Below are 72,089 nucleotides of genomic sequence, written 5' to 3'. Positions count from 1 at the left end.
ATTCTCTCCAAATTATTCCTTGAATTCTTTACTGTTTTAATCTCTGAATTTTCCTTCACAATCCAACTGCCTTCTCCTACATTTCCCTGTCCCCTATCTACCTTCTGTATTAAGATACCATTTTAACTACTCTCTTCCTTTTATTTAAGGTTCCCAGTCCTGTTTCTTTTTCAGGTTACCCCAACTCTGTTTCACACATACAGTTTTTCTTGCTGATGATGGAGCTCTTTCAGAGACAATCACACGACTCTTGGTGTGATTGTCTCTTGGTGATGCTCAAGATTCAGTCTCTAATGTCAGCTAAACACTCCAAATCACAATCAAAGGCATGTTCATTCATTCATTTATTCAACTTATTCTTTGGCCAATTAATCCTCATTGAGCCATTTATGGACTAGGCACTGCCTATGTTGTGGTGGAGAAAATTGTATCCCTGCTCCCAAACACATAGATTTCTCAGAAAAATATGTAGTAAATTCAGGAGCTGGCTAGTTCTAAGAAGGAAAGTTAAGTGAGGTAAAGAAAAGTGATCAGGTTGATTTTTAGTGAAAGGAACTCTGATAAGGTGACATTATATAGAGAAGAAAGTGTGAGAGAGAAGCATGTGAAGGTAGTAGGAGTTTCCTAGACAGAGGGAACAATACATTCCTCTACTACCCCTGTGTAATTGATTTCCAAAAATCCCTAGTGAACATAATTATTAGAAGTGGAGGCTCTTGATTCCAACTTCTTGAGTTTGAATTCAACTTTGTCACTTAAAAACTGTATACTTCGATTTTTAAAAAAAAGTTTTTAATTGGGAAGCCATTACTGGGATAGCTACAGCATGTTACTTTCCAATGTTAGCAAACTGAAGGTCAAGGTAAGCAGCAAAATGAAAGTAGACACTTTTTCAATTAGAAACTACCAACTAACTCCTCACTAGAGACTTAACCAATGTGAAACAACCATCTAATCTCTAATGAGAGCTTTTTCAAACTGTTACTAATCAATTATGTTTTCTCTGTCTTCTACTTTCAGCCTGTAGAAATTTCCTGCCCATGCTGCCTTGAAGGGCTCTCTGAACATCTGGCATAATGCTGCCCAATTCATGAATACCTTAATGTTGAAGTAAACTCTGTTAAATTCATGTTGTTCATTTTTTAAAAAATGTTATGAAAAGTTAAGTTCTGCCCTCATTTGTAAAATTTAAGTGGTAGTTATGCCTACTTCTGGGAAATGATAGTAATTATAAGGATTAAATGAGTAATATGAATAAAGCATTTAGACAGGTCCCTGAAATAGAGTAGATATTCTGTATATTTTAGTTCTTAAACCCACTGATCGATCATTATGCATTCTTATCAAATTTGACATTTCCGTAAATTTTGTTCGTCTCTTACATCTGCAATAATAGTGTATCTTAGCTTTCTCCCAGTCTCCTTTTTATTACTATATAGATTTTTCCCCTTCAATTAACAAATAAATAATCTACAGTCTAAATACTCTTTCAGTTCATATGTTTCTTACTTTGCTCGACACATATATCCAAGAAGCTTTGTGTTCTCTGAATTCTTTTCTATCTACCCTCATTGGATAAGTAGCTCTTCAGTCCTGACACCATGGTTATATGTACACTGTTCATATATTCAAAGCTCAGACCATTCATCCAACCATCAAACTCTGGCATCAAACTACTAATTTGACATCTCCATTTGGACCTACATCTAACAGGAACCACAACCTCAACATCAATAAAACTATTACTAATTTCCCACTTCATTCTTAGATCTACTCAAGTCTGGAAGTCTTCCTACAGCCAGGTATGGTGGTACATGCTTGTAATTCCAGCACTCTTGAGGCTGAGGCAGAGGGATTGCAAGTTCAAGGGAAGCCTGGATTAAATAGTGAGACCATATCTCAAATAAAACAAAAATCTGTCCTTATCCAAATAACTTAAGCCACCATTTTTACTGTTGGCAAAACTCTTGGGATCACCCTCAATTCTTCTCTTTCCTCACACTTCATACTCATAAACTCCCCTCATCTGATAAATTTAGCCACACTGGTTTTTATTATGTCCCTTGAAAACTTCAAGTTTCTTTTTATCTTAAGGTCTTTTAAATTTAACTTTTTGCTTAATCTATTTTGAGTATTCTTTCTTTGACAATTGCTTTGTTTTCATCATATAAAATCTCAAATCAAGTGAAGACAGTCATCTCCATGCCAAAGGCATACTTATCAGAATGTTATATAAAGCACCAGTTAAGGGCATGAGCTTAGGGAAAAAAAGATTCCCTAGACTCAAATTTTTTTTTATTGTTGTGCTGGATTTATAAAAGTTCTTACAATATATAAAATATATCATACTTGAACACATCTCCCCACCATTCTCCTTTATTCCCCCTCCCCCAATTCTTGGAACTGTTTCAACAGATACCATTTTTCCATTTGCATACATGTGTACACAGTATTTGCACTATATTCACCCTCCCATTGCCTTTCCCCACCTCCTACCCCCTCCTATTGGTACCAACCACTCCAGCAGGACCTAGACTCAAATCTTAATTCTGCTACTTACTCATGTAAAGACAAATACAGTTTCTTTATTGAAGATAAAGGGATCTCCCCATTGTCTTTACTACTATTATTATTGTTGTGCTGGGGTACATTGTGACATTTATAAAAGTTCTTTCAATACATCATAGTCCCCATTTTCTTAAAGATTTACTTCAGAAAATTTGTAATTGCACCTTTATTCTGTCTTTTAAAAACATATGCAAATCAATTTCAAAGGTACATACACCTCTTGCCAGCTTAACACCCCAGGAATGTCTTTCTCAATGAACTAGAAGTCATCTTTTGATATGTAACCATCAAGGAAGATACCACCCCTATCTTCAAGTTCTATGGGAAGATAGGAGCCTAACTTTGGTCAGAGCTTCACTCCAAGTTACAGAACTACTTCCTGTAATAAAGGCATGACAGATTTATTTTTCCTGTGGATAAAGCTAATTAGCTAACACAAATGGCCACCACAGTTAACCAGCTGAATCTAAGACAGCTGTGTATGACAAGTGGCACTGTTAAGTCCTCTCACTAAAGGACTAGGTATTGCTTACCTTGAGTACAAGTGTTAATGGGTTGTGTCTGCTTTGATGTACATAGGGTGAGATTTCTTGGTCTCTTATCAGATTGCCTGTGATGGATATCACATTCTAGTTTAGTGCTGATCAAATAGTAGCACGATTTTCTTTCTCTTCCACTTTCATGGACAGGTTTTCTGAATTGGCAAAAGATTTTGTTTTTAATTTTTTCAGTACTAACTAGCTGTGAACTAGCAAGTTATGTAACATTGCATCTCATTTTCATCATATGAATTCTAATTACTCCTTGGAAGTAATGAAACCACACAACTTTCTTTAGAGGTACAAATAAATTCAACCATTTAAAGAAAGAGTATTTGGTACATTGAAAATATTTGATAATTATTAAGTGTTGCTATTTTTGTAACTGCATACATAATACAACCGTAAGAGTAGAAGCTATTTTTATTCACTTTAATGTTCACCAGTTATGTTTGCTTGTTTGCTTGCTTGTTTGTTCTGGCAGTCTGGGATTTAAACTTGGGACTTTGTACTTGCTAGATAGGTGCACTGTCACTTGAGCCATGTCCTCATTACATCTTTGCTTATTTCTCCAGTTTTTTTCCTAGGACTGCCTGGATGGCAATCCTCCTGTGAACGGCCTCCTGAGTGACTGGGATCATTGTCATGTACCACCACTCCTGGAGTCTCTCTAATTTTCTGCCCGTGCTGGCATCTAACTGTGATTTTGGTAATCCATCTCTGCCTCTCAAGTGGCTGGGAATAGACCCCATCCAGCTCACCAGGTCTTGTATTTTTTCTTGTTTTGTTTTGTGTCTCATTCCATAACAAAACTCTGCTCAATTGTGGTATCTCTAAATTTCAAGTTCCTATTCATACATAATAAATATTTGTTTTTTGATTAAATAAAGTTGAAGAAACAAATGAGAAGATAATACATATTGTTAAAACTATTCTCTCTTCTTTCTTCTTTATAGCATGTAGTAAGATAGATGTGTGTGTGTGTGTGTGTGTGTGTGTGTAAAACATACATATTTATATATATACCTTAGTGATCATTTATTTTTGGGAACAATCCTTACAGCTTTAATACCTTATAAAAATTATGTCTTTGGTTCATCAATAATAGAAATATTGTTTCTTTAATAATAGACATTAAATTATCTTTGCTTTATCATTATATTTTGTTTGAAAAGATAAAATTATAATATATTTCAAACAATAATTTTTATAGGATTTCAATACTTAAGGGAATGTTCCATTTCTCTGGAGGACTCAACTATATGGAAAATACCTTATTTCAAATAAGGACAAATAAATTGGGTGTGTTATAGTTTCATGCTTTTTTGCCTTCAGTTGCAGATAAAGATGTGCATATTAAGTGGGCATGTATGCACACACATATAGATGTTTTTTAGTAAACACTTTGATGTTTAAACACAATAAATTCAGGTTTGCATTCTGTGAAGCAGAATAAAGTTAAAATTCTACTCACATTATAGAGATATAGTCTTTATAGTTTAATGAAAATGCAAATGAGCTGGCAACTTGGATGAATAATATAAATCTCTATACATTGTATAAACTAAAATATTCTTCAGATAAATGAGTTATAAATTTTAGCTCAATTTTAGCATTTGGTGATACAGTATACACTTTATGGAGCATAAAAATTGGTTATTGTCTTATACCTGCTAAAAGGTACCATATATAAACAAAATATTAACATAAAATAATTATTGCTACTAGCTATTTCAGAATAGAATATTGGAACACTCATCACCACCAGGGTATAAACCTAAGTACACCAAACTCCCATTTCTTTTCAAATATGCCTTTGAGCTTCTGCCAAAAGTCATAGGTCATAGGTTTCACATTTTGAATTTCTATTTTTACTATAGTGGAGAAAAAAGAGATGTTGTTAGTAGATAAATATTTTTCAATTAGCAATATCATGTCTTGAATAAACCTCCTTGCTTACTATTGTTCACAGCTTAATTTTAAATACATAATTTCAAAAACTTTCTTGACTTAAATGCTACAATTAGCCTGTGCTTTCCTATCAGCCTATGAGGATTTACACTGTTGGCATATAATTGGCAGAAAGAAATAAGAATTTTAATTTCTCACTTCCATTCCTTGTATAGTAGCTACCCTAGTTAAGGAAATTCAATGTCTACTCTTTCTGTTAAATTGGAGAATTATTAAATCTCCTCAAACATTTTTTGTTCAATATAATTTTCATACTTCTTAAGATTTCTTTTATCTCAATATAAGCTTCTCAATATAAATGCCTCATACAGTAATACCCATAGAAAATAATAACTGTTATTGTTAAACAATATTCATGTTACCTGCCTCACCATAGCTATTTAAAAGAAAATAGGAAACTAATATGCTTTATCTTACTGAATAGTGTGGCCTTAGGGGTCATATTTTTTTTACTACATGGACCTACCTGCAAACCTTACTAATTGGACCAGAATTTAGTTCTTTGAAAAAAAAAAGTTTGGTTTGAAAGATGATCTAGACTTATCAGATTCACAATCATTAATCTGAATTAAGAGAAACAAATTAGCTGACTGACAATGGATTTCAGAGATAAGAGTGTTGAAGATAGATCAGAGCTATGGTAAGCCAAATCCATCTATATTCTGAAGGCCTAATCAAACAGAAACTATGAGAAAGCAGAGGAAGAAAATGAACTGGGATGATTTTATGTGGCGCACACCTGAGTCATGTCCACGGTAGAGTGACAGAACTAAGACTACTATGGCTGAGTTCCCAGCACAGCTCAGAGTTCAGCAACAATATTCAGTCTAAGCATCAAGCTGATTAGTCTCATGAAGTCTCCTCTTTTTGGGAGTTCTATTAGTTTCTACTTTATCCTTACAATAAATAACACTTGGCTAAGCCTACATCATTAGTACTCTAGCCCCTGAAACAAAAAATATCTAAGACACATGGCTAATGTGACATTTTTAGCTTGAAGTAAAATGCAGCTTTTCAAGCAAATGCAGTACTTGCAGAAGCTTTCATTTAAAACTTACCATTGCCTAGGTTATGTAACCCCAGGCAATGTTTCATTATGTCTTTGAATCACAGATTTTTAGATTTAAAAGGTAACAGTAGACAGCATCTACTTTTACATTATCATCTTATAGGACAGAAACTTTGAATCCCAAGTACATTTTGTGATTTGCCCAAGGTTATATTGTTGAAAAACAATTTAACATGACTGGAAGTCAAGTGTTCTAATGCCCAATGAGCAGGCAGAAAAGGAGATAAAGAATAAAAGAGAGAAGATGCAGAAACAAAATTTGAGAGAGAACATGTAAATGAAAAATTTTTTAAATTGCTTCAGGAATTATCTTAGATTGTATTCAACAGTTTAACTTAATTTTGGTATTTCTTTGTTATCAACAGGAACCTATTTAAAGAGAAAAGCTTTCCATTCTGATGTACAAAACGAGGACTTTGTCATAGGATGTAAACAGCATCGTGTAAGAAGCACCAACAGTCTGTTACTAAAGATTACTGATTTTCTTAGAAAATCTTGGAGGAAATCAAATGCTGAAAGCTAGATATTAGCAAGATTGTAAAAGTCCTTATGAAATTTATAAAAAGCATTGTTAAATATCAAATAGTATAGTGAACTATTCATATTATTGTGTACATATGCATATATACATATATATGTAACTAAAATAAGTACTGTGCTTTAAGTCAATTTAAAACACTATTGGAGTCTCTAACTCACAGTAAGAGTTCAATACATACAAAGTGATTTTATAAGAAAATAAATGAAACTGGTGCATACATATAAAGAATATGATTATACAGAAGTTAACTTTATTGCAGTACAGCATTAGAATTGCTTTCCCTTCTCTGTGAACTTTGTTTTCTCTGTATAGCTTTGCTATTTGACTTCCAAATCAAAAAGTTGTAAGATTTGTTTTAATCATAAAAAGCTTTTGGTTTTAGACAAATGTATAGCATTTCCTTGTGATCAAATTGGACTAGTGTTTTATAAATTTGTCAGCTTATAAGTTTTCTCTGGGCAGTTTAAGGCAAAAACTAAATTTATTGTCCTAGTAGAGAGGCATCACATGGAATTAAAGGTAAGAAATGCACCTAGATATCCTCAAAATTAAAATCAAATTTCAGTATCAGATCTCAGAATGTCCTTAGTTCTGTGTTACTTGCGCCTGGCACATTTGTTTCTTTGTTAACTCTGGCTTTTGGAGAGCACATGATTCATGAGCCAAAGAGAAAATAATAGTTTCTACCACTTCAAATTTTTATTGCTCAAATAGAATATTGTCCTACATTGACTCAATTGTACACTAATTCTATGCATCAACACATTTTTTTGGCAGAAACCTAGGATCTTATGGTCAGCTTTCTAGTTTCTTAGAACAGAATTTCTACAACAATGGTGGGAAAAATTCTCTAAGAACACATAAGTTAAATGTTGAGGGAGAGGAAATGTCTTATTTTAGACAAGTGAAAGTAGTAAGCTATTCTCTTTACTTATCATAAAATCAGCTCCTCATTTGCCATTAGTTTTTTATGCTATTTAAGAATTTTAGATAGAAACATAGTAGCAGGAGACTGAGAAAGAAGCCTTTTTTGTGCAAAGTTTATAAACAATAATAGTCTATTTACACATTACCATTGTCTGATTTACTCAACATAGTTATAATGAAGTAATTCTTAACTAGGTGTAAAATTTTGATTTTGTTTCCTTAGTTTTTCTTTGATTAAATGTCTGTATAAAAACATATAAATGTTTTTAAATCAGTAAAAGAAACTCAGAAACAGCAGTTGAAATCTTTGAGTTCTACAAATACTTGTTACTTTTTATATAGTAAGCATGTAAGAAATGTATGTTTCTCTATTATCCCACCATTATCCCTTTCATCCTTACTAGATCACTCAATTCAACATTTTTAAAAAGATTTTTCACCATGAATAAAAAACAAGACAAAAATCTCTGGCCATTACCTAAGAAGATATCTAAAACATACATTAAAGGAAATGAAAGAAAACATCATTTCAATGAGAATAAATATTAAAAATTAAAATAAAAATATATACTAATGGAGGAATTAAGAAACTATAAAAATAAAAGACATAATAGAAAACAAATTTAAAAGTGGTAGAAGTTCTTCCATAAGAGGCATGATTTCAAATGTAAAGAGATTAAACTCTGCAGTTTGAGATTGACAGAATGAAAAAAAATGACATTAGTAGTTTGCTGTCTACAGGGGACCACATTAGATTGCATTAGATCTAAAGATACAAACAGACTAAAAGTAAAAGAAGCAAAAAAGATATTTTTTGAAAATAGTAAGCAGAAGTCAGTTGGGGTAGCTATATATCAGATAAAATAAATTTTAAAATTTCTTAGAGAGACAAATAAGGAGCTTGTAAGCTGATAAAAGGGTCAATTCATCAGGAAGGATTAATAATTATAAGCATATACAGACCTAACAATGGAGAACCAAATATATAAAGAAAATAATTGACAAAATTGGGGGGAGAAATGGACACTGTAACCATAACAACTGCAGATTTCAATATCCCACTTTCGATAATGAAGAAACCAAATAGAAGATCAATAAGAGAATGAAGGACTTGAATAATACATAAACTAATTAGACTTAATAAACACATACAGAATTCTCCAGCCCCCAAAACCAGAATACACAATTCTCCCAGATACACTATGTTAAATAAAAAAAGTTTAAATATAATTTCAATTAAATAGTCCAAGTGTATCATCTCTAACCAATATGGAATGAAGGTACAGATCAATAATATAAAGAAAACTGGGAAATCACAGATATATGGAAATCGTGCAATGTACTCTTAAACAATCAACATGCCAAAGAAGAAATCACAAGGAAAATTAAAAATTATCAGCATGAATATTATGAAACCATAAATATAACAAAAACTAGAAAAAGAAGAGCAAATTAAACCCACAGCTATCTGGATAAAGGAAATAATAATTTACATTTACATTAAAAATGTAAATAAACAAAATAGAGAAGAGAAAAACCAATAGAGAAAATCAATGAAATAAAAAATAACACAATGGATCAGGTGTGGTGCCTCATGCCAGCTACTTGGGAGCAGGGAGCAGGGTGATCACAGCTCAAGGCCAGCTGGGCAAAACCATGAGCAAAACTCCATCTCAACATGCAAGTGGGGTATGTTGAAGCATGTCAGTAATTCCAGCTACATGGGAGGCAGAAGTAGGAGGATCACAGTCCCACAAAAAAGCAAGAAACTAACTGAAAATTAACTAAAGACAAAAGGGCTGGGGGCATGGCTCTGTAGGTAGAGCACTTGCCTAGCAAGTGTGAGGTCCTAAATTCAAATCCCAGTTCAGCCAAATAATAATAATAATGCTGCAATTAGTGTCATATATGCTTAGGATATGATGGCATATGGAGGTATATGAAATCTGAATCAAGTGGTACCTAACATCATAAATGATCTATTAGAAGAGATGCACTTTTAAATTGAGCACAAGTTCTATAAAGCCTTCACAGAAGAGAGTCATGATACATATAGGTTGAGAGAAGAATACAGGGAATACACAGCAATGAGGAAACTCAAGAGATAGACTCATAGTGTCTATGGGAGAGACAAGGAAGAGAAAACTGTAACAAAAAAGTTTTCAAGTTGCTGAGGAGCAAAAACAAATGGGTAAATTGGTAATAGATCTTAGTCAATAAATTAATTTTTCTAAACTTGTTCTTATTACAGATGAAAAATTATTGACCTTCAGAGCAGCCTATAAGGACATATGAAACATGGCTTTGAATGATAACCTACCGGGAATTGTTAACAGAGTCAGTATTAGCATCATATTTCTATTAACTATCATTTTTCACTGGCATGCCAGTTTCAGAAATACATTGCTAAAGCTTGTTTGTCACAAGATGCATGTGAGACTAAATCTATAGTTCCTTACTTTTTCCCTTCATTAATGGTAAGGAGAAACTGCTTAGCACACATTCTAGGAGGGTAGGAAGGGAACACAGCAGAGAAAAATTTTAGCAGAAGAAATGTAATAAATTGTGCTTTTCTATTTATTATGCCATTGTCAGAGGAGGATTTATATGTCAAGGGAAAGCCAAGGTACTTCAATATAGAAGGCTGGGAACAACAAGAAAGGATGAGATGGCTCAAACTAAAGATGGCATTCATAAATTAAGGGCTGGGACAGGGGAAGTTCTGATGATCCAACATGTAAATCTAATTGTGAAGTCAATTGATCTACCTTCTTCGTTCATTCCTATTTGTTATTTATGGTTTTAATTCTGGCTTAGACAGGAGCCATAAGTTTACTAAAATAAATAAATATAAGATGCTCACTGGGTTTGCCTCAGGGATTCAAACTAATTTCATACATCTTTTCCTTGAACTGGATTAGACCTTTGAAGATATAAACATACCTGTGGAATGGAAAAGAGATTGTTGAAGACCTAATGTGATTAGTTTTATCTTCAAAACAGGTGACTTTACTTCACAGTTAAAAATAGCTTTCTTTTGGAGTTCAGTGGAAAAAGAAAATATTTTCTATATATACTATTAAAGGCTAAAAAGTAACAGTTTCTAGGGATTAGATAAAAATCCCAGAAAGTAATAACCAGAAAAATGATAAGAAGAATAGCTACTTGAATTGGGGATTTAAAAAAACCCTCTACCTTTTATACAACTATATGCATACATATTTTTGCTATGACCACCATAAGAAAAGCTGACAGTGACTGACAAATCAGTCCAGAAAAATAAGTCTTACTGTTTTTAAGGTCTTAGTCAGACAGTTGGTGGAAAAAAAATGCATGTAATATAAAATCTTATTTTAATTAAATACAAAGAAATAAGACACTAAAACTACTTTGTAAGTCTTTAATGTAGGATTTAAAAAATTTACTTCTGGGTGCTAAATATATTCATACAACTCTCTTCAAAAGAGTTGCAAAAGAAGTTAGAGAACTGTGCAGGTACTGATGAGAGTAGAAATGAGAACTAGAACTTATTACTAAAACTATGAATATGAAATTAAATATATTTGATATTTACTAGTACTTTTTAAATATGTTCTTTTAAATCACATAACAAAGCTAGGTGACAGTTCATTGAACTGACTAATGACCAAGATTTCTAGGGGATGGAATTGTGGCTTAGGTAGTAAAGCACCTGACTTGCAAGTATGCAGCCCCAAGTTCAAATCCTAGTACCACCAGAAAAAAAATTTTTCAAGAAATTTCAAAATAACTATTAAAATTCCTTTTGACCATACTATCTTTTCTATATTTATTATTTATTTATTTAACAAAAGGTTTTATTTGTCTATCTAGATCTCCCAAAACTTTATATATTGTTACTGGGAAAGCAAAATGATAAATCACTTTGGATAAATGTTTGCCAGCTCCTTATAAGATTAAATGTATACCAAATCTCAAACCATCTGATCCACTGGTGAAAGTTTATTCAAGAGAATTAAAAGCGTGCCTAACAAAAAACTTGACTAGTACACTCATAAGCCATCTTATTTATAATTTCCATAAACTGGAAACAAGTCAAATATTGACAAGGGAGTTAATAAATTGTGCATTATTATAAAAGAATAAAGCTCAGTAATTAAAAGGAATATATTACTAATGGATTACTGATAGAGCCAATGACATGATGAATCTAAAAAACATGATATTGAGAAAAAATCTTTACACAGGTAATATGTAGTTCATTGCTCTATCAATATAAGGTTTAAAAAAAAAAGAAATCAGGGAGATTAACCTACAGCGGGTTAAATTAGAAAGTGTTTGTCATAGCAGAATTGAGTGAAGGTGACACAGGAAACTTTTGTTGGTGAGGTAGCCACAGTGGTTACATGGGCACATACAATTGTACAATTGTCACAACTCTATTAAAACTGCGCAATAAGATTTTTTGATATAATTATATCTAAAAACCTAAAATAGTGCATAACAAAATATTTTTTATTTTGTAGAAAATAAGAAGAATAAAATAATGTAAGTGCTAATATATTTTAATTTTCCCTTATCCATTCCTTCATCCAGAAACATTTGCTATGAATACAATAGTGAACAAAGTCTCTGCTTTGATATGGAATTTGGAGAATATAATTTAGTGGACAAAGCACAGCAAAAATATATACAAATATATACTATAAGCATAGTGGTGAATGTTAAGAAGAAAAACAGAGCAAAAAAGCGAGACAGACTACATACGTATTTTGAGATTTAACTATTATAAATGGGATGGTCAGAAAAATCCTTTCTGGCAATATCATATTTTAGTAACAAATTAAAAAGACTAAAAGAAAGGGAACCATGCAGATACCTGGAGAAGTATATTACAGGCAGAGAGCCAGAGGGAAGAGTAAATTCACAGAGTTTACCCCCAAACATGGGAGTACTATGTTTTAGTAATATCGGGAAAGCTAATTTGAGGGTCGTTAGTTGATCAAGGGAAAGAATTAAAAAAGAGGCCAGAGAAATTGTGATGACCAGTCATGTAGCACTGAGTAGGTCAATATAATGAATTTGATTTTCCTGAGTAGGATTGTTTGGAAGTGTTAAGACAGAAAAGTGACACAAGATGACTTAAACTTAAAAAATCTCACTCTGGTTTCTCACTGAGAATGATTGTGTATGGTGAGAGGGAGCCAAGTTAGAAGTGGAGAAAACAAGTTATTCTAATTTCAGTCCATGTGATAAGTAGTGATGACTCGCAACAGCATGTTAGAAATAAAGAGGAAAGTGAGAAGATTCTGAATATATTTTGATGGCATTACTGACAGCTTTTGCTAACAACTGGTAATAGAAAGAAAGGAGTCAAAAATAACAATGGTTTAGGTCTGAAGAACTGCATCCATCAATTACCGAGAGAAAAAATCATGCCTGGATGTCTTGGAGGTAAGTTAGCATCAGATATTAGAAGTTCACATTTGGACTTAACATGTTCACATTTGAACATCTGAGTAGAGATGCCAAGTATACAGTCAGATACTGAATCTGAAATTCCAGAGAGAGAAATACAACCTGGAGACACATTTTGTTGAGCACCATGTGCAGGAAACTATTAGAGAAAGAGAAAAAAAAAAGAAAGAAAGAAACTGAGCAGACCTGAGTCCTGAGGCTGTCCAGTGTTCAGAGGTTGAAGAATTGGGAGGAAACAAGCAAAGGAGAGCAGGGAACAGCATCCAGCAAGGGAAAAAAAGAATGGCAAAGTGAAACCTACAGGTGAAAAACATATTTCATGTATTATATCAACTACTGCTGGCAGTTAATAAAATGAATGATAATGTCATAGAACAAGGTCAACCTTCTATGTGATAAGACCTCAAATTCACAAATGATTTTGAAGACTATCAATCCAGTTTTTAAGTACTCTCTCTGACTAACTTGCCCACTGGTCAAACTCATGTGTTCAAATAGTAGTTTGGGACTCAAGATATACATTACCATGGTTGAATTCTTTAAAAAGAAAATATCAGGTCTCAGCCGCAGAGAATGTGATTTCATTTATCTGGGACAGAGGTGAGCTTTTGGAACTGTTTTTTCAATCTTCCCATGTTTTCTTGTTACCTTAATGTGCACGGATGGGAGCTCATGGATGAATATCAGTCCATGAGATACTCTATTATATTCTTATACTTCTCCTACACACCAAATCAAAAAGGTGCTGACATACTAGGGACAATTTATCCAAATGGCTCAGTGAGCCCAGGCCCCCCAAGACATTTAGAGACTTATGAAAATATTTTCTTTGAAAATTCAAAGAGCAGTGAACTTTTATAAAAAAATAAGTAGCTTAATATATATTTACATTTAATAGATATTTTTTCCAATAGTCATAAATTACAAATTTTAATTTTTTTTATGAAGGAAAAACCATGAAACTCACAGTTCATGCTGGGGTGTGTGCTACCCTGGCAGACGGAGGTCACCATAATGCTGCTGCCACACAGAATTAGCTGCTGAGCAGGCATACAGCAGCAATCATCTAAACTTGCAGGAAAAAGCCTCTACACCTTTAAATGACTGCAAGCCTGCCTCTAAAGTGGCGTTTTGTTCTAGACCAGGCATGCCAGAGAAAAAAGAAGGCAGTTAAAAAAATTATACTGTACCACCCTTTTAGGTGACCTAGTGTGTGCACCGTTTTGTGAATATGAACAGCCTGTTCTGAGCATGTTCCTGAATATGCACCCTCCACATGTGGTGCTTGGTCTCACATGTGAGAATGGGTATGAGTTTCTTCTTTGCTTTGTTTGCCTGGGGAGACCCTGCTTTGGGAATTATCCCAGGGCTTTCCTTACTTGCTATAAGTAGTAAACCTCTCTTCATTCTTATCTCCTGGTTGTGCTCATCTGCTTTCCACTCACTTGGGGTAAACTCATTGTGTTTTGTTTCAATAGTACACCATCAGGCATTTTATCCTAGGAGCTACAAGATAGAGAGTCTCAAACATTAACTTGCATGCTCAAATCACATAGTGTATTGAATCACTTTAAAACATATAGCAAGCTGAGCGTGGTGGTACACACCTGTAATCCTAGCACTTGAGAGTCAGAGGCAGGAGAATCACAAGTTTAAGGCCAGCCTAGTCTACATAATGAGTTCTAGTCCACGTGGCTATATAGCAAGACCTTGTTTCAAATAAATAAACAAACAAACAAAATACAGCAAAGCAATGTATGTTTATACAGTCATGATAGTGTTCAGTGGTATAGAAGAACCGTATTACTTCAGTACCTTCTCTCTTTCTCTCTCTTTATCTCTCTCTCCCCCCCTCTCTCACTTCCCTCTCCCTCTGCTGCATCAGTATCTGTCTTCCTTGCTTGGTTATAATGGCTATAGGTGAATGTGGTTAAGGTGGCTGGCCAGTAACTATATCTTTTATAACTTGATATGCAGTAAGCAGTGTCATGTTTCTGCATGTCTCAGATAAAGGACACATGGAGCCAGATGGCTGCCACTGATGGGTACTTGATTTAAGGATGCTACACCAACACAAAAATTTGGGTGCTTTATGAATATTTAATACTTCTTAATTCTACTTCTCCCTGCCTACATGAGCACACAATCTACTTATTTTATATCTGATATGTTTCAAAAGTGTCTTGCTTACTTACACTTCATTCTACTCTCTTCTGTATTGTTTTAATTTTCTTGTTCTCTATAATACCATGGAATGCAAAAACACAGTAAAATCACCTGAGGTGATCACAATCAACTTTAATAAGAGTATCATGACCAAAATGTAATTAATATGATAATAATAAGAATTTTAACAAATTAAAAATATTTAAAGCTATGAACTTTTTTTAATGATAAGAACAAACTCAAAAATTCTCAGTAATCTTTGAAGGATGTAAAGAATGTAGGTATACCAATTCAGTATTGTTGAAAGCTGGTAAATAAAATTAAAGAATAATTTTAATTTAAAAAGTTCTTTTTTTGTAGAAGCATTGCAGCAAAAAGAGATTATTGAATTAGATTAAAATGTTTCTGTCACCCCTAATAAAGTAATGGATATTGGAAAAAGAGGGAGAGAAGTAGGGAAATACAAAGTGAATGGGGGGGATAAAAAGAAATTATTAACTTCCAGATATTCCAAATATAAGTATGACTACTATCTACAGTCTTGCCAAAACATTGAAATTAATTTTACTCAAATTTCTAACTCTAATTTTTAATTTATAAGAAAAACACAGAATCAGAAAGAAACATGGTAATAAACATGAACACTGCCAGTAAAATCCAGATTGAACATTTCTAAGGACAAAGTACCTGGTTTCCTCAGTAAAAAAATAAATGCAAAAGGAAAAGGGATGCATAGAAATAATATGTTTCAAAAGAAATTTATGAAAATAATTATGAAGCAGAACAAACATTTTCAATTTAAAAATTAAATCATGATTTCCAAAACTTGTTTCAAAATAATATCAGAGAAGAAGAGAGTGAGAGTGGTGATAAAATAAAATTGGCCCTGAGTGGACAGCTTTGAACCTGAGGACATGGGGCTATTGCATTATTTTATCCACTTTTGTGCATTTTTGACACTTTCAAGAGTAAAAAGGAAAAAAAACTGAAATAATGGAACGATATAGGATTATTTTTATGTCCTGAGCAATTTTTCAATTAAGGAAGAAATAAAACTAAATAATTTGACTAATTAGAAAATAATGATAAGATAATTATAACACAATGCATGAGGTTAAGTCAGGGTGAGGTCATGGATTTATACCTCAATATTGTTTTTGATATAACAGAGAGAAGTGACATCTTTCCACATTACTTACCTAGACATCTTTAAAATTTAAAAGGTAAACAAACATCATTCAAAGAAAAACCAAAAGATGAACTAACAAAGGTAAAAGAAACATTTGAATTAGATTATAGGAAGATAATGCAGTCAATACTTACATTCAAGGAAAGAAACAAGTAACTAGGTAGAGCCTGGAGAAGTATACTAAAACCAAAATAGAAGGAAAAAATGAGAAGTTAAATTTAGTGATGACAAATATAAGAATTAAAATTATAAGAAAAACATTTAAAAATAACATATTAATGTATTGAAAAATATTAACAAAATCTTAGTATTTCTGAAGCAAGTAACCCATAATGACATCTAATTTACTCTAAGAACAAATGTCTAGGGCTGAGGGCTCAGTAGTAGAGCACTCGCCTAGCAATCATAAATCCCTGAGTTCAAACCCTAGTAGCACCAAAACAAAACAAACAAACAAAGAAAAGGTGCTTTCAATGTAAGTACAAATTAAGTCCAAATTCCTTTGATTAAATTCATTCATTTTTAATTTATTCACCTAATATTTTAGTATCTATTATGTATTTGTGCCTTGGTTTACCTCTTTAGTTTTACTTCTTCATTATTTCTAGTAGCAAAGATGGAAAAACAGAAAGAAGAAATCTTCTCAATGCCATGAATACTTTAAATGTGTACACTTCACTTCCAAAACATACCTTATTTCGTTGTTTCCTTTATATCTTTTAGACATCTGATGTACAGATTATAGAGTTGTTAAGGAAAGCTCTGTAAGACAGAGCATTGATGGTCTTTACTGCTGAATTTGTGGAACACATACAATGCTCAATCAATACTTGTCAAAGAACTTCACTGTGTAAATAATAAGTAAGGGATTATATGAAGTATTACATCAATAAAAATCATGACAGAAATTTTTTTCATTTAATAATTCATCAGGAAAATCACATGGAGTATTTAAATATTACTATTTAAGAAATTACAATCATACAATCACAACATGGGAAACTATGCACAGAATAAAAAATTGAAAGAAGAAAAGTCATAATACTCACACGTGTGTCAGCTAGTTAACAACATTCTTTAATCACTGAAGAAAATGCTACATACATTTTCTCTCCTCTATTCTTAAAACTAAACTATATTGGGATAAATGCTGTCTAGTGCAGTTGCTTCTTTCACTCAATGCACTAAACTTAAAACCAAAATGTTATATAAATGAACAAGAAGGTTGAATGGTAATCAAAGGAATTGGAAATTTCAAACCTAGAAGCAGTCAGGCACCTGTAGTCCTAGCTACGTGAGAAACTGAGATTTGGAGGATCACTGTTTGAGACCAGTCATTGCAAATAGTTTGTGAGATCACATCTCCAAAATAACCAGAGCAAAATGGACTGGAGGAGTGGCTCAAGTGGCAGAGCACCCACTTTGCAAATACTAAATCTTGAGTTCAAACTCTAGTTTCAAAAAAAACCCAAAAAACTGGAAGCAGTGTTTTTTCTTTGTTGTGTGATAATTCAGTTCTCAGTTTTGCTGCATGTTCCTTGAAAGCACACAATTGTCATATTTCTTTGCACTGTAATATGTGGCTCAGTCACTGTATGGCTCAGTACACATAGTACATTATAGTCCAAGCACAGACTATGCCACGTAGTACAGTAATTAAAGCCACAGATTTTAAAGTCAAGGAAACTTGGATTTAAATACAACACTTACCTCTTATGTACATGATCTCAGAAAGGTTATTTAACTCAATATATGTCTCAATTTCTTCTTCCGAATAGGGATTAAGCTTACTAGTAGTTTATTGTAGTTTAATTATAAAAATGTTTTCAAAAGTCCTTCTATTAACTACTGTTTAGTAAAGAAGTTCTATCATTCTTTTAAACAAATAGTTGATAGAAAATATCAGACTATAAGAACTAGATTGACATCATGTATTCTATATAAATATTTAAAATAAGGATTATAAATATCATTCCAAGACTACACCAGGTTTTGAATTATAAGAATAGCTAATAAAGATCAGGATATATAACTATGTATTAATGGTTTTGTGAGTAAATTTCAACTTGAACACATTACCTACAAATCTATTAGATTTCTAATCTATAGATTAAAAACAGAAGAAAAGCAATTCTTGATGTGATACGTGAATGATAAGGAACCAAAGCCAAGGTACCCATCTTTAATGTGACTTTTAAAATTAACTCAGACTTCACCTGTACTGTTGCTTCTTATATTGGCATGTGAAAACCCTCCCACACTGAAGTAAGAAGATAAATCTTAACTAGGCCGTGCTTAAAAAAACAGGTGCTATTTATTCTTTAGAACCAATAGAACCATTATAATAGATTGTATCTCCATCAAAGTATTGAATGTCTATTTCTTGCTTTTATAAAATGAGGCATCTTAAATAGTCCTTTTCTGAATAATAAATTCAACAGGAAATAATTTAAAATTGAGAAATATATCTTATTTTTTTCCTCATTGGCAATTACAAGTCAGGAGTATTCATGGCTAAGACTCTGGGCCTTGAAGATGGACCATTAACAGTTACTCCTTTTATGGAGAATTGATGCCTGCTGAAAGGAAATTTATTTTAATGTAGGGATGTTTTCCACAGAGCATCAGATTGTACCATAAAAATGGCTTTCCTTACAATTCTCAGTACAGAGAAGAAATAAGTTTATATATACAGACATGTATGAGTTTTACAAAAACATGCACCTAAGACGTGTGTGCATATGTGTTTATATACCTCGTTTATGCCAGGAAGACATCTGTTGATGCATTAATACTGAGAAAAACAGGATTTCTAGTAAGAAAATACTTATATTATATGAGCAAAGACCCTAGAGATCATCTGAACTACAAAGTCTAATTTGCATTTAAAGGAAGAACTACAGAATTGTGCCAATATTGAAGTAGTAATAGAAAATTCTAGAGGGAAGTTTACTTTTAAAGAATTTCCTTTCAAGTTACTAACATTTAAGCAGAGTCTCATATCATTAATTTCATAACCAAATTCAGCATGGTTTTTATATGTACCAACCATTTAGCTGAACCACAAAATGACTCAAAGAGCATTTCACACAACCTCTTTTTAATATTTTACCCGAACAAGCACCAGGTACTTCCTAGGGAACAATGCACATTTTGTCTTGAAGCTGACTTCAACAGGACAAGTGATGAGAGCACCTTGGCCCTCCTCCTGCCTAAGGACAGTGGTCACCTATTGATGCAGGGAAATGAACTCCCTGGAGGCACAAGCTTTTCCCTCTATTTTCCATTTTGATGATTTTACAGCCCATATCTCCAAACAGTCCCACTCACAAATAGATTCGTATGATTCAAAGGATCATGCAGATCTTTAGGTAAATTTTCAGAGAAAACAATTAAAGCCAAGCAAACCCAATTTTAGTACCATATCTCTGCAAAAGTAAGTGAAGTTTATACAGAGAGTAAGTTAGTGCTGAAGTGAAATTATAAATCAGTCCATAAGAAAACATTTGTGCAATATTATGGCCATGGTGTGAATGAGCTGATTTGCTCAATCTTCTTGGCTAAGGTCAAAAATGGAGATCTTAATGATTTTGGAAGACAAATATCTTCTAACTACAAGTGAGATCCAGAGACGTGCCAATGTCAAAGCTGATAGTTATCACATAAAGGCCTAATCAAAGATTAGCATTCAGTTAAATGATGATTACAGATTCACACCTATAATTCCAGCTGCTTGGGAAGTAGAGATAGGAGGATCACCAGCTATTGGAGGGCAGCCTGGGCAAAAGAAAAAAGAGAAGTTAGAAAGACCCTATATCAAAGAACAAGTAGAGTATGATGGTACATGTCTGCAATCCCAGCTAAATAGGATGCATATATAGAAAAATCACACTCTGAGGCTGGCCTGTGCAACAAGAAAATGAAACAGACAACATGAGGTCCTATCTGAAAAAAATAAAAGCAAAAAAAGATGGCGTGTGTCATAAATGGTAGAGTCTTTCTCTAATAAGCACAGGCTATGAGGTCAAACTCTAGTACTGCCAAAAACATTGGAAAAAAGGCAAAAAGTGATGGAAAAAGAAAAAATATGTAACAGCACAAAGTAGCCTAAATATACTAAGAAATTCATCTTTTAAACAAAATATTAAAAGGATAGCAGAATTCCAAGGCACCTCCAAGTGTGGATACCTCCCTTTTACCTGTCCACAAGAGAAGTAATTGCAAAGTTTTGAAAACTTTCTAGTTAAAATTCACCTTTGATCTTTTGATATCCATATTCTGAAAATGATAATAAAGCCATATGGATCCTGAGCTAAAGAAGCAGAATCTGCTGAAATGAAAGATTGCTGTGCCCTTCAAGTTACCTCTCCCCCATTCCTGGATGCAATTGTCTCTGCCACTCTTCTGTCTTCTGTCTTCCACTACTTCAGAAAATAGTAATACAGTATTATTTAGAAACAAAGTAGTTATAGAAAGGAGTTATGTAAAGAATCTGTAGTGACATAAGGAATCTTTATATATACCTGTATTAATAAGGGACTACATTGTACATGATTATTCAAGAAAGATCTCTTTCCCTCCCTTGTCCACCTAAGATTTAGATTCTGGGTTCAATATCTTATTTATTTTTATATTTTTTATTATTGTTGTGCTGGGGGTACATTGTGACAATTATAAATTTCTTAGAATATATCAAATATATCAGTTGAACTCACCTCCTCCATCATTCTCCTTTATCCTCCCTCTCCTCATTCCTGTTTTGAGAAAACTTCTTCCTGAAAATAAACTCTCTCTTCAAGTAAACTCCTATCTGCACAAGGTAAGGCCACAGGAGGCACACATAGAAATCCAGCATGAAAACCTAGGAATGTGCAAGAGCTACACACCTATTGGAAGTAACAAGAACATGATTTCCTAACTGGCTTCCTTCGCTGCACTTGCGGAAGGTATTTGTGGTCCTTTATGTGAAGAGTAGATAATGGAGAACCAATTCTAGTGCCAACAATGACTCAAACACCTTTCCTCTGTAGCTCCACACCTTTCTTCAGTGGCAGTACACTGGGATCATCTTGGTGATGCCTGGGTCCTGCACTTTGAGATTTAGACTTAAGTATTCTGGGGTAAGATCTAAACTTCAGTGTTCTGAAAGGCTTAAGTGATTCCAGTGTGTGCCCCAAGTTAATTGGATTAACTGACAAACTGTAAGAAATTAAGATTATATATACAGAGATATACATATATTTGAGTGTGTATATCTGAGATATAAATGCTGTATGAACATTATATAACTGACAAGAATGATTTCTTCAGAAACTTCATAGGATATTCTTTGAAACTGAAAAAGTAACATTATAATATATGATTTATCATACATTCCTTTATCCAAAATTTGCTTTAAGAATAAAATATGACTCCCTGTAATTTTTTCAATTTTTTTAATTGTAAAGAAATAATAAACAGTAAAACATTTGCATTTAAATGCACCCATTGTAGAATGATCAATATGAAACAAAGATGTGCTTCTAATTTCATAAATCTGGGCTAGTAAAATAATAAGGGCTTTGTCCTTATAAGTGGAATTCAGATACAAAGATTATATTTCTAAAGTAGGTGCTTATATTCCATCAGTAATGAAGTGGATAAGGCCTTTTCTTTGTGTAGACCTCAGATGAAGCACTTTTAAAATAAGAAAACTAGATTTATACTTATGTAGGGATCCAATTTGACATGAGTATAGCCATGCTGATTATAAGTACCAACTGGTCCACCAGGTAACCCTGACACTCATCCCAAACCCTATAGGATAAAGTAATTTAAATAGCAGAACATTTTGTGCCAGGAAGCTTGTTTCTTAGCTGACATTTGACATGTTGGTAGTATATGAGAAGCCCAGTGCATTCTGGTTGGGCCCAATCCATCTTTGTCTAATTTAGCATATAAATACCTTCCTTCTACCTGGGGTGTAGGGATCCTTCTGTCTCACTGCTGCCCAAGCCACCTTTCCATCCATAAGTCCCTAGGAAATTGCAGTAGGTAGAATCCTGGATTTCTTTGCCTCTTTCTTTAGTCTCTTGGCATTTTCGACCTTTATGAGTCAGTTCTCATAGCCCAGGTTTTTCCTGAAAGACAAGTCATCTAAACAGGCAAAAGTGAAAATTTAACATCTAAGAATCTATTTGGTCATTTTGATACTCATTTCAAACAAAATAACTTTCAGAACAGCACATTCCTAGTGACTTTGTCAGGCTGGGTAAATAATGGGAACATGGTGGAAGGTGTCTCTAGATGACAAGAGCACTAAAGGTAAAGACTCTCGTACACATAGTTGGTGAGAATCTGAAAAGGTCACAGAGGTGGAAGACACAAGAGGGAATACAGCAACATAACAAGTACCTGGAGGCAGTCAATTAGTGGTTAGAAAAGAAAAGCAGGTCACATTTACTGCGACCTTGACTTAAAACAGAAGCAACTTGGGATTTTGAAAAGGCATATAAATGATTTTATTTTACCTTTTCTGTATTTGAAAGAACAGTGACATTAAATTGGTAGAAACTTAAATTATGCAAATTTAAGGAAGAGGTAGATGCAAATGGAAAAAATCAGAATAGTGAAAATATTTAATTTTTGATTGGCAGTTTGGACAAAGAACTTTCAATTTTTCTGCACAGTTTTCTATTGCTTTTCTCCTCCCAAATGCTTTGAAGATTTCTTATTTAAAGAACACAATACAATTATTATTTTTAAAATATAACCATTAGGGATGAAAGGCCTGAGGAAGAAATTAGGGGTAGCCTTGGAAACTAGAGGGACTCTTCATACAAAACAAAAACATAGAGGTTGAGCAGAAATGAAAAATATCACACATGTAAGAAAGCCAACAAGGCTTCTCTCTCTCTCTCTCCCTCTCTCTCTCTCTCTCTCTCTCACACACACACACACACACACACACACACACACACATATATATACACATACACATTCACACCTACGAAAAAGAGAGACAGAGATTGCCCTTCATTGTGAAAGGTCAAGAACATGAGCAGGAGATGGCAACACATAGCTCAGTTTGCCAAGGGATGCCATAGAGACAAGTTCTGCTCTGCACATGTGGAGAGCACACAGATAGCCTGGAAATGCAAAGACTCACTCATTCATTCATCAGGTATTTGTTGAGATATTACTAAGAGTAGAAATTTAATAAGCACTGATAATACAGCAAATTTTCAAAAGCATGGTGCCTACCCACATAAGTTCAAAGAACTTCAAGGACTTCAGAGCATCTACATGATGGGATTTTTATGTCATAGGGAACATTTGTACATCTTGGAAAATGGCAGGAATAACAGCTGTATAAGCATGTATAGACAGGGAGTACAGAGATAGGATAATACAATAAATGTGACTTTATATTTCAACAGGTAACGTTTAGGTTGAATTGGTTGCATATGATACTGGTATTAGAACACAAAATACTTGTGGAAAGAAGATGGAAAACATATGAAACCTATAAACCTTCTGGGTGTATTCTAGGAAAGAGGGAAAGGAAGGGACTTATAATAATCATCAAAAACTAGAAAGTTTAAAAAAGACAAGGATAAAAACAGAGAACAATCAAAATAGCAAAAGACAGAAGCAACAAACTATATGGTTGATGTGTATCTATGCAAGAATGAATATACAATTTTAAAACCTGTTGAAACCACCATAAAAAAGGGACTAAGGTAGAAAGGAGAAAAATAGAGGGAATGAACCAATTCAAGTTTTAATACATATATACTTGGAAGTATCATAAGAATACTCCTTGTGTAGCTTTCTTAAACAAACAAAAATGTCATTTTTTTTTCTTTTACAAAATGGAGAACAAGAAGGCAGAACAGATGCTGCCTAGGGTGTGTGGGGGGATTGGTACCAGTGGGAGGTGGCAGGAGGTGGGAAAAGGAAATGGGGGGGTGAATATAGTACAAATACTGTGTACACATGTATGCAAACAGAAAAATGATACCTGCTGAAACTATTCCAGGAATGGGGTAAGGATAAAGGAGAATGGTGAAGGGGGTGAATTCAAATGTGATATATTTGATATATTGTAAGGACTTTTGTAAATGCCACAATGTATCCCCAGCACAACAATAAAAAAGGAAAAGGAAAAGTACATGGTGTGTTGTCAAGGGAATCCAGACTGTTAGAGATCAAGGCCAGGACCTGAGGTCTAAACCAAAAGCATCATGAATGAAGTTCTGTAAGCAGAATCTACAATTGCCAGAAACACCTAAATCCACTTATTGTCAGCTACTGTTCTGATCCAATGAAAGCCAACAGAGTCAAAGTTTTATGCTGAAGCCAAGAAAGGCTCCATCAGAAAGGTAAAGGTCTACTTACTCCATGGAATGATGAAAAAACTACAATGGCTGTGGGTATAATCAAGAAAAAATATCAGGAAAAACATGGCTATTTAGAATTTGTGACAAGCTAAAAGCAGAGTTGGGTATAGAAATAAATATCAAAATTGTTTTACATTAAAATAACTATATATATTCATACTATATATTTCTGCCTTTTCAAGACAAACAATTTTGTGCGGATGAGAGTGATTTTGGAGGCATCAGAAGTGCAATTTGTAGAAGTGATTCATTGCATTATACAGGACATTCTCTTTATAGTGATTAGAACTGTTACAAAGATCATTTTAAGAAATGTAAATAGTTATTTTCACACACCTAAATTTCCTACACCTACAGGTATCTAGTAAATGTAAAGCGGGAAAATCCCAGAGGAAAGTTATCAACATATTTTAAAGAACAATATTCATATAGGTATATATATATGTATATACTAGATTGGTTTTAAAATTTCTCATATTAATGTATCATTGTCCAATAATGAGAAGACTGCTTTGTGAAAGAATGGTTGAAAAACACAGTTGAGTATTTCAGCTGCCTTATTTCACAGACATTATATCAAAAGAAAACATTTGTCATTTAATGTTACTTTTAGAGTTACTAATCCTTTTCTCTGGGCTGGAACAACTATGGCTTTAAAGACTTTGTGGATACTTCTTCCTATTATTTTTGTCAGTTAAATCTAGTCAAAGATAACTAAAAGAGGCAATCTAGTCATCATCTTCAATAAAGTAATTTTTCAAATTCACTAAGCTATTACGTTTAGAATAGGATGCAAAATATGTATCTGTTCACAATTGTGTGTATTCACAAAGAAAATAATAGAAAACAAGTGCTCATCAGACTTACTTGCTTTCACTCACTGTTCTGAACACAGAAAGAAAAGCTAACATCAGCAGTCAGTATTAGCTAACATCAGCCATCTGCATTGAGGCATTTTGTGAACCAATTCTCTGATCATTAATTCAGATCCACTGTTCCAATAAACCACAAACATAATAATGAAAAATGATTACAACTTCTTTTTTTCAACATCAAATTTAATAATCTTCCTTTTAAAAAATATGTTTCTCCATCAGAGAGAAGTCTTACATCAATAAATGTTAGGGTTTTTGGTTTTAGACTAATCCATAACTTTGTAGTTGCATTCAATGAGAGACTTAAAACAATAATTCCTGAATTTTTCCAATATTATTGAAGAATAACACCAGTTTTTAAGATTTCTAGATCTTAAAGACCAAAGAGTTCCAGCATAATATAAAATAAAAATTGGCCAAACAGAATTAGTGGCAGAGACACTATGCAAAATTAAGGCCCAGGAAAGAGGTGAGAACAATGTGGAGTGAATGCAGAGGGAAGAACAGCTTTCTGTTTACCTGGGGAATGAATCCAGCTAACACATGAAGACGAATGTGTCCAAGCCCGCCAGAGGACTGAAGAACCATTTCCTAGCTCTGTCTAGCTACAGACAGGCATCAGCTGGGAAAACAGAAACAGGAAGTTTTGACTATGACAGAATTCAGTTTGATAATTCATGCTAAAAAGTTATTTAGTCATAGCTTTATTTCATTTCAGTCTCAAAAGAAACTGTGAAAAGTAAAATATAATTAATACAAAATTTGTTAATAGGCTGATTTTTCCACATGTAAGAGACATGATTTAATCAAGTTTGGTTGTTGCTTTTGCCACTGACTTACAGTGATGATCTAATCATTAAATAATCTGCACACATTGCCTTCTAATTCTACCAGTTTATGACCTGTTGGTCAGTTTTTTGCCAAATAAATTCACATTCATTCTCAAAATATAAAAATTTCAAAATAAAATAATTTCATTGTCAACTAATGCCCACAATACCTGGAGATTATGCTAAAGATTAATTCATTTTCTTTATAAAGCTGGCACTGTCTGCACTGGGGAACAGAAGCAAAAATAATTAAGAGGTAGATATGAAATAATGACCCAGTTCACCGTATGTTTATATAATTTTGAGATCAGTCTTGATTACTGACAAAATTTTTAAAATATCTATTTTCTTAAACTGTGATCTCCTTTTCACACACAATTTGTTTTCTTATACTGTTCTCATGAGTCCTCTGATGGATTTATTAAGATACATAGACCCCCTCAAAATTTAAATCTCATCATTAGGGAGCTATTAAACATCCACTGCAAAATAATTTTTTCCTTATTTTCATGATAATAGTCTATTTTATTCCCTCCCATTAAACTATATTTTTAAAAGCATAGACAGTTATTAACTGATAAAATTATATGAAAAACAGGTACTTAAGCTTCAAAGTAAGTTTACGGTGAATATCACACTTGATATGAACCACCAAAATCTCAAATCTGAATGTTGCTGTAGTAGAACTTATGGAAAGTTTTTATCTTACTTTTGAAAGAAAATATAAAAGTCTGCCTCTGAACAATGTCTAGAAAAGGATATAAATGAGCAATAATCAAAATGCTGAACCCCAATGACATCCTTCAAATGTAAACAAGACACCCTAACTTATTAAGAAGTTGCTATAGCGTCAAAATGTACACAAGTGAAAATCAGCCACAGAATACAAATCTTCGCTTCTAAGTATAATTTGAGTTCCAGTTCAGTCTAATGGTGGAGGATGAACCATATTTAATAATGATAATAACATATAACTCTGACTTATTTCCAACATTGCTACTACATTGTCTTTCCTATCCCTTAATGAAAATAACCATAAAGATTGATGTAAACATAGCTTAAAAAATCTTAGAAAGTATTACAAGAGCTTAAAAGTACACATTTCCAAAGAAATAAATAATTTCACAAACTTGCTATTAATAAAGGCTGACACAAGAACAGAAACTAAATTAGGAAAACGTTAACTGAAATATGAACTAAAATAGCTACATATGTAAGTATGCATTCAAGGAACAGGAAAGACAACATCATGAATTAGGAGTTGATAGATTAATAATTTTAAATGGTTTTGGAGAAACCACTTAAACCGGAAAGGTTATTTGTTAATACTTTAGGTATTTATTCAAAAAGTAAAACTGCAGCCTTGTTTTATACTATATTCAAAATAACTTCTATGTGAATCAGAAAGTTAAACTTGAGAATTTTGGTGAATATCAACCTTCTTTCCTAGTAATAGATAAAGATGGAAGTAAAAGAAAAAATTTAAATGAAATAGTTTTGTATTCACCCATGGGAATTCTAAATATCTTTCTTTCAAAAGCTCATACACAAAAATAAGAACTTTACTACAGGGCCTTTGCCCAAATGTTTAATCTTTTGTTGCCTAGAACAGTTTGGTATTCTCTTCCCTCCTCTCCCCTCACTCAGTGTTCCAAATCATTTACTCGTTTTATTTTCTAGATCTAAAGAGACATTCTGATGTAGGCAATTTCTTAACAAAGTTTGTTCTTTCATTAAATAATCTATAATCTTATCTATACCCTATAATATTCATTTAGCTTACTTATATCTTAATGTGTGTTAAAATATCATTCAATATTAAAGCATTCAATATTATATATATGTATACATATATATATATATATATATATAGAGAGAGAGAGAGAGAGAGAGAGAGAGAGAGAGAGAGATGGTTGAGAGGCTCCCCCAGCCCAATATTATAAATATATACTATAATAATAATACAATATGTTATATATGCTGTATTGAATAAATATAGCAATATATTCAACATGATTCATGTCTTTGTCATTTGATATTTTAAATGTATGTGTTTTAATTAAAAGCTATAATTCAAAAAATTATATGTATATCTCTGTGTACTTTTTTGTTTTTATTTTATTGGTCTTAGGTTTATGTATACCTTTTAAAAATCATTTCCAATGATTAACCACTACTCTGAAGTATATGCTTAAGAAATGTACTTTAATTAGCTAGTAAGATCAGTAAGGTAGCAAATTATCCAGCCATACATGAAATATTTGACACCTGTCCTCCAAAGTGGAAAAGTTATTTGTTGAAAGACATGCCAGCTTATCATAGTTTAATGGAATAGAATTTTCAGCCTCAAAAGTCCTCAACAATAATAAGGCTGAGAACTGTCATTCGTGGGCTGCAGATGGCTCTTGGGGTAAGGCGTAAGAACATCCTCAGTGACACTTGGTGTTGTTTCAGTAAGCAGGAATTGCACACAAATATTTACCCATGGTTATTCAAATTCTGTTAGAAAAGGCACAATATTTCTCAGTAATTTTTATATAATACCCAGCAAATCATTACATGAAAAACAATGAAAATAAGCTTGGTGTGGTTTTTATAGTTTTATGAAGAGAACTCTGATTATTTGTCTTGAGGAATCTTAAAATTCATAGAAAAGGGGATAGTCTCTCTAGGGTCAGTAAATCCATCCTAGTTTCCCCTCTTCTCTTTCCTACTCTTGCTTTGCTTCCTTTGTTTATATTCTCTCTCCCCTCTCTCTTCCTTCTCTCCTCTCTCTTTCTCTCTCTCTCTCACAGATTCTGCTAAAACAAGTCATTAGTTACCTTACCTAAATAACCCTGTACTGAAATCTCCCACTTTGTGCATGTGTGTTAGTCACTAGAGGGTCACATGGAGCTAACGTAAATCAGTTCTAAAACAATGGAGCGGGGATAACAAATACTTATCATTGCCATACGGAGCAAAATGTAACACATGACTTCAAAGTGATTCAAAGTACTATGGAAGCAAAGTGGAAAAATCCTTAGAGTTATTTATTTGTATTTTGAATATTTAAATTTATTTAGAATACTATGATAGTTTAAGCAAATCTTGGTTCTTTTTTGTTATTTATTTATTTATTTATTTATTTATTTATTTACTTATTAGTAGTGCTGTTGGTTTCAACCCAGGGTCTCACCTTTGCTAGCCAGGCACTCTACCACTTGAGCCACTCCGTTTTTTGCTTCAGTTATTTTTCGAACAGGGATTTGCACTTTTTGCTTGAGGTTGACCTCGGACTACAATCTGCACACCTATGCTTCCTGTGTAGCTGGGATTAGAGACATGTAGCACCATGCCCTGCTTGTTTGTTCTGCTGAAATCTCACTATCTTTTGGCTCAGCTGGCCTCAAATCACCATCCTCCCAATCTCCACCTTCCAAGTAGCAAGGATTATGGGAGTGGGCCTCCATCATCAGCCCTCTTTTGGTTTTATTTACTCTACATTTATGTCTTGTAAATAAACTTACCAAAAGAATGTGAAATATGTAATTGTCAAGTCTTATAGTATTTCTCAATCAGAAGAGAAAAGAACAACCGATGACATATTTTGAGAGCCAAATATTGTTGTTTAAGAAAAGAACAAAGAAATAATTTTCAACTCCCAAATAGTGACTTGGGCAACTCATGTTGGTGTTGCCATTCTGAGTAGGTGTGCTATAGTTCACATCTGAAATGTGTCTCAAAAATCCAAGTATTAAAGGGTTGGTCCTCAGCCTGCAATGCTGTTGCTCCCATCATAGTGTATGGTGCCAACATTAGTCCAAAGAAACAAGGCCAAGTGACCATGGACTACACCCCTGCAACCGTGAGCCAAAATTAACCGTTCCTCCATCTCAGTTGACTGTCTCAGACACTTTGTCACAGTGACAGAAAACTGACTAGCACAGTATAGCTGACCACATTGAAGTAAGAGTCCAATGTACCTAAGCTTCAAAATGTTAGACTTTTGACACACCTTTACTTCAACTTCACTTTTAATTCACTTGCAGGGTTTAAGTCATCCTTTTGTCTAATTTATGAGCACTAAACATACTTTCTGAGTGTTTGTCTTGTTTGCAAATAACTGAACTCAAACACATAATCTAAATGTTTAGTTCAGATAAGAAAACACAAAATGAAAGCAAACTTGTAGTCGTATAACAATATATCTGTAGAAGTACAGATTTAAGCTACAAATAAGCTCATTTCAAGGGCAAATATTACACATAAAATCTGTTTTTATTTGCATTTTTTGAGTGTTGTTTAGAATTTTCCTGGTTGAATATGATTACCTAAAGTGAATGGTTTTTAAGATATTTCTCAATTTGTGTATGCTTGTTTTATATTCTGCCTACTGTATTCCTGTTGATCAATTAAAGAGTTAAACATTAACAAATATTGATATCTTAATACTGAAATCAATTACTCACTAGATTTGCACATATAAATTACCTTCTAAGCAAACCAAGGTAGCTCACCTGTAATCCTACTTATGAGGTAGAGATTGAGTTTCTTATGGTTTTAACCAGCCTGGGGAAAATGTTTGCAAAACCCCATCACAACCAATAAAAGCTGGGTTGGTGGTGCATGCCTGTCATCTCAGCTAAATGAGAAGCATAAATAGGAGAATTGTGGTTCAGGCCTGCCCAAGATCCTACTCAAAAAATAACTAAAGCAAAAAAAGGGGCAGGGTGTGTGGCTCATGAGGTACAGCATCTACCTAGCAGCTAGTACAAGGCCCTGAGCTCAAACACAGTACCATCCTCCCCTCCCCCAAATTAATTTTTAAAACTATAATGAAGTAGCATTTGACATTTGTACTTCCTTTTCAATACAAAAACGTTTTTAAAGTTATCTTAAAGTGCTACAAGTTAAATACAAGAAATTAGGACATTTATATAAAAATCAAATGCTTAATTTAAAAAAAAAAGCACTACTATAATTTCCTTAAGTATTTAAGTCTTTAAGAGACTCCAGGATTTTCTGTAGTAACTTTGTTTTTATAAGTAGTATTACTTATAATTAGTTATGTAAGATGAAATGGAGTTATTCCTATCAATTAATTCTTGTGTAATTATTTTATATAGAAGGCAGACAATTCTGACTTTTATATGACAAAAATAAAATCTTACATACCTTTCAGAAAGCATAAATAAAGTAATATAAACCACTTAATTATAGTATCATTTTAAATTAGTTTCCAAGAAAATGTATGTGGATACACATAGTAAAGATGAGAAAGATGTTCATGGGTTTTAAGACATGTCAAAAGTGACAAAGCTGCAGAAATACATTTTTAAAGTGTGAATTCCCCTGTTCTGGTGATTATCATAAGACAACAGAGGAGAAAGGTCAGGAATAGCAGAATGAGGAAAGTTCTGAAATTTTCTGTTTGTATTGTATTTGGAGATGTTTGACATCCTCAAACATTTAGACTTACCAGACTTATGAAATGCTTTTAGAAATGTAATAAACTTAATTTAGCTCTTGCTCTGTGTGGTGTATATAACTGAATGCAATAATGATTATATAATGAAATCTAAATTACTAGATTGTTATATTATGAAAAATATGGTTCAATATTTAAGTGATGCTTTTGATTCATAATTAAAGCCTTTGCTTCACCATTTGATTAAAATTAATCCTGAGTCCACTAACACTGTAATAACATTTAATGTCAATCATTTAAAAATTGTTCTGTGTCATAAAGGAGAAAAGCTATTATCAAGCCTAAGAATTAGTAAAAGTGTCAGGCAAGTAAATAACCTGTCACACAGCTGTTAATACTGATTAATCTCCCAAGCACCATCCCTTTCATAAATGAAGAAGAAATTCAACAGCCACCGAGATGGGCAAACATTCAGTAAATATTTAATAATAGCTTGGCCTAGTTTATATTTTATTAGAACATGTTGCCCTATGAATAAGCTTAAAATGTAGTTTCTATTAAGAATGTTTATCTTATACTACTTTACTATACATGGAATATCAACAAATTGAAGAAAATGTGTAATGACAATGGTTATCAAGAAAGAAAGGAGTTAGAAAGAAAGAGGGAGGGAAAGAAGGAAAGAAGAGAGAAAAGCAAATGACAGGGTAGGACGGAGGAGAGATGGAAGAGGAGAGGAAGGAAGACAGGGAAAGAGGGAGAGAGTCAAAGTGGGAGGCAGGAAGGAAACAAAAACAAATAATTATCCTGTTGAGCATGGCAGTATATGCCTGTAACCCCAGCACTTGGGAGGCTGAAGCAAGGTGATCATGAGTTTCAGATCAACCTGAGCTACACAATAGTGCTAGAGCACTTACCTGGCATGTACACTGGATTTGATCCCCAGGACCAAAGAAAAATAAAAAGCATTATTCTAACCACTGGCTAAACAGTTTTTGCTATTTGAGACTAGAAAGATGGGATGATAGATAAATAGGTAGATAGATAGATAAATAGATAAAGTAGGTAGATAGATCCTGAAAAACAATTGTTTTCAGTGGGCAGTTCTACATGATTGTATTTCTTTTTTTTTTAAATTTATTTTCTGGATGATATTCTATAATATACAGGTTGCATTTAAAAATTAAGCCTAGCACCCATGGCTCATGCCTGTAAGTCTAGCTAGTTGAGAGACTGAGATCAGGAGGTTAGAGGTTCCTGACCAGCCCAAAAAAAGAGTTCAAGAAACCGCATCTCCAAAATAACCAGAGCAAAATGGGCAGGATGTGTGCCTCAAGCAGTAGAGTGTCTGCTTTACAAGTGTGAAACCCAGAGTTCAAACCACAGTCCCACAAAAAAAAAAAAAAACTAAAGCAAAAAATGGCTGGAGGTGTGTCTGCAGTGGTAGAGCACCTGACTTGAGACCCTGACTCAGAAAAAAAAAATAGCTAGATACCGGTGGTAGCTCACACCTATAATCCTAGCTACTTGAGAAGCCAAGATCAGGAGGACCATGGTTTGAGGCCAGCCAGGGCAAACCTTTCACGAGACCCCATTTCAATCAATAGATGTGTGCAGGGGAAGATGCCTGCTCTCCTAAGCTACATGGGCTAAGATCAGGAGGACTGAAACTCCAGACCAGCCTGGGTGAAAAAGATTTGGAGATCCCCACCTCAGTGGAAAAACTGGGCACAATGGTGCATGCCTGTCATCCCAGTGACCACAGGCAGCCTAAAATAGGAGTATTAAGACCAGCATGGGCAAAAAGAGAAGTCCTATTTCCAAAATAACCAGTGCATAAATGTCTGGGAGCATGGTTCAAGTGCTTCAGCACTTGCCTAGCAAGTGCCAAACCCTGAGTTCAAACCCCAGTACCACAAAAGAAAAAAATATTGAAGCTCATTTCAGTTTTCTACAAGTATAGAAACTTTCTGTGCTTTTATGAGATGCTTGGTGGATGGTTCCTAAAAGAGAGTGAGAGGTATCAATTTAGTACAGTAATCTAGCACTCTGATGAGCTCATAGGAGACAAATGTGAGCAAGGCAGGAGGATCACAAATGTTGACAAGCCACATCTGCAGTGTTGGTGAAGTCCAGAAGTTATTTCTACAATAACTTTTTTCAAAATTGGTGTTTTGCCCCAGAATTTAAGATCCTGGCATTACACAACAACATAAAGAACAAGAATGAAGCCATATCTGAATCCTTGCATTAAAAGTCTTCCTGCCAAACTTTGATACACAAGAACATAGGTAAATACACAGAAAGCTGCTGTTTGCTTCCAGCACTCAAGATGGAGGTGGCATCAGTATTGGAAACACATCTCCTACTTTCACTTCCCCAAGTTGTGCTAGCTCTTGAAACATTGAACCCAATTGTCCAAATTCTAGTTCTGGAAATATGAGTTTCTCATATTAAACTAGAAACTAGAAACTTCTTCTATAAACTAGAAGAAGCACAATCATTTGAAAATATTTACATGGGGCAGAGGATAATATGTAAAATGAAGTGACTTAGATGACAAGCAAATAATGACTATTTCCCTCAGTAAGAAAATGTTTACTGTTAAGCTATGTAGATATGAATATGGTGGTGGCTACTGGATGATATATAAATAGAAACAGGGAAGAAAATAAGAAAATGAAGAGGAAAATGAAATTAAGGAATAAAGGAAAGAAAGACCATACTTATTGTAGGTTTATGTATATTGCAAGCAACAACATTTAGAGAAGAGTGATTAGAGACATGCTGTTTGCAAGAATTACCAAATACTCATGATAAAGAAAGTTGGTGGAAATTAAACATAAGATAATTTAAATATATAAACAGTTGTCTTAGTCAGCATTTTGCTAAGAAGTAATCTATGTTTAGAAAAATAGTTATTTCTTCTTGGCAGTACTAGGGTTAAACTTAAGGCCTCGTGTTTGGACAGTCTACCATTTAAGCCACACTACTAGCAAATTATTTGTTCTATTTCTTCCTCTTCATTTCTTCTCCTCTTCATTTTTCCTGTGATTGTGTGTATAAGTGTAGTGTAGTGTAGTGTGTGTATGTGTGTATGTGTATGAGAAAAAGAGATGGTGTGGGGTGAGGGATGGTAGAGGTGAAGAGGGAGACATCAAGGGGGAAGGAGCTCTAGACAGAACTAATAGACACTAAACAAAACTAATAGTGAAAGGGTGTTGTGAACCAAAGATCATTGAATATTTCTACCACAGAAATTTAGACATCTGGGCTGGGGTGTACTCCAGTGGTAGAGAACTTGCTTAGCATGTGAAGGCCTGGGTTTGACCCACAACACTACAAAAAGGAAAGAAAAAACAGAGACAGTGTAACTCCAAAACTTCATACTTATGTTGTACATTTCTGTTTTTCCACATTAGGATCATAGCTCAATTTTTAAAAAGTTTTTATTTTCTTCTTCCCTTATCCTCAAAGATTTGTTATTATCTAAAGTCATCAGATCCAGCCTTCATTCCAAAATTTCTCCTCTGTCTCACTCTGCTTTCTAACAAAAAGTTAAAAAAAAAAAAAAGACTCTCATTTATGAAAGCTAATCTCCGCATGGATTTAAGTTGTCTCCAAAGGAAGTTTGCTAAGCCCAAAGTCTTCACGACCTCTGATGTCTAGGGAGTCTTACCTTCTTACTCAAACCTGGTCACTTCTAGAGAAAAACAACTACTACAGGTCTATATTCTCACCTTGACAACATGGCAATAGAACCAAGGGTTCTATGAATTACCTTTAAACTTATGAATATTAGAAGAATTTCTAACAAAGTCTATATGTAACTATGCATCTCTTAAGGAATAACACTAAAGTACATAGACAGTTTAGAAGGTGCTATTGACTATTTAACATGTGCTTGGGATACTAATGGTCAAGTCACAGGCACATGGGAATTACAGATCTATATGGTCAACAAACAAAATAGAAAGAATTGTAAGGAAGTCAGAGGAATTACCTAATTTACTGGAGTACTATTTACAAAGATATCTGACAATTAATTCCATTCTTCTATTAGCTCCTTAATTTATCAAATGCTATTCAAATGAACTCATTTTACCATTTTCACATACTGAATTGCACACTTATAAATTCCTGTTTATCATTTATCTATGTATCTATAATCTGTCTATCATTATTGATATCTTCCTATTTATCTACTTATCTAGTTTCAACCCATTAGAATTGGACATGACTCCAATAAGATTCTTCACTGGGATGACTTTAAAATAAGCAGTCCTGCCATGATTGTGCTGCCACACAGACCACCTGACAACTACCCAAAAGTCCTGTAAATAAACAAAGGAAAGGCTGACACTCAAATGGCCTTGGGAAACAGATGTTTACATGTAGGGTGAAATGACCATCTCCAACAATAGCCACCATGTCACTGAACACATAGAAACCAGAAATAGGATTGACCTAAATATAGAGACCCTCTCTCTCTCTATCTATCTCTCTCTCTCTCATTCATGCATGCACACATACATATGCATGCACAGGAAGAGAGAATATTTCTCTCCTGTTTGCCTCACTATGTCATTTTGTATCAAGGCCACAATATTTTGGTTATCCCAGTATTGCTACTGCCCTTTCTCCCTGTTTTTTTCTTATCAGAATTTTCTAACATATTTATGCATCTCTATCCTTGTAAATGAAAATTATTTTAAATTTTAAAAATTCTGATTGTGATTTTAATTGGGATATTATACATTTATAAATGAATTAGGGAAACCTTTTTTATTTTTTAAATAATTGTTTTCCCATTTTGTGATATGATATGTTTCCCCTAGTCAAATGAACTGACTTGCAGAAGATAGTAAGAGACTTTTTTGAGTACCAATAACTAGTTTAGAAAAAGTTCTATAATTGTATTGACTGTTTGCTTATGAATGTAAAAGAGATTTTTTAATAATGTAAACTTGTCAAAGGAAAATGGTCAATATGAGTCTTTATCTTTCTAAACAGGCACACATTTATGCTCTCTTAGCTTGATAAATGTTTGAACAAATATCATAACAAAGTATTATCTCTACTCAATTTTCACTTGATTATATTTTTTACTCCTTTGCGAAGTCCACGATGATCATCAGTTCAATTCCAACAATGGTTTCTTTAGCATGATTAGTATTGAAATATTTTATTTGTTTCTTTGAATTTATCCCTATACAATGCAATTCCAAAGTTAGGCAAAGGATGATATTTCATGCATCTGTATGACTTCTTCCTGAACCCCACCCCCTTTGCTCCTCAGATGAACTTAATTGAACCTTCAGTTACACTGCCCTGCAGGAGTCCACCATCTTGCCACTGTCAATCTTGATTTAGTAGACTCTCCAGCAGTAAAAGTAGTGTCAGTTAACTGTGGGAACCATTCTACATTATCCCATGTGTTCACCCTCTGAAGATATATTAAAATTACCTCTTTATGGTAACAAGGGAGCTAAAAAGCAATCTTGGAACTTAAGACAAAATAAATAAAAAGGGAACATAAACAAATGAAACCCTAACAGAAATACCCTTCCTTGATAGACTATAATGTGCTTACTGGAAATCATATTTTGAATAATTAAATCTACCTTCCAAACTTTTCTCACATTTGTAAACTTTGCCACTAGATCATTCTTAAAGGCCTCAAAGGGAATCTCTTTTATCAAAATATGAAACCATTAATATGCCCATTGACCAACAGGTAAAAAGACGTAAATTTTGTTTAAAAAAATACTGGAAGTAGTATGTCTAGTGACACTAATTCTCCACTCCTATTATGATTCAAACTCTATAACTATGTTAAAGTAGTTTGCCAGAAAATGATATATAATTCATTGCAACTTCTTTACATGATTGTTGCAATAATAGTCCCATTCTGAGAAATTTACCATTTCCTTGCCCTTGGGACTATCTTCAACTGAAAGCACGTATCTCTTGTACAAGTAGGTTTCACCTATTCCTGACACCTACTCTGTCTTTACACAATCAGGACAGGGTGAAAGAAAGTAAAGGATATCCAGAAATACAGCTCAACTCTTATTCACATGAGTTGTGAATTCAACATCATTTCTCAGAGTCCTTGGTGGATATACAACTGTGTTGGGAGTTACTTGCTTGCCAAAGGACTCTAATTTTGTATTTAATTGGCACATAAAATTGTATATATTTGTGAGGTACATGTATACCTTGCATAATAATCAAATGAAGCATTTAACACATCCATTATTTCATACATTAATTAATTCTTTGTGGTGAAAAATTCTCTTTTCTAACTATTTTGAAAATTCAATCCAATATTTCTAACCACAGTCACCCTCCTATGCAATGGATTATGAGAACATACTCTTCTTATTTATCTACCACTTTGTACTGCAGTTTATCTTCTCCCCTCCCAATCTCTAGTAATCAGTATTCAACTCTTTATTTCTATGCAATCAACTTTTTAAGATTCCACATGTGAGTGAGAACATGTGACATTTGTCCTTCTGAGTTTAGCTTATTTCACTTATCATAATGTCCTCTAGATTCATCCCTTCTGCTGCAAATAACAGAATTTCATTCTTTTTTATAGGTGAATGTTATTTCATTGTGTATATGTATCACATTTTCTTTGACCACTCATCCATCAATGCATTTGGATTGAGTCTACAACTTGGCTACTGAGAACAATGTGAAGAGTACCACAATAAAATCAGGACTGCAGATTTTTGGGGGGTTATTTGAGACAGGGCTCACTATGTAGCCCAGGCTGGCTTTGAACTCATGATCTTCCTGCCTCAGCCTCATGAGTGCTAGAATTAGAGATGTGCTCAACCATGCCTGGCCAGAAATATTTTGGTACAACTCTTTATTGGCTATCTTTCTTACACTTCTGCACTGGCATCTTCAGGGATTCCATTCCAAATAAATTTCTTGTATTCAAATACAGGATCTGTGTCTAAGGAAATTCTAAATTATGTCTTTAAGATGTCCAGTTTCCCCATATTTTAACATTTTTTTATTTTTTGATATGCAGCATTACATATGGCACATATGTTGATAGTTATTTGGCTGACATCAAATCATTCAATGGCCATATCTACACTATATGATTCTTATCACCCCACTAGAACCAATTAGTCTAGTAATAGAAGCACTAAATTAAAGCTAAGTCAATCCTATCTCTTCCAGGGCATTAAAACTTCAACAAAGAGCCAACCAACTAGACTGGATGAGATGTGGAAATGAAAGAAAATCCTCAAACTCCCAAGTTGGTATCTCCAGAGCTGTCCCTGTTTTCTTTCTTCCCAACTCTGAGTTCCTTTCCCACAGTTCTGTGATGCTATCTCAATACTCTTGTGTAAATTCCTCTCTCAGAATTGTTCTTGTTGGAGGAGCTGTCTCCCTCATCCTTTTCTTCAGTATACACACACACACACACACACACACACACAAACACACACACACACAAACACTTAAAACTCAAAACCTATAAGTCATTGAAACAAAACTTCTCCTACCACTGCTCATTAGCAGTTTTAACTTTTAAAATTTTTTTAAATTAATACACATGTTAATAGCATCAGTCACCTTGAGTCCTTAATAGAACTAAGTTGCACATTCTGGATTATTTGCAATGATCAAAGAGTTAAAAAGGAGGATTGATATGTGTTGGACAGTAATTATAAGCTAAAAGAATCATTTCAAAGAGCTTACTGGGTGTACAATGTGGCATTTACAAAAGTTCTTACAATATATCAAATATATCATACTTGAATTCACCCCCCTCACCACCACCATTTTCCTTCATCTCTCTCCACCCCAAACTCCTGGAATAGTTTCAACAGATTTCAGTACTCACTTAGAATGTTAAATCTCCTCTTTGGAAGTTAGCAGGTACACTGAAGCTATAACATTTAAATTTCAATTTTAAATTTCTGGGTTAAAATTATAACCAAGCCTAGCTTGGTTCAGTTGTCTACCTCTCAAGCACCTAATTATGGTTAGGATAGAATAGTAATATTTTGTGGAGTGGATGTTACACCTACATCAGTTTTGAGTAGGGGGTAAGAAACTCCTAGTGCATGGGATTTATAAGAATTCCAAGAGGGATTATATAAGGTGATCAGACACCTTAGTTTTCCTGAGGCATTTCTGGTTTATGCCTATGTTTTAGGTATAATTATTAACATTGCTTCTTCTTTTGCTTTCAAAAGAATTCCACCATGAAATATATCACCAAATTTGTACAAATTACTGGCAGCAACTTTATCCTTTTACTTGAGGAAACAATTAAGACCTAGAAAGGTTCAAAGACTTTTCCAAAGATAGTCAATTAGTAGTAGTATAACAACAAATTCCAGGTATGCAAGACTCCATTTTATTTATTAATTTATGTTGTTTAATCTATTTTTTCCTTATTCTATCTTGCAATTGACATTGTAGGATTATTAAATAGTTGGTTAAAGTTTATCAAAGCTTAGTATTAAAGGAACGAAGCAACCTAACTCCATTCAGTAATTCATGATCAGAATTCATGTCTGTTATGGTCTGAATGTTCATGTCTCCCTAAAATTCATATGTTAAAATTATAACCCCCAAGATGGTGATATCTAGAGGTAGGGTCTTTGGGAGGTGATTATATCCAGAGGGCATAGCTGTCATGAATGGGATTAGTATCCTTGTAACAAAGGCTCAGGAGAGCTTGTTAATCACTTTCATCAGAGGAGGCTATACTGACTGGGTATCATCTCTGAGTCAGAAAATGGGTCTTCTGAAATGTCAATCTGCCAGAACTTTGATCTTAATGTTTTTAACCTCCAAAACTATGAAAAATAAACCCCTTTTATAAGCTTCCTGGTTTACAATATTTTGTTATAGAAGCCTAACAACATCCTAAACAAGTAGCCAGAAAAGGGTAAGAGAAAATTTTTTCCCAAGATTTTCCTTGGGATGCTAAATGCCATTATAAAATAGAACATAATTTCAAGTTTGTTTGTTTCCTTATCACTGAATGAATAGACCCCAACCTTGACTATGTCATTAAGGTGTTTGTGCTCTCCTTAAGAACACACTCAGCTTAAAAGTTTGTACAAAACTAAGGATAGTCTCTTCCATCTGACAAATTAAAGCAGGGAATAGCATCTTAGAATACGTCAACTCTCAAAAGAGACTTCTACAACTCTAAAATATTTTAGTAGTGTAACCCCTCCGAGAAAGTTGTCCATTTCTAAGGAAATGGCCTTTTAGGAAGTTAGTATAAAACAAGGCTTTGAAAGTAGGTAACTTAGGAAACATTGTAATATTCTAAAGCCATTCCTGTTCCGTATGATTGGTGATATCACTTTCTCCATCTTTATCCTTGAGTCCTTTTTAGTTTTTTATCCTTTTGTTTACTATGACAATTTTCTCTCTAGACAGAAACTTTCATATTTTATTAAGGGATAAATGACCATTAAGTATTCTGTTATTTCTCTCAGGAGCACTGTTTTATAAGTTTACCTACAAAGCCCATAGAATTTTGAACTCTAGGAATTAAATTCTAGGCATTAGCAAACTGCAGTATTGTTTAAGAAAAGTGGAACTTCCCCAGACTCTTCACATTAAGCCAAATATGTGACCTGTAACCCACCTACTTTACCTACTAGAAAGCTGATTCTGCCTTCCAACAAAGGTCCTATCTCTCAAAATAATCAAAATTGGAAAATAAATTTCACAGATTTCAAGTTGCAAAAGCACTCTACAAATATGGCAGATTGCTCAATAGCTACTGTATATTTTAATGGCAGAAACTGGGGAAAAAAATCACAGGCAAAAGATGGAATGCAGATGAGCTCCCCAAAGGAAAGCTTTAGATTTTTGCACCTTAATATGCGATTGTCAGAGAAAGCTGAATTATGTCTTTTTTCAATCAACCCACACTTACAAACACCCACAGCAGTACAATACTTTGAACACAGTCACTTACATGTATGCCAGCTGGCAGCGGAAATGGAAGAGCTTGTGCATAAGAACTTCAAGTTGAAGAGAAAATTTCTTGTACTTTTTACATAGTGAAAGTAAGAAAAACAAAAAAGTGTAAAACCCTAGTCTCATTTGTCATCATTTCCTATAAAAGAAGACCAAATATGCTTTGGTTTCCTGTTCTTAAGCATTGTTGTGTGTTTTGTTGCATTTTGAATAAAAGAATATTATACAAAATCAATAAGATGTCTTACTGAAATTTAAATAACTGTCAAAGAACAGAGCTGATTTTTAATTATTTTCATTTTTGTACAATGTAACATGTCTAGTTACAATAATAACCATACTATTTAAAGAGAAAATTGTAAGAAAAAACTTCATGTTATCAATAAACCCCAGGAAGCTTAATTAAAATAAGCATAAGGTTGCCAAGTATATTTATTATGTGTTGAAATGTAGAACTTGCACAAAAGAAATAACTTCAGGGTTACCTAAATTAAGCATTCATGAATCAGTCTGAAATTTTCTGCCGTATAACTTAAGAGAAAGAGGTCAGTTATTAAATTGGAAGTTAGGTACTTTGAGACTCCTGGCTGAGTTTACTATTCTGTTCTATATATTTGCAGAATTCTGAATTATTTACCAATTTGTAATCCCAAGTATTAAGCATTTTAGTTCTAATACCTAAGAGCTAATTTAGTCAATCCAGTTATAACTGTCAGTTGTCATATTGGGTTTACATTTGTAGAAGTAAATAAAAGAGGTGCAATATATAGTTGACTCACATTACTTCCTCTCTTCTTGAATCTTGTTAGGAGCATAATGTACAAAGGTACTTCCTCTGTAACTAATCAAAATTTTAAATACTTCATCAGGTTTCAAATTAAGGATTTACTTCATAACAGCCTGAACAACTAACTGTATTAGAGAGTTGCTACCACAGTCTGAAAATTGATATATAAATATATGTTTTGGAAACAACATTCTTGAGAAATTCTTAAGGAGCTTAGAAAAAATACTATCCATGCCTTTAATTGTTTGCACATAATTAATTTACGTAAGCCCATAAATTCAGAGAAGAGCCTAATTCTACATAATTTAAATGGATTTTGAAATGACTGTGTGCTCCATGAGGTGGCTGACTTGTAGAGAAAAACATCTTTAGCTGGAAGCCTAAAGATCTCACTTCTAGTCTTAATTCTGTCATTCTGTGGCTGAGAACAAGTTATTTCTACCACTAAATGAACTTTAATTTTGTGAGCTGTTCAAAAGAGCCAGTCATTTTGGATTGCTTCTACATTCACTTTCACCCTAAAAAATAATAAAAAACAAAGCAAACTCTGTTTTTGTTATGTGTGTAGTACAGCTAAAATATCATTTATACTAAAAACCATTACTGCAACATCAGCTTCAATTTCTAAATAATAATATTTGCATCTCACTGATCAATTGCTTACTATACAAAGACTTTGTTGTAAACCATTTTTATAATTTTATTACATATTTCACTGCAAAATATTTACTGATATTGTTTCGTGACAGGTTGTATTTTCTGCTAGAAAGTGTAGCACTAAAAGCAAATTTTGAATCTCTCGGATTATTCAAATTCAGTGTTCCTAGAGCACTTGAAGTCCTGAGGCAGTTTAGTCTTTTAATGGCTTTTCTTCACCCTCCTGTGTTGCACTTCCACTTAAAATCAGTGACTTGAATTGGATTTCTTTTCTTCCTTTTTATATACCTTTATCCTTTATTCAAATATTCTAGAATTTGGGAAATATTGGAGGACATCTTGCCCTTTGTAGAGAAAAAATATTTTTTTTTCTTATGGGAAAAATACATATCTTGTAAAAAACATATTAGTAAAACTTGTAAACTTTGTTTGTCAACTTGGTTTTTAATGTGATTTTGAAAAATTGTTGCATATTTATTCCCAAGACTACAGTATCTTTGACTATAATAGAAAATTTATTTGATTAACTCATTCAGTTTCTTCTAATAAATAATGTCCTTTTAAAAAATTAATTTTGTGTATTAATAAGTGTTCAATGATATTTTCCTAGGAAGATGCATTTTTTTGAGGAAAAATGTACGGATAAATGATCTAGAATTTGTTAGGATTTCAGTAGAAAACGCTAAGTGCTTAAGAGCAGGAATTTACAAATAAACAACGCATCAAGTCATTGTTAAACCTGCAAATATTTATTAAGCATCTCCTGTTTCCAAGAAATGTGCTAAGCATTTGGTTACAAAGGCTTTAAGACAAACAGTATGGTCTACTAACACAAAGATGATTTTATATTATTAGCACGTTTAACACATTGACATTTGGTAATCAATATAATTTCTTAAATGAATTAATGAAAGATACCATTCTATTCTGTTAAAAACTCAAATCTAAAAAAATCATCATAAAAGTAAAAAAACCAGTGTTCTGCATAAAAATTTGATAATGCAGATAAAAGAATTTCTTCAATGACACAAACTAGTGGTACTCAAACAAGGAAAGTATGCAATCTGAATAGTCTAATATGTACCAAAGATAGATTTGATTATTAATATTCTGCCAAAACATAACCAGATACAGATAGTTTCACCAGTAATTCTTCTAAACAATTAAGAAAATAGAATACAAATTCACCAAAATCTCTTCCAGAAAGCACAAACGGAGGAAATCATCCTACTAAATCTTTCAGTGAGGACAACACTTTACACCCAAATACCAAACCCCAAAAGACATTATAAAAAAGGAAAACTATAGAGTAATAACTCTCATAAATTTAACTGCATAAATCTTCAACAAAATATTAGCAAGTCAAACAATGTATGAGAAGAATGGAACATATTAGCAAGTCAAACAACGTATGAAAAGAATGGTAAAAAAAAAAAAGAGAAAAGAATGGTAAATAACCATATGATATATAAGGCTTGCCCAATATTTGAAAATTAATCATGTAACCTACCAAATCATCAGCTTAAAGAAAGAAAATCATGCACTCATATCCATTGTCACAGAAAAAGTAATTGACAAAGTTCAATACCAATTCATGATAAAAAAAAAACCTATTTGCAGCTAGTTAGTTATAGAGATTCCTTTAATTTGATGTTTAAAAATCTGCAAACTATGTACTGCTAACATTTTACTTAATGGTTAGAAACTAGGTACTGTACATCTATACTTCAGAACAAGGAAAGAACATCCTCTCTTACTCTTTCTACTCCACATCCTATAGAAGTCTTAGCTGGTACAGTAAGATAAGAAAGAGATAGAAGCTATACTTATTGGAAAGGACAGTTTCTTTTATTTTAAAATGTTTTTATTCACAGTTAATATGATTGTCTATGTAGAAAGTGCCAAAGAATTGTCAAAAAAAAAAAAAAGATGGGGGGATTAAAACTAATCAATGAGTTTAACAGTTGTAGGATACAAGATTAGTATACAAAGGCAGTTGTTTTCCCATATATCGCAACAATCAATTGGAATTTGAAATTATAAAAAAAACATTTAAACTAGTCCTTAAAAAAGTAAAATTTGAATAAATCTAAGACATATGTATATGGCCCATAAACTGAAGAAACATAAAATAGTGATGAAAAAGTCAAATATTTTAGTAAATGAAGAGGCATTTTATGTTTATGGATTAGGAGGCTCGATATTGTCAAGTTGTCAATTCTTCCCAACTTCATGTATAGATTCAATCAAAACACCAGCCAGCAATTTTGTAGATATTAATAAACTGACTGTAAATTTTCTATGGAAACAAAAAATTCCCTAGATAATTCAACATGACATAGGAGTAAAAGAAGAAAGTTGGAAAACTCCCTTTACCTGATTTTAAGTCTTAATATAATATTACAGTAACTAAGACAGTATGGTAGTGGTGAAAGAATAGTCATACCCATCAATAGATAGATATCCTAGATTCTGTGGTTTCAATATCTATATTTTCACCCATCCTGCTATCCCAACCATATGTTGAAATCCTAACCTTGAAGGTGATGGCATTCAGAGTTAGGAACTTTGGGAAGTAATTAGATAACAGATTAGTACCCTTCCTTATAAAAGAGGCCCAATGGTGTTTGTTTTTCCCTTCACCACGTGACAACACAGCAAGCAGTCACTTTATATGAGTCAGAAAGTGGGTCCTCCCCAGACATTAAAACTTCTGGGTGGAAAACTGACCAACTAACACATTTTATTAATTACACTATTTCAATAAATACGGCCACAGATTTAACTGAGAAAGTCTCCATAAATGTTTTTTAATCAGTAAAAAGTTGCTGGTCTTCACAAATGTGTTGGAAGTGTAGCTTAAACCACTTCTAAGCAAGAACTAAATAACCGACCTAAGTGCATACACATATTTCAACATGGAGGAACTCCCTCAACAATGTCTTTCTTCTGATTTAAATGCTCCCATAACATCACAAACACACCCACTGGCATCTGTAAATCAGAGTAAAGCCCTGGCTGACAGGATTCACATGACCAATCTGGAGTTAGGGTTTGCAACTAGTATTCTGGCTGCAGAGATTGGACTTCACCAATTATGTGGAGCTCAGACTTGCCTCCCCTCAACACAGTGTACAGTGAGGTGTCACTGCTCATTTATCCCTAGCTGAAAGACACACTATATCAAATGAGAAAACCTTTTTTCTAGGGATACATTCTGCAAATGTAAATTCACTACATGAAGTTTAGCTAACAGCAAAAGTGCCTTAAACTTATTTTAAAGGGGTTCAAATTCTGAAAAAACACCTTACTCATTGTGATGATTCAATTAAGATAAACACAAACAATGAAAATAAATGTAGCTAAACCATGCTCATTTCACAATCAAATGATTGTGTCAAATTTGAAAATATAGTTTAAAGTGTAGTTTAAAAACGTAGCATGTTGAGGAAGAAATAAAGAAAATTTATGACCTTAAAATTTGATGTTTTAAAACTAAAATACCAATAACCCAATACATGAAAAAAGTTAAAATTAGTTGGGCACTAATGGCTCCTAACTCTAATTCCAGCTATGCAGGAGGCTGAGGTTGGGAGAATTGCAGTTCCAGGCCAGCCCCAGCAAGAAAAGTTCTCAAGACCCCATCTCAATGGAAAAAAGCTGGGCAGGGGGTGCATGCCTGTCATCCCAGCTATAGTGGGAAGTGGAAAATAGGAGGACCCGGGCAAAAAGTGAGACCCTATCTCAAACATAACCAGAGCAAAAAAGAACTGGAAGCATGGTACAGTACTTGCCCCACACCCTGACAGCATTAAAAAAAAAACCTAAAATTCTGCTTTATAATTGTTAAGAGCACATAGACTGGAAAAATTTATAAAACACATATCTGATAGAAGACTTAGATTAAAAAATGCCAAATACCAAGAACTCTTACAACTCAAGAAAAAGAAAACAATAACACAATTTAAAAAGGTTAGTTTGAGAAGAATTAATTTAGAATGCAACACATATATACAGAAAAGCAATGCCAGTAAACTCCCTGTATAGCTATCCTTATCTCAACTAGCAAAAACCCTTGTTCCTTCCTATCATTGCTTATACTCTCTCTTCAACAAAGCTAGAGATAAGGGCAAAACAGTTTCTGCCTTAGCGAGGGGGTGGGAGGGAGAGGGAGGGGGTGGAAGGAAAGGGAGGGAGTGGAGGGAAGGGGGAGAAATGACCCAAACATTGTATGCACATATGAATAAAAGAAATTTTAAAAAGAGGAAAACACGGGCAAAATATCTAAAATTTAACATTTAACAAATATGTACACACAAAAAAATACTCAACAGCATTTATTATTAGTGAAATACAATCAAAACAATGAGATATAACTTCCCATTTTAGAATGGCTAAAATCCAAAAAATTGACACCATCAAGCGCAAGTGAGGACATATATATAGCTGGTGGGAATGCAAAATGACATGGCCACTCAAGAAGACAGTTTTTTTGTTTCTTAAGAGACTAAAGTTAGCATTCATGACCCAACAACTAGCTCCTAGGTATTTACCTGACCAGTTTAAAAAATAACGTCTTACATTCAAAATGTTAATAGGAATATTTGATTTGGGGTGATTATAATAAAACTATTATAGCCAGGTGCCCGTGGCTCGTGCCTGTAATCCTAGCTACTTAGAAGGCTGGATCAGGAGGCTCACGGTTTGAGAACAGCCTGAACAAACAGTTGGAGAAACCCCAAAATAACCAGAGCAAAATGGACTGGGGATGTGTCTCAAGCCATAAAGCACCTCCTTTGCAAGTGCTAGCTTTGAGTTCAAACCCCAGTCCCACAATAAATAGGGAGGAGTAAAGAGGCTTACAGGAGATCAGCCAAATGGGGCTGTAATACATTATATGCATGGAAATATCACAAGGAAACTCCCTGTGTATCTATCTTTATCTAAAACTAGCAGAAACATCATGTTTTTCTTTTTACCTTTTTTCTTCTACAAAATGGAAGAACAGGAGGGCAGAACAGGTCCTGTGGGGTGGGGCCGGGAGCACCAGTGGGAGGCGGGGAGGTGTTTGGGGAAGTGGGTAGGAGGGTGAATATATTGTATGTAAATTCAAAAATGATAACTGTTGAAACTACTCCAGGAATTAGAGGAGGGGGATAAAGCAGAGTGGTGGAGGGAATGAATCCAAGAATGAAATATTTGATATACCATAAGAACTTTTGTAGATGCCACAATGTACCCCCACGCAGCACAACAATAAAGGAAAATAAAAGAAAAAAAAAAAGGTTAGATTCCTCTCTAGGCCACACAATTCTGAATGAGATTGTGTTACTTGTCACATAGAATAATACCTGTGGCAATCTCTTATTGTTTTGTCATTAAAGTAATGAAATTTATTTTAATAAGAATGAGGCTCATATAAATGGAAGTGTAAAATAAAAAACCCAAGTCCCACAATAAAAAATTAAATAAATATGTTATAAACATTCAGCTATAACTGGTAGAAGTAGAATAAAGAAAGGAAATGGATTTTCCTATAGAACGTCCAGAAAGATCACAGAGGCTCTACTTGACAGGTAGGTTTTAGCCCAACAAACTGTATCACATTTCTGATTTACAGAGCTGTTAAGATTATACATTTGTGTTATTTTATAGGCCATTGCTCAATTTGTTACAGCAGCAATAGAAAACTAATACAATGGTGACTGATGAGACCCATATTTCATAGTATTGAAGTGGGAAGTTACAAATAAATAGGGAAGATGCTAAAATAATAGATTTGATAATGATTGAGAGGTGGAGACATCAGTATGATTAGCTTAACATAAAGATGGCTACATGAAGAGTTTCTTATAGGAATATGAATATTCTTGCATTAGTATGTAGGCATGCATCCTCAGCACCCTCAGCTTGAGAGGATCTAGAAACGACACAATGGTAGCAATGAGCACATCTAATTCAGAATCTGCAATTAAAGGAACCAGAGCTCCTTGTCTGATACTAGGATTGAGACAAGATAGATGGAAGATAGATGAAACATTTTAGAAGCCAAATGAAAAAGTTCCCAGTGGCCAAGGCTAGAAAATATCTGACTAAAACTAAAATAATAATGGATTTACCAACTAAACTATAAAATAGTTTTTGAAATAAGTAAATGATTAAATAAACAAATAGAAAACAGACAAATCTCCCACAAATAAGAATTCCACTTTGGCCTTAGGTAGGGAGAACATAACTCCCCCACTTCCTAAGTGTGGACTGCACACAGTGACTTCATTGTCAAATAATAGTATAGGAAGGAGGACAAAATGAGAAAATCCAATAAATCCTTCAAGTCAGGTGAGCAAGGTTAGCACCAACAGTGATGAGTCATGTAGATATTTTGTAACCTTGATATAATGTGATGAAAATAAAACTGTCTCTGTGGCCTTCCTCTCAGAAGCACATGGTATTCATATAATCATGAGAAAATAATAGAAAAATCTCCATGAAATACACTCTACATATTACCTGACCAGTCTCCTCAAAACAGCCAAGGTCTTCAAATAGAAGGAGAGTCTAAGAAACTGTCATAGTCAACAGGTGTCTATGGAGCATGATAAAAAATTGAATGTGATATACTGGGTGATGATTTTGGAATAGGAAAAAGGAGGGATAGTAGGTAACAACTGAAGAAATCTAAATACATTATATATCTTAGTTGATAATGGATCAATATTGCCTTATTTATTATAATAAATGTACAAAAATCATGTAAGATTTTAATAAGAGAGATTTGGTGAGGAGCATACTGAAACTCTTTGTACTATCTCCATAACAACTCTTTAAATCTAAAACGGTTCTGAAACATTCAGATGTCTATTAGTGAATGTACACAAATGAAAAGGGAATGGTTTCTTGCCTCTAGTCAGTGGAAAATGAACTTGGTCTATCCCTCAAGCCTCCTTAAGAACTCCAGTGCTCTTAATATGTACAGTTTCTCCTAGAAAAGCTAAGCCTAGAAATTTGGTATTCTTCATTTTCTATTTGTAAAATGTATTTTGAGAATGACAATGACAACTTCATTAAATACCACAAAAGGCTGGAATGCAATTTGCCATCGGATAAACAAAAACTTCACTTTGATCCTGTTAAATCCACTTTGTAGCTAGGTGTTATTCCTATTTTGTCAATATAAAAATAGAAGTTTGAGAAACCTAAGAGTCCATGGAATTACCTCAGGGACACAGAATAAAGAGGCTTTTTGGAGCAGTTGAATGCTAACTTGTTTACAGATAAATTTTCTATGTAACAATTAGTAAGAAAGCGTTCTCATGACTCAAAGAATAGTTGGTCTACATGGTAAACTTATTAGAACTAAAATCAGCACAAAATCTCCACAGAGGAATGGAAAGAGACAGTACTGTCAGCTAACCAAAAATAAACGAACAGAACAAAGCAACAAGCTAAAACATTGAGCTCTGCCATAGCCTAAGGAATAAGTACAATAAGCGTGAGGGCCAGGCAAATTTGCACAATGCTAGAAAATAAGAGTTAAGCACACGACATGCACTCTGGGAAAAATTCAGAACATAATTAGTTAATACTATGTCAACAGGGGCACTACATTCAGAACTTACTTGTGTGCTCACAAAGTATGATGCACCCATTTGGTTTGTTTATTCTAAAGTGAATTTGCACATTCTCTGTATCAAAACAATTAAAATATGAATTAATGATTCATAAACTACCACACTATTGTTCAATACTGAAGGGAAGCATTAGATATTCCCCCTTACCAGATCTCTAAAGCACAGGTGTCATAAGTTAGTGTCACATGGGTAAATTGGAGAATATGTCCATTGAGACAAGAGTTAGTCTCTGTGGGAGTTAAGGGCCTTCCTGAAAAACTTAGCTCCACACCTCTCAGCTCTTCAACTCTCTGAACACAAAAATTATTTTAACTTTCAAATAGTTGTTATTAGAAGAGCAAAGTGGTGAACCTTTTTTTTTTTTTTTTGATGGTACCAGGGTTTGACCTGAGGGCCTCATGCTTGCAAGGCAGGTACTTTACCTTTGGATCCACCTCACTAACACTGTTTTATGTTGGATACTTTCCAGATAGAGTTTCATGAACTATTTACCTGGGCTGCCTGATCTCTGCCTCCTGAGAAGCTAGGATTACAGGCATGAGACCAATGAACATCAAGCTTTTTCTATCTTTTTGATGGTCAACTTTTAATTTGGATAATTCTTCAATGATTCTATACTTAAAGACTCAAACAAATATGTATGTCCTAATTCAGTATCTCTAAAAGAGATAAATCTATAAGGGCATTTTCAAGTCATACTACCACTACAAAACTATTAAACCCAATTCTTCCTTTAATAAACAACTCTATACCTAATTATTTGTGCACACATTTCATAAGTGAGCCAGGAGGTCCAAAGTAATACTTTTTGCTTTTTTTAGATGGCTTGCACCTGTATTTCAAATTACATCAAATGCTGAACTTTATTTTAGGTGATCTCATTTGGCGACAAATCATTTGGCTTCCTTCTTGATGACGTTATTTCTAATTAGATTCCTTTAGTCAATTCCCAAGTTGTAATGCTTTCTTTTAGCATATTAATGAGATCTGTTTAAAAATTTTTGCCTTCTGATCCCATCATCTTTTGTTTCTGTTGATTAATTTTTCTCCTGATTATGTGTCATATTTTCTTACTGATTTGCCTGTCTAGTAATTTTTATTTGTTGTATGACATTAGAAAATGTTATATTTCCCCATGTCTATAATTTGTTTTCTCCTATAAAAGCTTGTTGAGCTTTGATCTGGAAGATAATTCAATTATTGGTGGATCCTACACCCTGGCCACACTGAGAACAGATTCATTCACTGCAACCGTGTAATGATTCTAAAGGTGAGACTCCTTAAATGAGGCATGTGCTCATCAACTCACTAAGATGTGCACGCAATCCTGAAGGCAATTAAGCCTATGACTCTTGAACTATATGTTGCCCATTATCTTACTTGGCATACTACCATCCTGCTCACTTCCTGCTCTCCCTCGCATTTTCCCCACCATACAAATAGGGTCCACAGCACCCTGTATTTCTGTACTCACAAAAGACAGGATTGTTAGCACTGATTGACCTGTGATACATTATTTGTAATCCCACAGGGGTTATAAAAATAAAGAAAGCTTAAAGAGAAAAACAATTCTGAAACTCTTCCATTCTAAGCTCTCAGCAACTCTTTATTTCCTTTTATTTAGAAATAATATCAAATGCCAGGAAAAACATATCAGCAGCTACTGGGTTGCTTTCATGTTCATACAAATTACAATGAGGCAATTCCCAATAGAGCTTGATTATTCAAATTAGCTCATAACTCAAAATCCTTCACAATGAGCTCAGGAATTTATTATATGATTTATTTTTCAGCCAACGTATCATATTTCTAATTAAATTTTCTTAAGATTAATGCTAAATGATTTCACCTTTCCTGAGAAGACTTACCAGTCAACAGTTTAGCCAGGTATAAAAACATGGGTGATATAAAACTGAAAATATCTCCTTGTAAACAATTAAATAGAATGTTTATGTAAAATCAATCAAGAATGCATAATTTTTAAGGTCTTTGTTAGCAAAGTTCAATATTTTAGAAACTATTATTCTACTTTTATACTATATAAATATATTTGAAGTGTTCTGTAAGTAACGATTGAGTTATAAGGAGTTCCATTTCCCTTTTAGAAAGAGAAGAAACTATCTCTTCCCATAGTTTGGCATAGTTTTAAGAGAAATGTTGGTGAGTACGGACAGCACATTGCTTTTTGAGAGTTGATTGGGGTCAAGTAACTGGAGGTCCATGTTGAAATCCAGAATAATTTTATAAAATGTAAAATGAAGAAGGCATTGCCCTCACTTCTATAGACTAGGACTCTAACCAGGAATTCTACATATAGCTACTCTTAATTAAGACCATCAAGTAGAAAGATTTCTAATACTAACAGAATTAAATACTAAAGTTTTTTAAATAAAATTATTCCATATAAATCATTTTTGAGGTTCTTAAAAGAAATGTCAACCAACTAATTTTTGAATAATTGTGAAATTTTTGAATAATTATTTCACAACTTTCAGATCATTTTTCCAGTGGCCTCTATAGTTGCTTCTTCATTTAACATCTTAGAGAAAAAGCAGTCTCCAAATGAAAAAAAAAGTCTCTAAGATTTAAAAAAAAAAGTTTCTCAAGGGTAAATCCTTAGAGATGAACAATCTCTATTCATATTATGGGACAGAAAAATTTCCCCCAAGCATCAAACTTTGAAGATACAACTCATTTTAAAGTAGTTATCACCATCAGCTTTTGCTTTCCCATTCTCCTAAAATCAGCAGGCGACTACCTCATAGTGACTTTTTTGATTCCATGGGAAAGAATGTCTTACTCCTTTACCTAATGGGTATATATATATAAGAATACCTATATTAGAAACAAAATGTTGCCAATGAAAACAATTCATGTAATTAAAATTTAAATTATTTATTTAAAATAACTCATAAAATCACTCTTTATTTAAACTTATGGAATCAGTTCATGTGTTTGTATTATCAGAAGGGAAACACAATAAACTGAAATGAAGATAACCACAGAAAACATGTAACTTGGAAATTAGAACATTTTCCAAAGATTTGATTCATTTTCAAAACATACATCCCATACCATATTCCAGCTGTGTAATACAAACTTAAAATTCTCTAACAACAGTATTCTGTAAACAAATGAGGCATCTGAAAAATATGGACTATAACAATTTTAGTGCAACCTCTACCCAATGAACTAAATTCTTCAACATTTCCTTCCTAATTTAAGAGGCTAAACAAAAGTTCAATGAATATTTATAAACATAATTCAAAAACCTGAAAAAAGAAAAACCCTATATAAAGTCTGACGAGGGGCTTCGCTGAAAGGCATTATTCTTTTTCCTAAGTGTTTGCAACTTCTTTCCCATTTCACTAAGCTGACTTAATGAGCTTTGGCATGGTGTAGAAGACTTCCAAAAGAGGTAACTCTCTGCTCCTCCCCATCAGACACAATTCCAGAAAGGTCCTAATGCATTTTATTTGCTTATAGACTAGAAGATTTCATTTTAAAGACATTTATTTTCCTTTCTACAGAGAATTTATGCTTTAAGCTTTATAATTGGTAAATACCAAAAAATTCTAGTATGGATAATGGCTTCCATGGTTCTGTCACCAGTACTTGATATCCCTCATCCACTGCTAGGCACAAAGGATAACTTAACTGAGGACATGAAAATCTCCTATACAAGCTGAATCACTTGTCTATTTTGACCCTGATCATTTGAACTCAATTCTCAAGCAACTCTGAAAAAAATCTATGTCATTTTTACTACAATCCATTTTCAGTAAGATGACTTAGAAACTGACCTGATCTTATCATCATACTATTCAGAGCCCTATCAATTGATCAAGCTATGGTAGCAAAGGCTATCTTTGATCATATGATTGAGACAGGCTTTCATGTAGATGATTAATTATAATCTAAACCTAATACACAGTGCCAAATTGTTACAGCTACCAGGCCCAAATCTCTGCTGCCATAGCTCCTGTGAAAATTTTGAGCATTCCAAAATGAAGCCTGTAGTCAATAGGAGAAGAGGCCATAATGTAAACCACAGTCACAGATGTCCCCAGGAGACCACAGATAAGTTGATGTTTGTCAAGTTAGAGCAGAGAAAATAGGGACATGGGGTGCTGCATTTCTTTTTCTTATTTTTTGGTGGTACTGGGGTTTGAACTCAGGGCCTCACACTTGCTAGGCAGATGCTGTATGACTTGAGCTACTCCACTAACACTTTTATGTGTTGGGTATTTTTGGATAGGATTTGCTAACTATTTGCCTGAGCTGGCCACAAACCATGATCTTTCTGATCTCTGTTTCCTGAGTACCTTAGGATTACAGGCATGTGCCTCCAGTGCCCGGCTCAGAAATTACTTTTTTATTCTACTCCAACTCCAACAACTACTCCACATGAACCCAATGATCCACTCAAGTTTATTTGTCAGTATGGCTTGAATATGTTTTATTTCCCTACTGATGTTATGGACCCTGCATTCTTTAGACCATGAAGCACCTTTCAATAGGTAGCTCTAGTGTCATCTCTTGTACAAAGCATTGGTTGATTTTTCAATTAAATGAAGATTCTCCTTTTCTGCTCAGCTTGAACAATTTTAACATTTAATAAGAAGCCACTACTTCTTAAGTCAAGCTTCAAAGAAAGAAAGCAATGAGCCTTCAGTGATAGTTCTCTCCAGTTTGACACAAAATTAATTAAAAAATTAAACAGATTTTCTTGTCTCCTATAATAAGAAAGTACTAAAGCTCCTTTAACCAATTAACTAACTGTTAATTAAGAAAATAATGAATTCAGTCAATATCACGTCATGGCAAGCACTGTAGTGGTGAATCTAGAGTACATAAAATAAAAACCCCTGCCTTCAAGAATATAGTAAGTATACAGATTTGACTAAGTTATACTGGTATCTCTTCCTAATGTACCTAAGCCTTTTAAGATGAGTCCCATCTTTAGAGAAGTTACAGCCCTACTACTGTTGGTAAGTAGAGTTGTTTTGCATTTTGAATGAATGATATCCCTAGTGCTAGTTATACTATCCTGCTACTTTAGAATCTGCAAGCCTGAAAGAGACCTTGAGAGTTCATTTAATCCACCGCCCCGCTTAGTCAATCAAGATCTGACAGATAAATCTATCCTAATATTTAAAGCAGCTAAAAAGCAAATTTCAATGTCCCTATGGTAACTGATTCTGTGTTAAGCCTTTCACTAACTAAAAAAAGATATATTCCTTATATCTAATCAATGTAGAGCACAGAAGATATAAGGAAAGTATTCTTTAATAATTAAGTTCAGTATTCAGCGCAAACCAAGTACTAGTGAGTTTACATATGTATATCAAACAAATCTTGAAAAAGCAAATGTTTAACACATTATGATGCCAGTTTTATAAAGGATAACATTAAGTATTGATGAATGTATGTACTGTGATCAAAATTACAGTTAAGCTTTCATGCCACCTAGCAGGAGCCCCACTGCCTTTTCTTATGCAGTGCTTCCTCTTCCTCTGCCTTTCTTTTTACTTTCAATAAAGTATTGGTACCATTTTGCAAAAAAAAGAAAAAATTACAGAGTTACTAAAGAGTAACAAATTCTCTAAAGAAACTTACAACTTTCAAAGAAAGGATATGGCAGAGCCCTCAACTGAGTCACATTTTTTAGAAACTGAGAGTTCTCTCTTCTGCATCTATTTTTTAAAATCAAGCACCTCTCCTAAACAATATTCACTCATATTTTACACTTTGCCTTTGAAATTCACCTCCTGAAAGTGGTATCCCTATAAATTCAGCAGCTCATCTATATATACAACAAAATAATTTATTCAGTGCTACTTACACATCTTAACTGAAGTAGATTAACTGATAATATTGACACACTGGCAAACAAAAATGCATTTGTTCATGTGATAAAAATAAGTATGGTTCTGACATTAAAAAAGTAATCAAACTAAGATATAATTACCATTGGGCTACAGAAAACAAATACATAGGGTGCTCTCAAGTATTACAGTATAACAAAGACTTTCTAAAGACTAGGAAGCTGGAAAGGCTTACCAGAGAACATGAATGAGTTAACCCAGTAAAGAATGTGCAGAAAGGGTTAAGAAGGGGATAAATACTATAACTACAGGAAGTGGGATGTACAGAGACTCGTAAATAGAAAAACTCTAGCATAATAGATAAATAAAAAGAAATAACTACATATCGTTAGATAGTCACCAAACCAGAATGATGCAATTTATGGCAAAGAAGTAGGCAATAAGGGCCCAATAGAATTTTGTACTTTATGCGACAGGAAAGGGCACCATTGATGTATTTAGGTGTGTCATGATATGTTTTATAATTTCAAAGATTATTCTATAATCTAATCTCTACTAAAATAATAGTAAAATATGCTATTAAAATCCAGAAGCCTACAAGGGCAAACAACAGCATAAAAGACAGTGGCAGAAAAACATGGAGACTGGAAGTAAAAAGAAGTAGAAGCTAATATTGAACAATAGAAAGGCAATGGCTGGCCAGAAAAGAGAGGTGAAGACTGAGAAGAAATTTCAATTGCACTTCAGAATCCTCCTAAACTTCTGCATCAGAGGGAAAAGGAAAAACATGGTCCCTAAAAGGAAAACATGAAAAAAAATTGTTGCATTTGCCTAACCCTCCCCACTCCTGCTACAGGTCCTCTTCCCCTCTTTTCAAAGCTGGGCCACTGGCTCATCTCATGTCCATCTATTGTGGAAACAGGATATTTGTTCTCTAGAGAAGTTAAAATACAGTCTCTGAACTGGGTCACAACAGGCAGAAGTGCTGTGCTGAAAACTGGAGGACTACATAACATTTCAAACAATGAATACCAAGATTACTTCTTTCTTCCTCCATTCTGTTCTTTGAGTACTGTTCAAGTGACTGGTTTATCATAATTACAAGAATGATGTTAGAAGAGGACAGAACAGGTTCTGCCTGGAAGTGAGGGGGTGAGGGTGGGAGCAGGAGGGAGAAATGTACCAAACAATGTATGCACATATGAATAAATAAAAAAAGAAAAATGTTTATACTCTTCTAACATAAGTGATTGACAGGTTCTTTCTTGTAGAATCAGAGGAAACAATGTAGGGTTTGTTACTGAGGTACTTCCAATGAAAGCGCCTTGTTGGAGTCAGGCATGGAGGTTTATACCTGTAATTCCAGCTGACCAGGAGGTGGAAACAAGAAGATCTCAAGTTCCAGACCACTCTGGGCAAAGTTATAAGATCCTGTCTCAAAAATAAAATATAAACAAAAGGCATGGGAGCATGGCTGAAGTTGTAAAGCACTTGCCTAGCATGTGCAAGACCTTGGATTCAATCCTCACTATTAAAGGAGGAGGAGAACAGAGCCCTGCTGGAACGCCTGTATTGAAGCCCTCAGGTGATAATTCTCCTATGTACAACACATTCCTGTCAGTACTCAGTACTTTACTTTTCTTTCAAATATGACCAAAAGTAAAGGGAACAACACTACATACAGCAAAAGGGAATATGGAGAAAATAAAAGCTTGTGAGTAAAGTTGAAAACCACACAAAAGCATCTTGTTAACACTCCTGGAGAGTAAAGTGAATATGCAATAAAACAATTATTAAATATTGCACCAACTGTCAATCAGAAGGGAAAAGAGCTCATGGCAATGAATAATATTATAGCAGAAATGAGAAACTCAATAAAAATATTAGAAAACCTGATTAAATCAAAAGGAAGAGATCATGAAGACAGGGAATTGGAAAATTGGAGAATATATTTAAAAATTGTACATTAATCAAGGATGTCCATCGTGTGAGTAATGGCAGTCCAACAAGACTGTTACAGGGGAAAAAACACAAAAGAAAAAAATCAATTAATAATTCAAGAAAATTGTTAGGGCCAAAGAAATCTTTTTTACAAGAACTTACCATGTACCCAGAATAAAGAATAAAAATGAATTCTTTTTAAATAAATATAATTTGGAAATTTTAAAGCAGTGTGTAAAAAAAAAGATTTTAAAAGGAGAAAATAAAGTGTTATACAATAAATGAAAATGCTTTTAAATTTCTTAAATCATAGAAATACAGAAAACTGGTACATTATTTTTCCGTTGCTGATTAATAAATTATGAAACTTTAGCACCTTACAAACATTCATTCATTGTCTCACAGTTTTTCAGCCAAGCAGTCCATCAAGGCATATTTGGGTTCTTTGTGAGCTGGGCTGAGCTCTCATCTAGAGGCAGTGAGAAAAATCTCTTTCCAAGCTCACAGTTCTTTGGGGAAAAATTCAGTTTCTTATGGTTGTAGGACCGAAGCCCCAATTTCAAAACATCAACTTTTATTAGAGTAGGCAGAATATCTGAAAGTAATTTCTGAAACTAGAACTCTATATCTAAACTGTAAACTAAATATATTGAGAGACTAAAGTCATTTTCAGACATGTGACATCTCAAAAATATGCCTTCCATAGAGCATTTGAAGGACATGCATGCTTAACTGGTGTGCAATGCTCTATTCTTTTCCTATGACTTCTATAACAATTTACCATGCATGATCTGGGTGGCTAAAATAACAGAAGTTTATTATTTTGTGGTTCTAGAAGCCATAATTCTTGAAGTCTATCAGAAGTGAGTGAAGGCTAAGGAAAAAATGGAAAAAGGCTGTTGGGTTTCCAAAATTCTGCAGAAAAGAAATTGATAATAGAGCTACTCAGCAACGAACATGTGCTCATTTTCAAGAAAAAAGAAGAGTGATCTCGAGGCAGAACTTTGAGCTGGATGGAGGAATCTGAGTTACAAACAGAGACTGATAGAGTGCTAGGCTATGAGAGCAAAGCCAGGGGCCTGGAGGATGAAGCACTGAGGAACAAAATATATTTTTCAGATCTCAAGTCTAATGTGATTTGTCTCCTTTATTCTTCCCAATTTCTTTTTTATAGCAATGAGAATGTCTATCCTATGACAGTCCAAGTATTGTATTTTAAAAGCAGATTACTTATTTTAAGTTTCTCTAGTCCACAGGTAGAGGGGAATTTTTCCTTAAAAAATCCCATGTCATGCCCAGAGTCTTACACATAACTGTGTTAGATAATTTAGATGATCACATTTGGGACATTAAAGTTGATGATATTTAAATGAGATTTTTGGACGGAATAGTGAAGATGTCACTGTAATAAGTTGAGAGTTTTGAGAATGTTGGGATAAGGTAATGTATTTTGTGTGTGAGAAGGATGTAAATTTTGGGACAATTTTGGTAAACTATTGTAGATTAAATGGTGGCTCCAAAGAAGATATATCTTCATTTCTGTAACCCATGAGTGCTACCTTATTTGGAAAGTAGATCATTGAAAATATAACTCAATTAAGAACATTAAGGTGAGAAGTCCATCTTTTATTATCTGGTTGAGTCCTAAATTCAGTGAGTGTTCTTATCAGACTAAAAATCAAAGGAGAAAAGGAACACTGACAGTCACCATAAACTAAAAAAAACAAAGAACGGATCCTCTCCTAGAATTCTAAAGGAATAATGGTCATTCTTATACTTTGATTTCAAACTTCTAGCCTCAAGAAATGAAAGGAAATGAATTTATATTGTTCTGAGCCATCCAGTTTACATTAATTTCTTACAGTAACCATGGGAGTATAATATTGATTTTGGTTCTACAAAATGGGGTATTGCTGTAACAACTCAGTTGCTTTGCAAATAAGCAATGGGTAGAGAATGAAAGAATGTTGAGAATAATATTGAAAATATTGATAAAAGGCCCAGATTGACTTAAATAAATTGTCAGAAAAACATAGATGTTAAAAACACTACTGGTGGAGCTTAAGAAAAAATGAGTAAGATGTTTTTGGAAACTAGAGTAAAGTTGATTCTTGTCATTTAGTGTAGAAAACTTGAATTAATTGTTCCCAGTAGTTGTGTGGAAAGTACAACTTTTCACTGAAACTTGAATGTTTAGCTGGTAAGATTTTTTAAGAAATGTACTAAAAGCACAGCTTTGCTTCTTTTTTGTTGCTAACAATAAAATATGAGAGCTAAATCAAGGAAGGAATTATTCATTTAAAAAACACCAACTGGATAATTTAAAAAATTCTCAATCTATTTAATTTTCAAAAGATGCTAATATTTGGAGACTTAGTATTAGGAAAACATAATTTGAAGAGAAGGCTGAAGATGTGATCTGAAATCTTTGACTAATGGGTATTTAGGGTATAACTTACAGATCCAAGCAATCATCTCAACAGATGCCAGGAATAAAGTTGGGGTGATGGAGGGAAAAATCTGGAAAATATTCTTGGTTAATGGTATAGACAGCACTTGATACACACAAGAGACTCAGAAGGGCTTGAAAACATTTTATTAGAAGAAATAACTCAAAAAACAAACTGAGACATGGGATCCAAGAAATGAAACTCCAATTCATTAATGAAGCAAAGAATATTCCCAGGATGAAAGTGAAAAAAGATTCCAATATAGCAATTTTTCAGAAGTATAGTTAATATTCATTCACATTGGAAATGATCAAGAAGACCTCAAAAAAAATGTCTAGAGAAAGTTAAAATTCACATATGTGTTTAAAAAGCTGAGAGAAATTTTATAGCTCTTCAATTAGTAACTGCCTTTGAAATAATGAAGTATTTACTTCTGCAAAAGTTGAAATGTTGCTTAAGATAGCAAAATTGATCTTAATGGAACACATCTCAAATGTAAATAGTTTTTGCACAGCCAAAATAATTTAAAAGTAAAAATTGCTTTATACAAAACTATGCTAGAACCATCTCGGAAAATTAAAGCATGGGAAAGGTGAGTATGTGATTTTGTGTGCATGTCCCCCTTAGGATAGAAGGTAAAGGTCAGTTAAAACTCATGGTCTATACAGTTTGAGGCCGAAAGATAATTTCTCAAAATTGAAAAAACTGAAACCAAAAGATAAAACTGAAAAAGCAACAAGTAATACTAGCACCAGAATTATAAGGATTATCTAGAAAGACAAAGCTAAGCACTACAAGGTAGCTGACAAATTTGAAAGTGGTTGCCTCTGTGGAGTAGAAATTGAACCTGGGAATGGGAAATTACTTCTGCTTTAGTGTTTGCTTTTTGTTTTAGCTTCTTATAAGCTTTGTACAATAATGTGACCTTTTCAACTATATACACGCATGCCTTTCAGAGAAAAAAATGTTTAAACAACTAAATACAAAGATTACCCTGGCTGCTTTACAGAAAATGGACTTAAGCTATTAAAGATATGCAAACAAGTAGTGATGATAACACAAAGACACATTACAGTAATCCTGCCAGAGAGAAAGGGAAGTGCAGATTAAATGTGAGAACTAAGGAATAACAAATGCCAACAGTGATTCCCAGTGTGTAAAAAACTATATGAATAAGGGTCTTAACTAAGGTGAGAATTATGTGATGACTGGAGGATTTGAAATAAGTAGATCTTGTTTTGGGAATGTCATGTTTGAGAGCTTTTCCATGAATTTCGAGGGGTATTTCGCACACATTTATTTATATATATGTGAGATGCTGAAGAGAATTCTGAGCTACAGATATAACTTAGGATTTTTAACAATTAAATAATATTTAAAGACATACAAGCGATTGCAATATCTTTTTTATATTGTAGTGCTATAGATTATATTTTATGAAGCATATTTGAAAAAAGAAAATGAGACATAAAACTGTGTTCAAAAATAATAGAAGTATCAGTGGTGTCAAATACTTACATGTCAAGTAAAGTCAATACTTAAATTGTTTATTATATTAAACAACAGGCATATCTTGGTCATTTAGCAAAAAAAAAAACTGTTTTGGTTGGGGTGGTAGGTAAAAATGAATGAATAGAAAAAAAATGGAAATTTTATACATGTAGAAAAATGTTCAAGGAATTTGACTGTAAAGGGTAAGTATGTAAGTAAGACAATATCTGAAAGAATTACATGGTTTGGGGTGGATTATTTTAAATGGATGTGATAACAATATGTGTGAATGCTGGATGAGTATTCATGAAAGAGGTGGGTGAGAAGTAAGGTCACTATGAGAGTTAAAGGGGTTTAGTGAATGGAAGTAGATTGGAATTTTGAGGAAAGAAAGTTTATTGCCCCTTTATTATAAGAGTAAAGATAAAAAGAATGGGTAAAGATGTGTTTACACAGTGTCATGAACATGGAAAGTTCCTTGGACATTTTTCTAAGACAGGTAAGAAACAACCTCTGACTTAAGGCAAGAATGGTCCAAATATGTAATTATGAAGAAGGAAAAGTACACAAGCATGCAAACTATGCTGGTTGGTGTTTTGAAACCCCATTTGAGATTGACAATGGTAAATATATGACACCAATGTACAAATATCTAATCACCAGCAATAATGGAGAAAAGTGGCTTAGATAGATCTGCACATTTTAAGACTTATGAGTTTTGGGGAGAGATAGGAAAAGAAATCACATTTTGAATATTGTCCCCACACTTTAACCAAATACTTCCAGGCATACCTGGTTAAACAAGAGGTACTCATCTAGTTAAAAGTCAGCTATTCAGTTTCAAGTTCCTGGTTATTTCCATTTAGGGAACAAAATGAGTTACTCAAGTGATAGCTAAGAAAGCAATGATGGGTAAGGAGAGAGAGCAGAAGAATCAGTCCAACATAAAGAAAGAGATAAGAAACCTTGTGCCCCGAAAGGCTAAGCAGTTTTATAAAACATTTCAAGTTACCATGATACCTTCCTATGCTTCCATGACTTCACTGATATCTTTATAACATAACTTACTTTAATTAAGTTAAATCACACTTGCTTCTACTCTGTAGAACAAAGTATCACTGCATAAGACAGGGTGATGTCTTCTTGGTTCTGTTTATTTCAATCCTATGTTGGCATTTATATCAACCATAGAAGTTGTCTTAAGATTATTTAGACCTATTGTTTATGCAAGCAAAAGAAATGTAGTTTCTCATGTAGGAATAAAGATGACTCATTTTCAGCAGACTAAATTAATGAAGGATAAGGAACAGAATTTTTTGCTGTTTTTGACCTTGTTCTGTCAGTATTTCTTAAGTAATGTATAGACAACCTTCTCTCTTTTGGGTGGTGACAATGACTTCTCCATTGCTGACATCAGTGCTTTAGAAGATATTTTAAATATGTGTTATATTTATCTAGAAAACAGTGTTTTACCTGTCATTTGACATTTAAAACAACTGAAAGTCAACTCACAGTTTTAATTAGAATTGTCACACGAATACATGCTGTCCTCAACTCAGGCTGTTAGCAGTAATTTATTCATGTACTTAAATGATAAATTGAAAAGAAAATTGCAAAGCAATCCAAAATATAGATGTTGGCTTCATTAATAGTGTAATTATTGAAATCACATATACTGAGAATTGCAAAAGGCTGATAATGGATTTATAAGTACTAATGAAAAAGAGAAAATACTATTCTTCATAAACATTAGCATAAATAATACAAAACTCCAGGGGAAAATGGGACATTGAGATCTTTTAAAAGGTTTTGTAAAGACTGAAATTCAAAAGGACATCTGAGAGAATACACTGCAAAAATGCTTCTAACAAGACAGTTTTACAACAATGAATTGCTACTTCAGTCATGAACTACTTAATTTGCTTACCAAAAGAATTTTATAATTGTTACCCAAGTTTTTCCTAATATGTGAAATGATTGTAAAATTTTATGTATGAGTAGTATTGTCAAATTACTATTTGGTAAAATTAAGAAGCAGAAATTTCTACTAAAAATAAAAGGATTATTTCAAGTTTCAATTACAAAAATATGGTAAGATAATTCTATTCAATTCAAGATGAAGTATCATCTCTAAAATATCTATAATGCTAATATTTAGCTCTAAAAATGATTTATATGCTGTATCAGTCAGTTTTCTGTCACTGTGACAAAATACCTGAGAAAAACATCTTAAAGGAGGAATGGTTTATCTTGGATTATGGTGTCCAAGGTTCCAGTCTATGGTTCCTTGGCCCTTTTGCTTCTGTGCCTGTTGTGAGGGAGAGCATCACAGTGGGGAATATGTGGTAGAGCAAAGCTTCCCACTTCCTAGTAGCTGGAAGCAGAGAAAAAGAGAAAGTGTAAGGGTCTAAAGACAAAATATACCCAGTGACCTCATTTCTCTAACATGTGCCACTTCCTAATGGTTTCAATACTTCTGGAGACCATGCCTTCAATATATGAGCCTTTGGAGAAAATTTTAGATCCAAACTATAACATATGTGCATAGGTGTCCATCAGAAGCAGCACCTAACTTAGTAAAAAAGTTCAAATTCTCAATCTGTAACCTAGATAAATATACCGTTTGATTTAACAAAGTGATTCTGATGGATATTGAAGTTTGACAATCAGTGAAAATCATAAATTTTAGAGGAACAGAGGTTTTAACAGGGATTAAAATAAAGGAGTTGTAAAAACAAATTTAAAAGTAAAGGAGTTGTGATCTGAAAGTTTCAGAATGTCTGAATCTGACATTCCCCAGCCTTGAAGTACCAGGATATGGAAGAAAAACAGTCTCAAAGCAGTACAACATCAAGAGTTTATGGGGTGGGGGGCAGGAAGGAGAAATAGCACAAACAATGTATACACATATGAATAAATAAGGAAAAAAGAACTTGAAAGTGATGAGTGGCTAGGGAATGAGTTAAGTATGACCAGTAGTTGTTGACCACAGCATTAGAGTTCCAGGGAAGAGATGGGGAAGCTTTCAAAAAGAAGAAATATGATGAGATTATTCAGGGGAAGAAACCAAGTATGGAAATGTTACTGTGAGAGAGTAACCAGGCAAATCTACACTGAGAAATGGACAGAAACAATCTGAAAAGGGATATGAGGACAGCAGTGTTAAATACAATAGAAGTTAAACCCACAGATTTTAGCTCTTCACTCTACTGTCCATGAATTTTGTGATTTTTGGCTTAGCTCTGTTTTTTGGCTGTGGTATTTGTTTTCTAATCTTCAAAATAGAGAAGGAAATAGTAGTTATCTCACAGTGTTGTGAATATTAACAAGATAGTGCTAATGTATTAGGGATTGACATTTTGACTTTGGAAAAAAGAATAGAATTCTTTACCTTGTGTAATTATAATCAGATTCTTCTGAATTCCACATTTTTATGGATTGTGAATGGCATTATGGGTAGTGAAAACTGAACTAGCCACTTCAAACTAATTCAGTTTCTATTGGATGAGCTACAATCTATACAGCATGACTTTGTCTTCCAAGTTATTTATGGCATAGATATTTCCAAGTGCCACAGGTTTTCTCCATGGGTGATGCTTAAAGAAGCAGTTGATAAGAATGTAGTACAGCTTAATACATGGTGATGAAGATCTAGATATGGTCTGTAAGCAATGAGAGCAGCAGGCAGAGACCTAGGTCCCTCAATTTTCCCAGCCAATGCAGAACTCAGTGCTCTGTTTGCTCCTCACCGACACACTGATACACTTGGGAGTTATATCTAGACTTGCATGCTTGATCCCCCTGGGATGCAAACTAGGGAAATTCTGGAGTAAGTGTGAACACGTCCATCCCAAGGCTATTAAGCCTCCTGTGGTCAGCAGTGCCTGGTACACAAAGAAGTGAACATTTTATAGTGAAATCATCCAGAAGTGGACAATCAAATCTTCTACAAGAGACTCCAGCTAGTTTACCTCGATCTGAGCAGTGCTAGGGATCAGGTCCAGTGCCCCAAGCACATGTGTGACTGATTGGCTACTGAGCCATATCCCCAGTTAAGTAAAGAGAAATAGCACCTCAACCCTGCCATAACACTGTCCTACCTAAACATTGAGAATATTTTAAGTGAAAGACTCCAGGTGATTAAGACTTCCGACCAGTGACTTCCCCTCATATGAAAAAAAGAAATAAGAAACTATAACTCCTCCAAACTTAACAACTCTAAAGTAACGAACACTAATAACAGAGAAGTAAATGAAATCTCTGATACAGAGTTTAGGAAAATGATCTTGAAAATGATAAATAAAATGAAAGAGGACACAAATAAATGAATGAAAGAATCCAAGAAAACTCAAATAAAAAGATGAGTGAAATAAAGAAGACAATGAGGGACATGAAAGAGAATTGAATAAATATATGAATTCTAAAAAAAAATCAAATTGAAATTCTGGAAAAGAAAGGCTCAATAAGTCAAATAAAAAACTCAGTTAAATGTCTCTCTAGTTGACTGTATCAAATTGATGTAAGAATGTCAAGGCTTCAAAACAAGGTCAATGTATTAGAATATACAGATGAAAACATATTTAAAAAATAAAGAAAAACTAAAGACATCTAGGACACCATTAAAAGATGAATCCTATAAATCATGGACATAGAAGAAGAAGAGGATAAAAGTAAAGGCCTAGTAAACACATTCAATAAAATAATAGTAGAAAACTTCCCACATCTTCAGAAAGGAATGGTCATTCAAGTACAGAGACTTTTAGGATTATAAACAGACAAGACTGGAAAAGAACCTTCCCATGCCATATTATAGTTAAAGCATTATGCACATAGAACAAGAAAGAAAATTGAAAGCTGCAAGAAAGATGCACTAAGCCACCTATAAAGTCAAACCCATCCAAGTAATAGCTTATTTCTCAATAGAAACTTCAAAAGCCAAGAAAGCATGGAACGATGTCCTTCGAGTTCTAAAAGAAAATAATTGACAACCTAGACTACTGTATTTAGCAAACTTTCTTCATAATTGAAGGAGAAATAAAAATCTTCAATAATAACAAAAAATGAAACAATTCATACTCACTAAACCAGAGTTATAGGAGACTATTAAAGGAATCCTTCACATAGAAGAAGAAAATAAACACAACTATAAAAATACAAAACAATAAATCTCACCAGATGAGCAGATAGCAAATGAGGAATAATAGAGAATCAATAACTAAAATACCAACAAAATAACAGGAATCACTACATATCTTTTAATAATAACTCTGAAAGTTAGTGATCTCAATCAAAAGACATGGACAACAGACTGGATTAAAAAACAAGACCTGACAATTTGTTGTCTATCAGAAATTCACCTCATTGTCAAAGACAAACATTTGTTTGCAGTGGAAAAATGGGGAAAAATTGTTCAAGCAAAAGGAGACCTAAAGCAAGCAGGAATATCTATATTCATATTGGACAATTCAGACTTTGAATCAAAATTAGTAGAAGAGACAAAGATAACTTCATATGGGTAAAGGGAGTAATCCTTCAATAGGAGATAGCAATTATAAATATATACACACTGAACATCAGTGCACCTAATTTCATATCATAAATGAAATAGTACTGGTCTTAAAACACCAAAAGACGCCAACACAATCATAGCAGGTGACTTTAACACCTCTCTCTCACCAACAGATAGGACATCCAGACAATAGAGCAAAAGAAAACTTCACAAAGAAATGGCATTATAGATCAAAAGGATTTAATAGAAATCTACAGAATATTCCACCTAAGAGCAGTAGATTGAACATTCTTCTCAGCTGCCCAGGGAACTTTCCCCAGAGTAAATCATAACCTAGGACATAAAGCAGGTCTTAAAACACAAGAAAATTGAAATAATTTCCTTTTTTAGGCCATAATGGAATCAAACTAGAAATTAGCAGCAATGAAACTACAAGAAAAATCAAAACATATGGATACTGAACGATTCACTATTGAAGGATCAGTGGGTCACCAAAGAAATAAGGGATGTCAGAAGATATGAAAATATCTAGAATAGAATCAAACAAAAATGCAAATACAACTTACTAGAACCTGTGGGACACAGCCAAGCAATGCTAAGAAGAAAATTTCTATGATTATCTATATTAAAAATCATAGAGATCCCAAATAATCTAATAATTCACCTCAAGCTCTTAGAAAAGAAGATCAAGCCAAACCTTAAATTGGTAGATGGAAAGAAATAGTAAGGATCAGGGCAAAAATTAATTAAATGAATATGAAAATGTACAAAGCATAAATGAAACTGAAAGTTGATTTTTTGAAAAGATAAACAAGATTGACACTCCTTACCTAAACTAGCCAAAAGACAGAGAGAAGACCAAACAGAACAAAGTTAGGGATGATGAAGAAAATATCACAACAAACATTAATGAAATGTGGAGGATCATTTGGTTATATTTCAAAAATTATATTCTAATAACCTGGAAAATCTAGAAAAAATATGAATAAATTTCTAGATATATATCACCTAACAAAATTAAAATGCATATATATAAACCACCTAAACAATTCTATAGCAAACAATGAAATTGAAGTACTAATAGTTTGTCAACAAAGAGAAGCCCAGAACCAGACAGATTCACTGCTGAATATGACTACATCTTTAAACAAGAGCTAATACCAATGATCTACAAAATATTTCATAAACTGGAAAGGGAAGGAATGCTACCAAACTCATTCTATGAAGCCAGTATTACCCTCATACCAAAATAGGAAAAGGAAACAATAATTTTTTGCACAAAAGTTCTCAATAAAATACTTGAAATACAGATTTAATAACACAATAAAAAATCATACAAGATGATGGAGTTAGTTTTGTTCAATGGAATGAAATAACATAATACTGCACATAAATAAAATAAAGGAGAAAAATCAAATGATCATCTCAATTGATGTAAAAGTCTGACAAAATCAACATTCCTTCATGATAAAACCTCTGAATAAAGTAGAAGGAATGTATCTCAACAGAATAAAAATGTATGGTGAACTTATATCAACATCATTTTTAATAGGAAAAAAACAGAAACCATTTCCTCTAAAGTCAGCCAAGAGATGAAGGTGTCCACTCATTCAACTCTTATTCAATAGAGTACTTGTATTCTCAGTCAGAGAAATAAGGTAAGAGTAAGAATTAAAAGTTATATGAACAGTAAATGAAGAAGTCAAATTATCCCTATTTGCAGACTATATGGTCCTATACATAAAAACCCTAATGACAGCATCAAAAAACTTTACTTTTGTCAAAATAGCAGCATGCAATATCAACATATAAAAACCAGTAGCTTTTGTATGTACTAATAATGAACAGGCTAAGAAGGAAATCAAGGAAACAACCCCATTCACAATAACCTCAAAAAATTAAATATCTAACAAAAGGAGGCAAAAGTGCTCTACAATGAAAACAATTAAACCTTATAGGAAGAAATAAAAGAAAACACTAGAAGATAGAAAGTCCTCCCATGTCCAAGGATCAGCAGAATTACCATTGGGAAAATGGCTATACTACAAAAACAATACACAGATTCAATGTAATACCATTAAAATTCCAATGTCATTTTTTCACAGAAATAGAAAAATAAGTTTAAAAGTTCATATAGAAACAAAAGACCCCAGATAGCCAAAACATTCCTGAGCCAAGAAAGCAATGCTGGCAGTATCACAATGTCTTACTTCAATTTATATCACAGAGACATACTAACAAAAACAGCATGGCACTGATACAAAAACAGACACACAGACCAATGGGACAGACTAGAAGAGGCAGAAATAAATCTATGCAGCTACAGCCATCTGATTTTTGACAAAAGTGCCAAAAACCATACCTTAGAGGAAAGACAGCCTCATCAATAAATTGTGTTGGGAAAATGGAATATATGCAAGTAGAAGACCTAATCTATACTCCAATCTCTTACTTTGTACAAAAACTAATTCAAAATGGATCAAAGAACTAAATGTAACCTCCAATATTTAAACCACTATATGAAAATATTGGGAAGACAGCTGAAGATACAGGCATATGTAATCCATTTCTGAATAGGACTTCAATTGTTCAGGAAATAAGAGCAACAATTGACAAAAGGGATTGTATTAAATTTGTTTAAATTCTTCCATCAAAAGAAACAATTATCAGAGTGATTAGAAAATTTGCAGAATGGAAGAAAATCTTTGCAAACTATTCATCTGACAAAGGATTAATATCCAGAATATATAAAGAGCTCTAAAATTTAAACATCAAAAGAACAAGCAATCCAATTAATAGAAAGGAAAATGAACAGACAATTCTTAAAAGAAGAAACACATATGGCCAGTAAACACATGAAGAACATTCAACATCCTTGGCCATCCAGGAAATCCAAATCAAAACTACACTGAGATTCCATCTCACCCCAGTCAGAAAGGGATCATCAAGAAAACAAATGTTGTGAGGATGTCGGGGGAAAGGAACCCATTTCCATTTCCATGGTTAGTGGTGATATGAATTAGTGCATCCATTATGGAAATCAGTGGGGAGATTCCTCAAAAAAATAAAAATAGAACTACTATATGATTCTTCTATATCACTCCTGAGAGTATAAGCAAACATACATAAGTCTGTATACAATAGGGATACCTGCACACCATGTTAGTATCAATACTATTCACAATAACCAAACTATGGAATCATCTCTCAGGGTCCATCAAGTGATGAATGGATTAAAAATGTGATATATAAATATATATAGGAATATATATGTGAGTATATATATTTTTTAATGTACACAACTGAGTATTATTCAACCAAAAAGAAGAATGAAATCATGTCATTTTCAGGAAAATGGATGGAAGTGGAAATCATGTTAAGTGAAATCAGACAGACTGAGAAAAACAAATATTGTGATAGTGCATGTTCTCTCTTGTATGCAGAATCTAGACCTAAATAACTCCATATGATACTAATGTAAAATGGGGGGACTATTTGCGGGTAGAAACCAATGGGAGGAAAGAGGGTGAAAGGAGACCATGAAGGGGTGGGAGGCTGGTGGATGATTAAGCTATTTTCTATGCATGTAAGAAAATAGAACAATGAAATCCAATAAAATTGTATAAAAGGGGGAGGAGAGGGATGGTAGAGTGGCTCACATGGTACAACATCTACCTAGCAATCTCAAGCCCCTGAGTTCAACTCACAGTATCACAAAAAAAAGGGTGAAGAGAGATAAGACAGATTAATAGAATGAGTGAATTTGGTCAAGCACATTATATGTACATATGTAAATATCACAATGAACCCCCTTTGTACAATTAATACATGCTAAAAAAAAAGCTTGATAGATTTACAGTTGATATAATCCTATACCTTAGGACCCAA

This window comes from Castor canadensis, chromosome 2, assembly GCF_047511655.1.
Source record: "Castor canadensis chromosome 2, mCasCan1.hap1v2, whole genome shotgun sequence".
NCBI lineage: Eukaryota > Metazoa > Chordata > Mammalia > Rodentia > Castoridae > Castor > Castor canadensis.
The sequence above is the reverse complement of the archived record's forward strand: the minus strand, read 5'-3'. Positions refer to the sequence as shown.